Source organism: Erpetoichthys calabaricus, chromosome 4, assembly GCF_900747795.2.
Source record: "Erpetoichthys calabaricus chromosome 4, fErpCal1.3, whole genome shotgun sequence".
In the NCBI taxonomy this organism is placed as follows: Eukaryota; Metazoa; Chordata; class Cladistia; order Polypteriformes; family Polypteridae; genus Erpetoichthys; species Erpetoichthys calabaricus.
This window is the reverse complement of record NC_041397.2, coordinates 250119271-250188383: the sequence shown is the minus strand read 5'-3', so window position 1 is coordinate 250188383 and position 69113 is coordinate 250119271. Positions and strand designations below refer to the sequence as shown.

Genomic DNA, 69113 nt, shown 5'->3' with positions numbered 1-69113 from the left:
CTCATTCTCAGTTTTAGATCTTTTGTTTTGCTCTGAGGGAGTTGATGGAGAAGTATAGAGAAGCCCAGAAAGAGTTGGATTGTATCTTTTTGCACCTGGAGAAAGCATATGATAGGGTGCCTCGAGAGGAGCTGTGGTACTGTATGAGGAAGTCGGGAGTGGCAGAGAAGTACGTAAGAGTTGTACAGGATATGTACGAGGGAAGTATGACCGTGGTGAGGTCTGCGGTAGGAATGACAGATACATTCAACGTGGAGGTGGGATTACATCAGGGATCGGCTCTGAGCCCTTATTTGCAATGGTGATGAACAGGTTGACAGACAAGATTAGACAGGAGTCCCTGTGTACTATGATGTTTGCTGATGACCTTGTGATCTGTAGCAAGAGTAGCGAGCAGGTTGAGGAGACCCTGGAGAGGTGGAGATATGCTCTAGCCAGGAGAGGAATGAAGGTCAGTAGGAACAAGACAGAATACATGTGTGTAAATGAGAGGGAGGTCAGTGGAATGGTGAGCATGCAGGGAGTAAAGCTGGCGAAGGTGGATGAGTTTAAATACTTGGGATCGACAGTACAGAGTAATGGGGATTGTGGAAGAGAGGTGAAAAAGAGAGTGCAGGCAGGGAGAAGAGTGTCAGGAGTGATTTGTGACAGAAGGGTATCAGCAAGAGTGAAAGGGGAGGTCTACAGGACGGTAGTGAGAACAGCTATGTTATATGGGTTGTTGACAGTGGCACTGACCAGAAAGCAGGAGACAGAGCAGGAGGTGGCAGAGTTAAAGATGTAATATTTGCATTGGGTGTGACGAGGATGGATAGGATTAGAAATGAGGACATTAGAGGGTCAGCTTAAGTTGGACGGTTGGGAGACAAAGTCAGAGGGATGAGATTGTGTTGGTTTTGACATGTGCAGAGGAGAGATGCTGGGTATATTGGGAGAAGGATGCTAAGGATAGAGCTGCCAGGGTAGAGAAAAAGAGGAAAGCCTAAGTGAAGGTTTATGGATGTGGTGAGAGAGGATACACAGGTGATGGGTGTAACAAAACAAGATGCAGAGGTCAGGAAGATATGGAAGAAGATGATCCGCTGTGGCAACCCGTAATGGGAGCAGTCAAAAGAAGAAGGAGATTCTCAGTTTTAGATCTTTAGATAACTATTAAATGACAAGGGTACTTTGATGTGGACAGTCTTGTGCAGCGGTTGTGCATATGTATGTGAAATTTGTACAAACAATAGTTGATCATCCACTTAATTATCCCTTAATTTCAACTAGTCTGAGCTGGTGGTTTATCACTTAAAGGAGATAAATATTCAAACAGCAATTATTTAATGGAGCTGGAAAAATGCCCAAATCTATTTTCATTGAGTTTTTCTCATTTAGCAGTGCATTTCATGCTTAAATACATAAAAGGTAACTGCATCAGAAACCCAAAATAACCTACAGTATATGAAAGTTGGATGGCACAATGGGTAACGCTGCCACCTCACATATCTTACACCGTGTGGGTTTCAAATCCATTCTGTCATGTTATCCATGTAGAATATCCATGTTCTCCTCATGTCTGCATAGATTTTTCAGTTTTCTTCCCAAATCAGATTAATTTATGTTTCCAAAGTGCTACAATAAACTACTGTCCTGTATGGAGTGCTTTACATCTTGTACCCAGCATGACCATCATTGTCTATGGACGCCCCCAGGGCATCAGTTAATTTTAGGCCACAGTTACACACACAGGGCTAATTTGGAAACTCCAATTAAGTAAACTAACGCACATTTCTGAGGATGGAAAAGGAAAACTGGAGTACCAGGAGGACAACATCGCTACCAACACACTCAGAACAGACAATTTAAGTTTAAGGTAAACTTACAAAGATTTACAAAAAATTTTGCCAGCAATTTAGGCTGATATATTAAACCATTTATTATTTGAATAAAGATTCCAATCATGAGAAGTCAGGTTTTAGATCTGATCAGAGCACAGCAGCTGTTCTGATCTGATCAAAGTAGTTAATGACTTACATCTTAATGCGAATGTGAACAACATGTCAGTCCTCGTTGCCTTAGACTTGAGTGCTGCACTCGGCACTGTGGGACGCAACATTCTCATAACCTGCCATATAGCAAGACAATAGCTTGGCCTTTCTGATATTGTTTTAAATTAGTTTTGATAATATAGTATATGAGAGCAACAAAATTCTTCATAAATCTTTTGGATTGTACATCAATAATGCATAATATAACATAGAATGTGTCTTAGGGATCAATCCTAGGCCTTTTACTAGTCTCACTATATACCGTGTGCCTCCATTAGACCAGATCATTTCTAAACATAAGGTAAAGTGTCATAGCTATGCAGACAACACATACTGTAACTGTACATTTCCATCACCAGATGTCTCAAAGGCGCTTATTCCCCAATTTATTGTTTTACAAGCATTACAAAATGAACAGAAAAACAAAACAAAGACAAAGGAGAAAATTCAGCCATTGACCGTTTTAAGAAAAACTAAGGATGTGAGGGAAAAACGTTCTCAATATGGATTCAGAGCTATTTTTAAAACCACACATCAACCATATTACTAAGGCTGTGTTTTTTGTTTTACAAGCCACACATGTTATCTTCCATACCATTGCAAGATACCAGAAAATGAACACTTATTCAAGAAAAGATATAAACCAGCAGACATGTGTTCAAAATGCAGAGGCAAGAATTTGACAAAAAGGACAAAATCTGAACACATTGCATCAGTATTACCCTCTTACAATGGCTGTTTGTATCTTTTTGTGTTGTTCTTAAAATACATTTAATTGTCTTTAAGGCTCCTGACAATCTTGTGCCTTCCTATATTTTAGAATGTCTCTCCCCACATATCTGTATTTGTAATCTCAGATCTTAAAACATAAGCTCAATGTTCTGAGTGTAAAGAGCTAGTAAGGCTATCTTTAGCTGTTTTGTATGAAAAACTGAAATAACATTCCAATAGAAATATATGAGGCTAATACTGTTAACCACTTGAAGAAACTGGTAAAAACACACTTTTTTAATTTAGATTTTTCATAATTTATTTGTACTACACCTGTTGTAAAGGATTAAAACTAATGCTACGTAATTCCATATCCTTAGCTTTGCATTTTTTCCCTGTATGACTGTTTTCATAGAATTATTAAATAGTCTAAAATACTTCTATATAATTTTTCTAATTGCTAATAACTCTTTTTCATCTTTATTTTCCCTTTTCAGTATCCTGTAGTGGAGTTCTGTGCCAATGTCATCCGGCCAAAGTACTCCACATCTGTTTTTGATGCTGAAAAACTGAAGGTATCTGCTGCAAGGATGACAACTGCAGCATCAGATCTTCTCAGGCTTTAAATCATACAGTATGTACATAATACTGAGCTACTATAATTTCCATTTCTTTCTTATAATTTAAAGTCAGTTTCTTATGTCATTCAGATGAATTGAGAAATTGGGCCCACTACCACCTCCACACTCCATTGTTTTATAACTCAGCCCTGACTACTGGTGGCTCTCATATTGTCTGTTCCCCAAGGTTAAAGTCAGGCTTTTTCTCTATTGGAGACATTTTTAATGGGTTGGGGCTCAAGACATTCCTCTCCTTCTGATGCAGACCCCCTGGCCTTTTCTCCTCTCATCTTTTCTATCTAAAGCTGAGGTCTGTGTTCAGAGCATGTACGGTGCTTCTCTCTTTCCTGTTCTGCTTCATTCCTTGTGGTCTTTTGCTTCAAGTGCCCCCCTGAATGCAAAATGTCTCTGATTTCTATTTCCTCCTCTGCCCAACCTCCCTTAGAGTTTTCCTACCATATCTTATTAGATTATTGACCTTTCCCAAGACCTGAGGTATGCTGGAATACCATTCTTCAGAACATCAAAAATTGTTCCAAAAATACTAATTACCAGCATGCATAATTTAAACTTGTCCACAGATTGTACCATACCCCCTGGAGGCACCAGCTCAGGACCGCCTGTTGTCATCTATGCCATCTCCCTATGTGTTCTGGGATTTTCTTCCAGCTTCAGCTCTCTGGCACTATGTGACCAAATTGCTCCCCACAAATCTTGCTGTTGTTATTACAGCAGGATGCCTTTTATTTTTTCCTTGGAGCCCTTAGAGGTTTCTTTTCTCCATCACCCTTGCCAGCTGGAGCTTTTGTTTCTTTTCCCCTCGCTGGCCAACTGACCGTAGTGTATGTTTTTAAAATCAGATGCTGACTTTAATCATTTTAATCATTACAGACTAGCAATCCTATGATTTAATCATTTATTATTTGTAAACCACATTGAGCTACGCTCGTATATGAAAATGTGCTTTAAAAGTAAATGTTATTTTTATGGTTGTATTTTGTACTAGATTACATTATGCTAAATGTCTCAACAAAGGCTTTATCAGAACACGTAATGTTTTGGGACGGTACCCTGCTTGGACATTCACAAACATCCTAACAGCTCTATTTCTGATAACACCTGATGAGTCATTGGTTTACGCTTCATTTTGATAACATACACTCCACTGATGGCACACTGCCTAATCTCATTCAAGTACAAACAACCACCATGTTCTAATTAGCTTAACAATTAGTAGAAACAGTTCAGAAGAATCAGAATCTGGCAGGCATCTGTCAGTGTTGTCCTCAGTTAACTGAGCATGCTAAATGATTGTTAACCTTTGGATATTTTAGGATCTCTAAGTGATTACTTCACGGTAACTTTCTAAAAGAAAGAGTATCTGATATGAATACAATGTAATGCTGTATGTCATATTGATTTTAACTGTAAGCATTATAATAAAAATTTAAAGTTAATAAATTGAAAAAACTAATCATTATGTGTTAATCATAGTGCACGATTGACGTCAATATTTAATCGTCTGATATGTGAGATGCTCCCTTTTCAAAATCCACCATCAGAAACTAACCATCCTTTCTTAGAAGTTTTACATTTTATACAATACAAATATATCAAATAACCAATTAATAAAGAATTCAAAATGTCTAAAGCAATATACTAGGAGAAGCTCCAAAAGTCATTTATTATTATCTTTGCTGCTCGGGTTGCAAAGCTTCCCTTATTTTAGACTCTGTTGTGTCTTATAAGTGGGCCCTGTGTTGCACTCATAAAAAATGAACTAAAGTGGAAGATTAATGCTGAATTGTACATTTCACGCTCAAGCCCATTGTGTTCTTTTATTTTGCAAGTGCAGAACAGATTGTGGTTATATCGTTATTCTCTTGCTTCTTTCATGATCCTCTTTTTTTAGATAAAAGTAGTCAATGCTCAGCAATTACTGTTTTAGTTACTAGAAACACTTTTTCAAATTCGTTAAAGTGAATATACATGAATTTTTTAAAAGTGAAGAATGATTTCACAGTAAGCAGTGTCATTTCCTCATACTATGTTATTTACATTTCAAAATGTATTTGCTTTACGGGTTTCATTTTCCATCCAAAAACATGCTTTGAAAAAGCTTGTGAATTCCTTAAGTATGGTAACGTCTAATGAAATTAATGCTTTCATTAGGAAAAAAGTAAACCAAATCCGCTCATACCCCTTATTATAAATGCATAATATCACTGAGAGCACGACATAAGACTAAGAGTATTCCCAAGCATATGAGGTACCTATTTTAATAACTAAAGACAATATATAATTGCATAATTACACTGCCATTGTTATGTATAAGATACATGACATGGTGGGTATCACACCTGACAGAGGGCATTTAAACAATGCATTAATGGGGGGAATGGGCAGAATGACATTGCAGTGGTCAGTGCAGCTGCCTCAAAGCTTCAGTGTGAATGGGTTTGAACCTCAACTCTGTAACTGCCATTTGTGTGGTTTGCAGGTTTTCTTCTCGTTGGACTGAGTTTTCATCCAGGTAATCCAGTTTTACTTTCATATTCTACCAATAAATTATAATCATGTAGTATTGATAGGTAGTCATATCAATGTGAAAAAAGACACAGTGGATGTTTAGCACACATGCTAAACTCAGTAGGGTTTTGCCAAATTGTTAAAGGTCCAACTTATTGTCTCAATCATACTTTGAATCTAAATATTGCTTGCATTTAGTACTGCTCCACTAAACAAAATGATCTTTGATAACTATGTAATTACATTTGACTTGATTGACTTTGATTCAATGTAAGTACAGTAAACAGAAATGCAATGACAACAGTCCATCTTTACATTATGAAATTAAATATGATGTCCTTCAGGCTCAACACTCGGGCCTTTGTTTTATATGCTACCTCTGGGAGTTATCACTAGAATACTTGATATTCATGTTCATTCATATGCACTTGATGCTCAACTCTACTTTTCTGCTACAAAAAATATGTTTGTCCTGCTGTGCCTGCAGATTGAAAGGGCAACAATTATTTGTTCTTGAATACAGACAAAAACAAATTAATTTGGTAATTTGGTGGGAATGATGCAGACAGCAAAATATGCTCCTTACTTAGTAACTCTTTAGGCTTAAGCATTAGTTTTGCTGAATCAGCATGTACATAAAATGATGCCAGTCTGTTTTTTTACCACATACAGTAAATTATATCTATGTAAAAATCTGCTTTTTCCAGCCTAAACTAATAGGAAAATTATGATGCTTTCAGGATTTTTTAAGTTTTTGGACACTTACAGGAGGCAAGAAAGTCGGTTCATATATTTGTTTCTAGTAGAACTGGCAGGTGCAATGTGCTTTTCACAGGCTGTGCAAATTGTTTCATTTGTAGCTTTCAGAAAATTCAAAATGCTGCAAGAATGAGGATGTACCAGTACATAAATCCTGGTTTTATACATTTACATTGACCTCCAGTTAAGTGTACACATTCATAAAGAATACAATGGCCTAGACCGCTACCAGACCTAATTAATAAATATATTGCTCAAAAAAATTAAAGGAACACTTTTGAATCAGAGTATAGCATCAAGTCAATGAAACTTCTGGGGTATTGATCTGGTCAGTTAAGTAGCAGAGAGGGTTGTTAATCAGTTTCAACTGCTTTGGTGTTAATGAAATTAACAACAGATGAACTAGAGGGGCAACAATGAGACGACCCCCAAAACAGGAATGGCTTAACAGGCGGAGGCCACTGACATTTTTCCCTCCTCATCTGTTTTTTCACTAGTTTTGCATTTGGCTACGGTCAGTGTCACTACTGTAGCATGAGGCGATACCTGGACCCTACAGAGGTTGCACAGGTAGTCCGAGTTTGAGCCTCTGCTCTTCTGTAGCTGAGGACTGCCTTCCACTGCCAAACTCTGAGCCTGTGATGCAAGGGATCAGTGTTATATGCATGGGGTCTGTCCTGTCCAACATTGACTGCGACATCTCCATGATGTCACGTCGACCTCACAAAGCATCATGGGGCACTAGGGGGAAAAAAGTCATTTGAACAGCAAATTTTCAAGGGAAAAATCTGTTGAACATCATCATCGGTGAACACAGCAAATTCACTGCAAAAAACACTAATAATGAATGGGCCTGAAGGGAAAACTCCACTAACTTGATTAACTTGGTGGGTACAATTTCATATTCTACATGCTTGGATCATTCAACAAGACTTGTAAGACTAACATCATTCCTCTAAATGCACTTCACCCTTTAATTAGCATTAAATCAATTTCAAAAATCAAGGCATCATCCCCCCTCCCCAGCAGGAATTCAACTAAAATCTAATAAAGTAAAAGTCATACATTTTTAGATCTGTCCTAAACCTTAAATACGGCAAAAGTACATGACTGAAATTCACACTCCTTACCAATGTATTACATACAGTATAGTAATGATTTATTACTACTTAATATTCTTTAATGCATTTATATAAGAAGTACAAAAATAAGGATACATATAATACACGAGTGACTGAAAACAGTGTAATGTAAACACAGTCTATTAAGATTAACGTGGAAAAGGGCAAGACAACAAGCCAGACGACATACAGAAGTACAGCAAACTAAAGGCAGCGGACTTCAATAAAGGAGCTAAAAGTGAAAACCAGAGCCAAGAATTACAAGACTTGACCAATAGTAAAGAATTGTGTTCTGATTTGTCTCTTCAACGTGTGCCAATATGCTAAAAGCATTTAGACAGAAAAGAGAAATTCACATTCCACATCCTGAGAGCAAGAATAGAACAAATGCTGTGTAGCATGTGGATAGAAAAGGAACAATAAGTAGGCCGAATGCATGAAAGACAGAAAGATAAGCATGCAAGCAAACCTACACAGATTTGTAGGTCAGGTTAAGAGTTCTGAACCCTGATCTTACCAGTAATTTGATTCTGGTGAAGGAAATGAAGTCAGGATGGGCCTACCATGAAACTAGTGAAGTTTAAGCTTACGGGCCCCTAAGAACCCCAGAAGCGACTTCAATTTTCATACCCCCATAATTTAAAAGGTATAAGGCATGAGAATTTTTTATTCACACCAGTGACAGTAATATGTGAGACAATCCAGCACAGCAATTTTAACCAAAATCTAATATATAGTGGTTAGATTAAATAAAAAAAAAATTGTAGTGAATCTGTCCTGGAACATCCCCACTTAAGAAGATAACAGAGGTTACCTAGACCCCCATAACAGTTCAGGCTTCAGGGCCCCAAAAATGTAGGTCCGCCAATAAATGAAGCGAATGAATAGTTTATTTGGTATATTTCACATGCCCAGATTTTGTATTATTCAAGGGTTTCCTGTGGCAGACAGCCATGAGACACAGGAGGTGTGGAATGAGACTTAGTAGTCTTCAACAATTCCTCTCAAGACTGTGATCACAGTATCTGAACAGAGATGGGCTAGTGGATATGCTTTCTTCATAACATTTGATGTTTCAGTTGTGCCTTCTTCATTTTATTTCTCCATACTTAAACAGCAATGCTGAATATTCCTGTTGTATTGGAAGCAGCATTTTCCTTAGCTGAGAGGTGCATTCTCTCCTCCTAAAATGGGACAAACTAGTACACTGTAATAATGAAGAAACCATTAACCTTTACATCATAGTTGATTCATGAAAAAGAATTGCAGTCAGGACAATTGCGTGAAGGCACTTTTCTTGTGACCTTTGGGTGTTTACAGACCTGTCTATGTTAGCACTGTTTTAAAAAGTAAAAACCTGCCAATGCTATAGATGAAAGGGATGCAGATCATCTCAAAAGGTAATGCAGATCAGAGTTCTGATGTCACCAGTCAGAATAAAGTTATCATCTTGTGCTATGCTAAGGTAACAGCTTATAAAAAGATCTAAAAGAAAAAGAAAAGCAATGTATTAGATAAAACACACATTGTAACTGTTGTGGCTGAAGAAAAGCCATTGGATGTTAGAAAGGGTTACAACATTTTTCTTATTTCCATTTTATTTTTTAAATACTCATATTTAGCATGCTTCAGGCTGTGATTTTCAACAAAGTCAATCTATTTGACACTGCTCTAATCTCACAGTATCACATTATTTATACAATTGTACATTCATTATCTCTACTTGCTTTGTCATATTCATGGTTGCATTATTCAGCAATCCTCTAATGGTACACAAAACACAATATTCAATCTGTTGAACTAAATAAAATAATTCAACTAGCTACATTTAATTTTAGCTATTTCAGCAGTTCATACTGTATCTCCTGGAGTTGATTCCCCACCTGACCTTTTTTGCCTCTCGGTCATGTACAAGTAATTAGGGTGCTGTTCACTTTGACAAAGTGGTTGCTAATATATATTAATTGCATGATATTAATAACTCCATTTGTCTGAGATCTGTCAGCCGTAATGAAGTTTCTCATGGCCTTGTTATCTTATGGCAGATAATGTGCAGCTAATGTTTATTTTTAGCTTTCCAGTTTTATTTTTTTTTTTTTTTGGTTGGAATGAAGGAAAAATTCAGTTTCCACATTTTGTATTCAGTCAGAGAGCTAACCATCTGCAATTAACTCTTCATGATCTGTGCTAATTAAATCTACTCTAGCTCTTTTAGAAGAGTAAAACAAATTCTAAGCTGACGAAAATGTCATGAAGTATAGGCATATTTAAGACCTAACTGTCAGAATAAAGTCCAAATAAAATGAAAAGGCAATGTTTGATAGCCTATGTTTGAAAGTGGTTTGAAACTATACTGTATACATATCTTTTAATTGTGCTTGAGACTCTTTGAAGATTGTCTACGGTATTAATATTCAGTATAAGAGCAGATAAAATGGGGGCTTGCACTCATTCAGAACTTTACTTATTGACTTATGATATGAATCAAGTGCCATCAAATTTGCCATTTGGATTCATGTTGAATGAGATATAATACAACACTCATTTAAGTTGAAAGAACTATCTTTACAGGCGATTCAACCTGTCTTTCTTTTAAAATGATTATCAAAGTGTTCCTGAAAGTAGGTTTGCGGTTTGGAGTTGTAAAAATAGAAACTACTGAACAGAACATGGAAGTCTCCTGTAACATGTCCTGATGGTGCGTGTCTGTGGATATGGATGAAAGACGGAGCGGCAACATTAAATCAAACAGGTGGCAGCAGAGAGACTCATTAGCTGATACTTTATGTGGCTGTCTTCTGCTTTCTTTCATAGATTGGTGACCAGGAGCTGGCCTGACCCCTTAAGAAAAAATTGGTCAAGAATGGCAGTGACACCAGGGGAAACACTTAAGGAGTTCTAGAGGGATGAGTTCTAGAGGGATGGCATTAAGAGATCTCTAAACCATTTCTGCCATCTCCTTAACATCCCTTTTAGGTTTCTCCTATACAACAATGAAATCAGAAAGACTTAAAATGGAGATATTTTCTTTTATCTTCTGCTTCTCAGATTTTATTTTTCCTGTGACCAAACACCCATAAGTGTCTTTTCTTGAGTTTCAGCAGAGATCTCCAAAACATTACACAATGGGCTCAGATTTTCCAAGTATTGTCTTAAATTTTTTTTTGCAATTTGAAATTATTTGTGTTGTGTACTCAGTAATATATGGTCCAAGTAAAACAGTATGAAGTCTTGAAAGAGATTCAAACAAGAATAGAAAAAAACATGTTTTTCAAACCAAATTCTCAAATTTATCTCATGTCTAATTTTTGTCTAAAGCTATTTATCTTAAGGAATTTTAGGAGAAACTTCTGTGACAAAGTTGATTATTAAATGAAACTCTCTTTTAGGTCTCATGAGCCATCAAAGATCAACATTTGGGAAGTAATTTTAATGTTGGTTGAGTCAGTGAGCCTGGAGCCAGGAGAGCTGAATGTCACAAGGACCACAATGGCTGGAAGAAGAAAGTACAGAGCAAGGGCAGAAGGCTAACAGAAGGAGCAGGAGGGCATTTACCAGATCAATGGCCAGGTAGGCAGGTGGACAAGCCACCATACAAGATAGTTAGGGCGCAAATCCATCAATTGTAGAATCAGACTCAGAGGGGAGTGTGTGTGTCCTCCTATCTGTGGTATAATGCAAGACTCCAATACTCTGTACAGTATAGCCTTCTCTGTTATTATTAATACTTTTTTGATAATTAATCCTTTTTCTGTTATAAATATTTGCAAGAAAAAAAGAGGTGTGACCTACCCTGGGTGACACATTGCAACTAGAGCACTCAGTTATATTTAAACTTTACTCAGAAAATACTTAAACGAAATGATGATTATCTATTTTTGTTTAAAAATGTTTTTGGTTGCTGACATTTCGTAGATTAAAAAGACTTACCTTTAGGATTGTGTTAAGGTGTATTCTTTTTTAGTGGTGGGCTTAAGAATATTCCACAAAAATATGCACACCACAGTGAGAAAACAAAATGCCCCAATGGATCCAACAAAAAGCCATGTTAGGGTGACATCTGGCAAAATAATAAAAAATAAATAAATAAATGTGCTAAATAAATGGCTAAATGACATTTTAACTTTTGTATTAGCTAATGTTTCTAAAATGTTCAGACAAATGATTATTGTAACTTCCCAGTGGCTGCCAAATATTTTTTTTTTTTTTTTTTTTACAAGTTATTTGGCTATAAAATAAGAAGAGATTTAAGTATCATTTTCCAAATAACAAAATAGCTTTTATAGAGGGGTTTGTTTATAACATTACAGATGAAAACATCCAAAGTTTGGTTTAAAATCAACTGCTGCCAACCTTAGTCATGTTCTGTTTTTACCGTATAGCAGGGAAACAATCGTACAGTCTTGACAGTCTCCATTCTTCAGACTTAAACGTATGCTGCATTTTCTGTGTCATATTTTAGTGACACTCACATATTGTGTTTACTGCCATTTTTCTGTCCACAAAATGGTGCACAGAGTTTTAAGTGTTAGATTTCTGTTCAATTTCTAGTTGCATCCACAATAATCATGAATAAATATCATATTTATTTGTTTACTTGCATAGAGTAGCAGTATGTGCTGAGATTATCTGAAAACAGTTAATGTATAATAATAAAACATTTTAACAACAGCCAATGCAGTGCAATTATCTGGATTTCTGTAACTGATTTTAATGGTTCATTTCATTTACAGAATAGGGTGCACTATCATTCAAAATGCAATACTAAAGTTAATAATTATTAAAATAAACTACAAGTTCTGAGTGGTCTTTAATTAGCAATTGAATTATTAATGGCAACACTTGCAGGCAGCACTGTATATGTTGTACTGTAATGCATGCTGGGTGGAGTAGTAGCTCTGAGGCTGAGGATCTGCGCTGGTATCTGGATGGCTGCCAGTTCAAATCCTGCTACTGCTAGAAGAGATCCTACTCTGTTGGGATCCTTGAGTAAAACCCTTAATCTGAAAATTGCTCAAGGGGCAAATTTCCCCTTGGAGATTAACAAAGCGTCAAATCAAAAAATATTTCCATCATGTTTTCTTTGATTCAGTGTATCCAGTCATCCATATTCTTAACCTGGTTTGGTTCACTACAGGGCACAGCTACTTTTTTTCTTGAATTTGCTATCAGGCAGTTGATTTTTAGATTTCACTTCTGGCCTGAATGGACCACCGCCCTTAGGAGAGAAAATGCACTTTGCTCAGAAACATACCTGCCTGTAATAAATAGGAACAAGCCTGGAAAATCTCTAAAGTTCACTACAGTCCTGAATTCCCCAGTAAATGAAAACTAAAAAGTGATCAAAAGAAACATATCTAAGGCTCTACCACTCCCTGGAAGACCTTTCTGCTTGCCTGTACTTCATTAACACACTGCGCTAGTACAAGAGCATTGAGTCAGTCAACACCAGCTGAGTGCTCTGCTTATTTTTCCATGTTATTAAATACATGGTTGCTGCTGAATAATTTCTGTACATGGTGTACTTTTCATTCTTCCATCTCATTAAATTATTCGGTTCACTCCCATTTCAGTGTATAAGAACATTGTGTCACCAGTTTCCTGTGGTAGTGATTTCATGGCTGCCACTTAGTAACTACAGACACATCACACTCTTTATTGACTCTCTTGTAAGCCAAATAGCCCACTGGCTATCACAGCTTCCATCCACTCTGCATACCCTCCATGTTAACTAATGTATGGGAACCACTCAGCAAATGCTCAGTGTCATCTGCTTTGCTGTTATCAAATAGGAGGTGCACCACCATCATAGTGTGCAGACTAAATCACATATTCATAATTATATGCCAGGTAAAAAGGAGGTGTTTGAATGATACTGTAATTCCATTTATTAGCTACAGAATCAAAAAATAGAAGCGGAAATTCAATGTGTTCTAATATGTGAAAGGCAACACATTTGGGTTGGATAGGAAATGCTGTGTTCAAAAGCTACAGTGGGAAACTAATGTGAAGAATATCTTTGGAGTGGTAGCTGCCAGTGCGACAACTCACAAATAACCCAAATTTGATGATTTGCAAAGTAATATTTCCGTTTCACCACATCTCACTTCAAATAATAAAAAAAAAATGATAACCAGGTCAACCAGAAAAGACATTTTTGTGGTTGCATTGTACCAGAAGAAATGAAATGTAAATTTCAAGCAGTTGAAATGAATGCTAATTTGATTTTGCTTTAGCTTTTTTACACAAACAAATTAGAACAAATATTTATTTGAACTTCATGTTAACCGTCAGACATCACAAATGGTAAGTCTGGAAACTCCAAACAGCACATAAAGGCAGCAATAACTCCCAGTGGGACAATTTGATTATAACTTTATTGTAGTTGTGACATAATGACTTCCTGCTTCATTCATAATAGAAAATAAAAATTCCATTACTATGTGAAGGCGACAAAATTGAAACTAAACATGTCCTACCTCCATGTGTGTCTGTATATATTGACCTAAAGCTGCTAACACCATCAAATAAATTTCTGTCTGGGATAATAAAGTCTCCCTAAATAAAGTACAAAAGGCCAAAACACCTAAACCTTGCACTGAATGGCGATACTGGAGTGGGCACTTGTTCAAATTTGGGGGAGGACATTTGGACTGTCTTGCAGGACAGATTTAAAATTCATTGTCTGATGTTCTAAATTTACATTTTTCCATAAAGGTAGTAATTTATACAGTATATGTAGTATTTAGCCACATTTATCTTTTTAGTATTTCCATAAAACATAGGATTCTGACAGTGATGTGAAATGTAGCCAGTTTACTGATATAAAGGTTGTTATGTCTTCTGTCCCGACAGCAGGAAAACGTTTTCAAATCTGTCTGTGATCACAGAAGAAACAGCAGAGTAAAGCATAAAGGGATTCTATCACATACTTTTACAATAATGAAAGATAATACTAACTAGAGATGAAGGCAACATTTTGCTGATTTTATGCCAGTTTTACCAATTATAAAAGCAGTATAGGCCATTCTCATTTTCCTTATGCCATGTGTTGGTAACATATTTATCTGAAGTTTATTTTAAGTGCCCCAGAATACTGAAAGCTGGAGTTGATATCAGACTACGTTTCTGATGGGAACCAGACCTTCGTGATGACAATTTTAATGTTCCATTAAAATAGCCGTACAAATGTCCACTCCCTGAATCAAGCATATCATATTATCAAGAGTGAATCAAATGTACAATGGAGACGGATGGTCATGTTGACTTTCAGCCACTGTTAACGCTTTAAATGCCAAAGCCTCAATTCTGCCATTAGCCTGCCATTCTCCCAGCAGCCTGAACACAAGTTACACGTGATGAAAACCACTGTCAAACAGCTGTTCCTCTTTTTGGCCTGTCAGATGGTTTTCAGTTATATATGCAGTATTATGTTTTGTGCGGAGTCTGAGGTTTTGTTTGCCAAATTACATAACAGACAAAGACGGGTAAACACAAAAAACCACATCATTTTGCTCGTCTCTAAATGACTTGGAGGAAAATCAGACGTCAGAAGACAGAGATGGAGGATTTCAACCACATGCAACAGGTAGTTACACATTATTAGAAAAGTGAGAAAGGCCTGTCTCTCTCTGAAAAGAGTCTTCTCACCTTCCAATTTGATGTGAACAACAGTTTCGTCAGAGCCTGCAAAATTCACTGCAATACATTTAAACTCAGTGTTGGTATCTTCCTCTCGCACTTCATCAAAAATGAGGTCAATTTCCACATAGCTGTCTCCATTGTTTGATGATATGCTGACAACAAAGAAATAGGCAAGTATGTTAAAAAAGTAAGTTAAAAACAAAAGACATTTTAACTAGCAAAGATATACAAAATGACTGTCCTTGTTACTAATTTAAAGAACAGGAATTCACTTGTATTGTTTGATTTTCTTGTTAGTTGCTTTGTAAATCACATTGTCAATGAAAGACAATTAATATATCAATTATTGAAACTCTGCGGTGGTTTGGCACCCTGCCCAGGATTGGTTCCCTGCCTTGTGCCCTGTGTTGGCTGGGATTGGCTCCAGCAGACCCCCGTGACCCTGTGTTCGGATTCAGCGGGTTGGAAAATGGATGGATGGATTATTGAAACTATCCTCTGTGCTTTATAAATTGTTTGTGACCACTTGACCATAGGAAAACGTTTTTCAGACACACGCAGATTACCCCATTCCTGAACTGGTAATGCTTTCAACTCATTTCCGACTATGAATAAATCAATCACTCAATTTTGTGATCCGCTTACCCCATTCAGGGTAGCTGATGTGAAAGAGAGGGATGTCACTGAGCCCCAAACCCTGGACACAGCTGACATACACACAGTCACAGGTTCAAATACAATGATTTAATTCTTTCCAGCACCTTTCCAGGCCCTTCTAGAATCCTCTGTACAGCACACCATAACATTAAACATTTTTCCTCCTTCTCTGTCCTACTCTTTTCCCTCCATGCAAGTGTCGTCCTAAGCCTCCCGTCTCCCGTCTCCAACTCGCCTGATGAGGTTGAGTGGCTTCTTGTATCTATGACCCAGGAGCACTTCCAGTGCTAGGACCTAACCTGCTGAAAGTACTTCTGGGTCAAACGAAAGTCCCAGAAAACAGGGATTAGTAATCCCGGCAGTTCTCCCTTGCGGCTTACACAGAACACATCAGGGTTACTCCACGGGACTACAGCATGCCCTATGGGTGTCTGTGCAGGAATCCTAACCCAGGGATGCTGCCATATAGTGTGTATCAAGGAATGAAGGTCCTTCTGTTATTTTGGCCTCCCAGCTGGGTAAGGGTTACTGTTCCCAGAGCCTGTCTGTCCATTTTGCTTTATTATGAATCATCCTCCATCCCCTTTGGGACGCCTGTCCATCCTCACCGTTAATCAAGGCTTCTAAAGCTGTGTGCCAGCAGCACTACCTATTCTTCCCACACAAATCAAAGCATTAACATCCTGTTTTGTTAAAATCTTTGTTTGTTTGGACTTATCTGATTGATGAGCACTATCCATAAGCAAAAGTGTGTGTATGTCAGCGCCTGATGGAACGGATTCTGTTTTGAGTTACCTTCACTTGCCTGATTTATAAATGAACCCTTTTGGCCCTGTCATCCTATTACTAGTACATACTGTATATATGTAGCCGTTTTTGTAAAGCACAGGTATGTTTGCAGCCATTGGAACCAGGCGTGCTACTATTAGTACAGACTGGAGAGACTGGCATACAGTCCGCAAAACACGGAAGTAAAACAAGTGGAATTGTATAATAATGGTGATAATTTTTTGTATTTTCATTTTTGAGCTTCCTAGACACCCCAAAGGTAGAATATCTCACAAAATCATTTTTCCCATAAAAATAGAAAATCCAGGGCCGAAAGGGTTAATATTTTGTAATTTTCTTTTTTGCAGTTGCTTGGCAATGTCAAATAAGTTTGTGAGACTTTTTATCTGAGGTTATATGATTAATGTGGTCTGTTACTTAGCAAACTGTTATACAGTTAGGTCCATAAATATTTGAACAGAGACAACGTTTTTCTAATTTTGGTTCTGTACATTACCACAATGAATTTTAAATGAAACAACACAGATGCAGTTGAAGTGCAGACTTTCAGCTTTAATTCAGTGGGGTGAACAAAACAATTGCATAAAAATGTGAGGCAACTAAAGCATTTGTTTAACACAATCCCTTCATTTCAGGGGCTCAAAAGTAATTGGACAATTGACTCAAAGGCTATTTCATGGGCAGGTGTGGGCAAGTCTGTCATTATGTCATTATCAATTAAGCAAATAAAAGGCCTGGAGTTGATTTGAGGTGTGGTGCTTGCATGTGGAAGATTTTGCTGTGAACAGACAACATGCGGTCAAAGGGGCTCTCCATGCAGGTGAAAGAAGCCATCCTTAAGCTGCAAAAACAGAAAAAAAACCCATTCGAGAAATTCCTACAATATTACGAGTGGCAAAATCTACAGTTTGGTACATCCTGAGAAAGAAAGCAAGCACCGGTGAACTCAGCAACGCAAAAAGACCTGGACGTCCATGGAAGACAACAGTGGTGGATGATCACAGAATCATTTCCATGGTGAAGAGAAACCCCTTCACAACAGCCAACCAAGTGAACAACACTCTCCAGGGGGTAGGCGTATCGATATCCAAGTCTACCATAAAGAAAAGACTGCATGAAAGTAAATACAGAGGGTGCACCACTGCAAGGTGCAAGCCACTCATAAGCCTCAAGAATAGAAAGGCTAGATTGGACTTTGCTAAAGAACATCTAAACAAGCCAGCACAGTTCTGGAAAAACATTCTTTGGACAGATGAAACCAAGATCAACCTCTACCAGAATGATGGCAAGAAAAAAGAATGGAGAAGGCGTGGAACAGCTCATTATCCAAAGCATACCACATCATCTGTAAAACACCGTGGAGGCAGTGTGATGGCTTGGGCGTGCATGGCTGCCAGTGGCACTGGGACACTAGTGTTTATTGATGATGTGACACAGGACAGAAGCAGCTGAATGAATTCTGAGGTGTTCAGAGACATACTGTCTGCTCAAATCCAGCTAAATGCAGTCAAATTGATTGGACGGCGTTTCATGATACAGATGGACAATGACCCAAAACATACAGCCAAAGCAACCCAGGAGTTTATTAAAGCAAAGAAGTGGAAAATTCTTGAATGGCCAAGTCAGTCACCTGATCTTAACCCAACTGAGCATGCATTTCACTTGTTGAAGACTAAACTTCAGACAGAAAGGCCCACAAACAAACAGCAACTGAAAGCCGCTGCAGTAAAGGCCTGGCAGAGCATTAAAAAGGAGGAAACCCAGCATCTGGTGATGTCCAGGAGTTCAAGACTTCAGGCTGTCATTGCCAGCAAAGGGTTTTCAACCAAGTATTAGAAATGAACATTTTATTTCCAGTTATTTAATTTTTCCAATTACTATTGAGCCCCTTGAAATGAAGGGATTGTGTTAAAAAAAATGCTTTAGTTGCCTCACATTTTTATGCAATCGTTTTGTTCACCCCACTGAATTAAAGCTGAAAGTCTGCACTTCAACTGCATCTGAGATGTTTCATTTAAAATTCATTGTGGTAATGTACAGAACCAAAATTAGAAAAAAGTTGTCTCTGTCCAAATATTTATGGACCTAACTGAATATTTAAAGTAGGGTGATCATGCTGGCATGGTAGCCTCACAGCACCTGGGACTTTAGTCTAATTCCTAGTGGATATCTGCGTGAGGTTTTCTCCTTCTCATCCTGGTAATGTGGGTTTTCTTTGAGGCTTTCAGTTTGCTCCCACATTGCAGAGATGTGCATGTTAAACCTAATATGAGAAAGTGTGACTATGAAATTGTACTTGAGACCACTTTTATGTTTGATGAGCCCAATATAATGTCGTGAAAAAAATGGATTTAGGACACAGAATTGATAAATAGGAATTTAAATTAGCTATGCTGCTAGGTACAGTATCAATTGATCATTTAAACCTCAACACCAATATTTTGTATTTGAAAATCTTGTACAACTTTGCTCTAAAACCATTTCCAAAATAGATATATTTTGTTATTTATCTAATCATTCACATTCACAATATTTGTTTTTTACCCAGATTTAAAAAATAATTATTTTGGAGTGAGTCTCATTTTAATAAAATGTGGCCATTTTTTTTTTTAAATCAACTCACAATTGTGGTCCTTGAAAGATCCGCTTGTCATCATAAGAGTCTTCAATAATTACGCCGTTGGCAGACCATGCGACTTTTGTTGCTGATGTTGTCTGAGGTTGAGTGGAAACTTTACAAGGAATAATCAGACTGGAACCTGAAGGTGTTGTAAAGAGGAAGAACAAATAGTGAAGTGACCTAATTTACAGATGAATGAAGGTGGGTATGTCTTAACAGGTTACTATTATTTTTATGATGTGTAACATTCATAAAAATACAACCTCACCTTAGGTAAACACAAAAGAGAAAGAGAAGCCACAAAGATGGAAGTGTGTGACACTTTTCAAAGTTTTGGTTCAAACTAATATTATTGTACAGTACTATAGACTAGACATGAAGATTTACAGATTACTCAATTTTCTTGCCCAATATTCTGCAGGAAACATCCTGAAGGAGAGGATCATTCTCATTTATAGCAGTTCCAGTCTGGGCAAACACACATTTTGAAACCACAAGTCAGAATCATGTGACTTAGGCAGACCCCATAATTGTACAAATGAGGATTGTAGGCTGCAAGAAATGGCCTTGTACTGCATAGATTGCTATTAAATTGTCATAGGCAAGACTTGTGGGGAAAAAAAGGAAGGCTTAGACAAATAAGGGAATTTATGAATGGTATTGGCAGAGAAACTAAAAGCTTATCTTCTTCTTCTTTCGGCTGCTCCCGTTAGGGGTTGTCACAGCGGATCATCTTCTTCCATATCTTTCTGCCCTCTGCATCTTGTTCTTTTACACCCATCACCTGCATGTCCTCTCTCACCACATCCATAAACCTTCTCTTAGGCCTTCCTCTTTTCCTTTTCCCTGGCAGCTCTATCCTTAGCATCCTTCTCCCAATATACTCAGCATCTCTTCTCTGCACATGTCCAAACCAACGCAATGTCGCCTCTCTGACTTTGTCTCCCAACCGTCCAACTTGAGCAGACCCTCTAATGTACTCATTTCTAATCCTGTCCATCCTCGTCACACCCAATGCAAATCTTAGCATCTTTAACTCTGCTACCTCCAGCTCTGTCTCCTTCTTTCTGGTCAGTGCCACCATCTCCAACCCATATAACATAGCTGGTCTCACTACCGTCCTGTAGACCTTCCCTTTCTCTCTTGCTGATACCCGTCTGTCACAAATTACTCCTGACACTCTTCTCCACCCATTCCACCCTGCCTGCACTCTCTTTTTCACCTCTCTTCCACAATCCCCATTACTCTGTACTGTTCATCCCAAGTATTTAAACTCATCCACCTTCGCCAACTCTACTCCCTGCATCCTCACCATTCCACTGACCTCCCTCTCACTAAACTAAAAGCTTATAAAGCTTTAAAATATTAAATGGGAAAGAAAAAGCTTTAATAAAACTGAACAATGAAATTTTTGAAACAGACCATAAATAGAGACGCTCATTGAAGATTTAGCTATGCCTCCCAATACTGCGCTACAATGCATACATGGCACAAGTCAGCTTTATGTAGGCACACAGTATAGCTGGTCAGAATGTTATCACATACCACGGTATCACGTATACAAATAACAGGGAGCTATAATGAAGTATAAGGCAGAATTTCTAAAATATCATGTCACAAAATCCTGGATATCAAAGTTTGGTTTCATACACTATTTTTAATGAAGTCTATAAAAAATGCATAAACTGGAAATTGTGAAAATTTTATCATGACAATAAAAAAATCTCAACATTTTTTTTTAAATAACTGCCACATTTAATATATTCTCATTTCAGGCCTTTTAAGACTATAAATATTATACAATATTTTTACATGTCGTCCATAGTAAAGCACTCCTTATATATTATATACACTCACTTACAAAGATGAGTCAAAAGTTTACGTTTCTTCCCCCCACCCCCCTTGTCCCATTTACTTCATTTGGGCCTGTGTGTTTGACCACACACCAATTGTGACATTGCTTAGCTGCCAGGAAAAAAAACCCACTGTTTTCTTGGATTTTAATGGACAAATTCATAAATATTATTAAACAGGGATTGACTGCACATGTTGGACTGAAAATCCTGCTCTTACCAAATCTGCTGTTATTGCAAGAAAAGAGCTGAGATGGTGCGTGACATTGCCCATCTCAGACTTGTTGTATGTACTATTTAAAACCCTGCAGCAGCCGTTCTTTAAGACATCAGAACTTCTGCAATGCATGTAGACAGACCATAATATCATTACTTGTCTGGAAAACTCCAACATGCTTTAAAGGATGAGTTCAGTGTTTTTTAACTTGAATTTATTTCTTCACAATCAAGTAAGCTTCCTTAGAATCAAAGGATATAAACAATTGTAAGTATGACTTTTTCAGATAGTATTGTCTAGTTTTGTACAGAACAGAGACAGCAATTCACATCTGGGCATTAACATTCAACAATGTCAATAAGGGCACTTGGCGATGACTTTCCAAGGTGAATCCATGCCTCCAGCCTTGAAAGATATTGTGGCAAAAGACGAGCGAAGGAGTAAAGTGCACCGTTAGTCTTCTTTTAAAACTGTTAAATGTCAAAACAATGGTTTGCTTTTTTGTCCTTCTTAAAACAACATGGACATGCTGTTTTGCAGTATGTGTGCAATTTCAAGACATGGAGCAATACTCCTTTTGTCTTAAAAAATAGATGCAATTGCTAAGCTTTAAGGCTTTTCTTAATAATAAAACTTTGATACCCTTTTCCTCTATTATAAAAGGCTGCAGCAGATTAATGTTTTTTTTTTATTTAATATATCCTTCTGTTTGTAATTTATACTCATATGGCAAAATTAATATATACCATGATAGTGAAGAAATAACTTTTCACACCTACAAAGAAAATATGAATAATGAAAAGCTGAATGAAAAACCACTGTATCTCTGTTATGTTCACATTAACAAAATTAAAACAAGCATTTTTTGGATTTCTCTCAAGTAAAGTTTATATAAATATAATTTAATTCATGACACTCTGACTAGAGGAAGAGTGGATGAAGAGAACTCCAAGACACAAAACATACAAAAGACAAAAAAATAAACCCACAAACTGTAAATAAACTAAAAGAACCAAGAAAACCCTAACTAAGCTATTGAAGAACTTAAAAAACTTAAATGAAACCACAGCTCCATTTAACATTCCTTTTTGATATCTAATTGTGCTACCAGCTGAATCTGATATCTTAAAACTTGCTTCCTAAGTTCAGAGTAAACGAACTCATTCTGTGTATATCATTAAGGGCAACACCTGAAACTGTCCTGGAGGTCCTATAAAATTCTGATGGCTCTAGGGGTTTCAGCAGCCCCTTAAACTCTAAATCATACCTTAGACATTACTATGTCAAGTCCCACTGTAATAACTCTGGCGCTTTTGAGGGACTAACGGAAACTATCATTCAGTTACTTGATGGTCCTGGAGGAACAAGCTGTACGCTGTGGAGTTACTGCCCTCTAGTGGCTCATCTATATTAATAATTGTTTCAGGGCAATGTCCTCTTATTTACCAATTTATTTAGTCTCCAGATCCCCTTTCTGCCATTTGACCTCCTCCACTATATAAGTACATATTAGTATGTATACATAATATATTTATATATATATATATATATATATATATATATACACACACACACACATTAAGTACATAAGTACTGTGCAAATACCATTTAAGAAAATTCTTTTCTAATCTAGTTAACTGGGTAGCAAGAGTTTATTTCCTTGTTAATCTAACATGCATGCCATTGGGGAGGTGGAAGTAAAACTGAAATGCAGACATCAGGAGAACCTGCATACTTCACAAGAACAATAACTGAGAATAGAATCTGAACATAGGATGCTGGATCAATGAGACAACGTTAAATATGAATCCACACATTTCAAATGCAATACTATAACAATTAATGTGTGATTCTTTTAAGATTAAATAACATACAGTTCAGAATCATAGAGGGCCACTGATCCACAAACCCACCAATTTTTGATTAAATATTCGACATTTATTTATAGGCATATTACTGGGGCTGGTGAAACATGTTTGGAAATTTTGAGGAGATGAGTTATAATGTGAGGTCTAACTGAGTGATGGTACACTGAGTTTAGGATGTTCAAACAATAAAAAATGTGTTTGCATGCTGCAATGAAAGTAACTTTTCAAAAATTAGAAAAGTCAAATAAAAGGGCAGTTAGGATCTGAGTTACGGTCACTTAGAATTTGCACTTAGAGGAAGCACAAAACCAAAAAAAAAAAAAAAATCACCCAAAATACCAATTATTAAAAAGGTGTCATCAGACAAAATAAAGAAAAACAGCACATAATAACTTACAAAGAGGAATGTGAAAAACAGTAATATTTTAAAAGCTCAAAGATCAAGCCAAAACAGAACTTCGAGGAAACACCAAACTAGGAAACTGCCATTGATGATGCCACACACTGTTCATTCTACAAGAGTATGATGACCTACAAGCAGAATTATGGATACACCAGTAAGACACATGCATTTAAATTTAAATATCAGACTACGGGAAATAAATAAGCTCTTTATTTGTATATATTGCTGTGCTTATGTATTCTAGCTACATGTTTCCTGTGTTATAGCTGTTGTTTGTGTTGAAGTAATAAAAATAATACATACATATGTTCTAGGATTTTCTGACCCAGGAATGCATTTCTCCCACTGGTTTTCTATTCAAATTATTTTTATAATTAATTATTTAATTATGTTTACAATTTCTCCCCATCTTTTTCTATACTAGTTTATTTTTCTTCCATTCACCACTATGTCGAGGTTAATGTGTCACCCGTTGTCATGGGAATCCTTCCCACAATGCACAGGGTTTGTATGGCAGTGATCAATCAGCGCAACCACTTAAAAGTCTCACATTTATCGGAGATTAAATTCATTCTTTGTGATCTACTTGAGAATGCTTTGGGATTGACTTTGGTGAGGAACTTTGATTTTGATTTCTGGGTTAGCGTTTTTGGTTTTGTCTATTCTCTCTTTGATCATGCACATCATTTTCTGACCTTATCTTTTCACATATTTTTTTCTGACCGATCACTAAACTCAGTACCTGCTGCAACCTAAATCTGCCATCCTCATTATTAGTTTTTAATCTATAACTGCATCAGCCATGCATGACATTGTTTCAATGATTGCTTTTTTGTTATACCAAATTATCCTGTTTTCTGACATAACAAAATTAATTTATTAACATAAATCATCACATTTCTTGAAAAAAATTAAAAATGCCCTCATTTTAATATAACTGTATTTACTGTCTCTGCTAATCCAGGGTTCAAAAATTGCATTGAAGTTCTGACTCCATTCTTTGTCTACATTCACCTTTTCCAGTTCAGGCTTGCAGGGTAAAATTGTGAATGTAAAACTTTTTAGCTGAAAAACATCCTTTAGCAAACATTTTGTTTTTAATTAAATGGTACTTATAGTCACTAATGTTCCATTAATTATACTTTAATATCATCTACACCAGGGGTGTGCAAAGTTGTTCCTGGAGGGCTGCAGGTTTTTCTTCCAACCCAATGGCCTAATAAGAAGCACTTATTGCTCAAGTAACACTTCTGTTTCATTTTAATTGTCTCGCTCGTTAAGATTTAGAACCCTTATAGCTTATTTTAGTCTTAAACAGCTGTATTCTCAGTTTTTAATTACCCCTTATTAGCAATAAGATGCAAGTGACAAAGGAAACCAGCAGTTCTCCATTGAGCTTGTTTCCATTTACACCTGTGTGCATTTATCGTGCACTATTTGGTTTAATTAAATACTTGGAAGGAAAATGAAGAGAAAAAAGCGAAGGACTGAGAATTACTCCTCCGTTTTAGACTTCAAATCATTTTTATGATATCCTTAGAAAGGAAACAAAATCTAGGATATGAGAATGACCTGAAATGGCAGAGCTAAAGCACTAGCAAGCCATGAAATGGAATTATTGGCAAGGACTGTTTTCTAATTAAGCAACTGAGTTAGATCAAAAACCTGCAGCCACTGCGGCCCTCTGGGACTGACTTTGCCCACCATGATCTACACTTGCGATGGCCAAATTAGGGTTTTTTTTTTTAATGTAATGTGCAAAGTGTCCAGTAGATGGCAGATGCTACTCAACATGTCGACAGACATCTTTGGTGACCAGAATGGCAATGAACAACGACAAAGCAGATGAAACAATCATCTTTAGAGGGCCTTACAGATGATTTATCTTCAACATACATTCCCACATTAAAAAACACTAAATAGCAATACAGTTTTAATAAATTAGATGAGATGCTCTACACACGTTCAACAAAATAGAAATTGTGCTTTTAAAAATTATATGTAAAAATAAACATAAGACTCATTTGTGGAAACATTCCTTAAAAATGTCTACTGTACTTCAACACAGCCTCACATGATAAATTGTTCTCGTGTTTAAAGTATGGGCACACTGGGTGAAAAAACTCTTACAAATGAGGTGAAATAAAAATGTGTGAACTAAAAAGTGAAGTCCAGAATAGAAGAAGTGGACCGAGGATGAGTTCCTCTCTGGGGTGGGTTACCTGTTTGGTGGTTAGGCAGAGAGCTGATTACTATTAGCAGTGGTCTCTTTAAGTGTATAATAATGAAGCCAAATGCTGAGACGTTTTGGGTTTGGATATTTCATAGCCACTCACTTATAGTGAAGCTGAACAGAGAAAGGAGCAGCACATTGTTGTACAGGGAAGCAGCATGAGAGGTGTGCACATGCATGCTTTGTACCTCATATTGAAGAACATACAATACCTTACCAATGGCTAACCGCGTACTGTGGTGAAAGGCTTTGTAAAAAAATTAGCCTGTAAAATAAGGTGAGTCAGTGTCTACTACAAAAATCAAGAAGTAAAGAGCAAGAGCAGCGCACACCCAGAAGATCAACATGAAAATAAGACAAGAAGTGCAGGAATGAAGCAAAATTTAAGGAAGAGGAAGACATCCCAATCTACCAACATGATGTTAATATTTACCTTGCAGCACTTTAATGGTGCCATTTAGTGGATGGATTATTACTGGTCGAGATGAATCATCTGTAAAGAAAAGAAATGGAAAGTAATGAGCAGGCCAGGGATTTTTAGCATTGCACATTTTGCTTTTCTACTGCTGCAGCTAACATTTGCCATTATTTATGTTCTATTAAATTGCCTCTAAATATTTTGGATATTTGTACTTTGTGAATTTGAATATTTTAAAAATGTACAGTATATACTGCACAGCACACCAAAATCTTGAACCGCAGATAAAAATCCAGGGAACTTTTTGACCATTTGTCAATCAGCGCATTCTCCGAACACAAGGAATCCTAGAAAAGGTGTTTGAAATGAAGGGTAAATGAAAAAAGACCCAGGGAAAGACCTAGAAGAGAATGCAGGAAGAAAACATCAGAGAAACAGCCAGAAAAATAGGGATGAGCATGGAACAAGGGGAGGCCCTGGCAAATGACTGCAAGATATAATGGGGGAAGTTAATGTAAGTAAGTATCTCAAAATGTTAGGTGGGTTTCACACCACAATACATTTTGTAGCCTTCACTATCATAATTTTAAGCCAGTCAGATCGGTTGGATTTTACAGGAAGTATAAGCAGAAGTACATGCATACTATGCCCAAATTGGTGAGGAATACTGACAGCTGCAAAGAAAGAAAGAAAGCTGTTTAGACTTTGCAAATGAAGGAGTGGCTCATCAAACGTTGCAGGCAACACAGATGTCTGTTTGAAATTTTAGATTTCTTGAAGAAAATCATGGGCTGAGACGATGGCTTTTTCTAATGTGGTCCACGTTGATTGACTGCTTAACTCAGGTCACATTGAAGTATTTTGCTACACAATATGAACTATGGAGTTGTGATGGACAGTTAGGAGGAATATTGTAATCAGTCACCCATTCCCACAATTCACAGTTACATAATTTGACAATCTCAGAGGCAAAAAGGTTTAGCAACTTCAGGTGTTAAATCTTACTTGCTGTCCAACTAGAAGTACCACAGAAAAGAGCTCTTTCTTTATCATATGATGCAGGACACCTGATCCCACTAGGGATCCTTTGGCCCAAGCTCTTCTCCCAATTCTAGACGAATGAATGACCTTGTAGCTTAAGGGATCTTTACACGTCCTTCTGCCATTCTTTGGGTGTAGGAACACCTGGATAAAATTCTAACTAGTTGTAGTTGTTGACCTAGCATTCCATAACCCAGACCATTATAAAATTATGTGTCACTCAAACCCGCATTCCTTCCACTCCCATAACCTTAAAGAAAAAAGACATTTTTAGCTGTAGAAATCAGAGCTTCTGTTCTTTACCCTGGAATGAGGCTGGGGACTTCCTACAAGCTTTCTCTGACTTTGATTTGATATACAGTAACTTGTTAAATTGTTTTTTCACATGACCTTTGGAGGTCAGAGCACATGGTCAAGCCTTTGTACATCAATCCTGGACTAATTTCAGGTTAAGGACTTTGCTCAAAGGTCCAACAGAGTAGGATCCATTCTGGCAGTAACACACGATGGCCTTAAATGAAAACCCAGTTTATCCAGCAAGGAGACTTGTGTTGCCTTCTCTCAGCCAGAAGGTCAGAGCTCTACAGATTCAGCCCTCTCACTTTAAATAGAAGGAGAGTCTTTCCTGCAAAACAGTGGGTCCCCTACATTCCAGGATCCTGGTGAATCTCCCTTCTGGCCACCACCATCTCTCTCTCTTGCAATATGCCATTTCATTCCTAAGCTCCATACATGCTAGGAACTACCAGCTCACAGCAGCATGTACAATCCTACTGGATTACTGTCATGACAGTTTTGATCTTTTAGAATAATTTTGATCAAAGGTTATTTTTATAGCCTGCTTATATCTGCTATTGTCTTTTTCTTTGCATTGTTTCTCTTTCTACTTTGCAAAGGAAATATAAATCTGTATAGCATCATTCTAATCATCTTCAGAGATTTGGTTGTTCCTTCATGTACTATATTGTTTCCAAAGAATCTTACATGCACTTAGACCAGGGGCCTCATGTATAATGCTGTATGCAGAATTCACACTAAAACATGGCGTACACACAAAAGTGGTAATATGCGTACTCACAAAAAAACTCGGACGCACAAAACATACTATTTGTTGGCTTATGCAGTGGTATAAGCAACAAAAGCGTGGCGTGGCACAGTGCCGAAATAAAAAAGTGATCAGATATCACAGTCAACATGAAAAGGAGAGTCACAGCTGACCATCTGTTTATTCTGTTTCAGAAAATATTACAAAAGCTGACCCCTATGCGATGGTCAGGTGGTGATGATGCTGCTGTGCCAAGTATGTCTTCAGATGTTGGCTGCTCACACACCTCTGCCTCAGAAACCGTTGGGAGGCCATATGGATGTGTGCTAATGGACTGTTCTGGTGTCATAAAATGAATATAAAGGAATATAAGGGCTGTACTGTGTGATATTGACCGCAATTTCAATGAATTGGTTAAAAAATAAATGCTGCACCTGATAACCTGTTTTCACATTCTGCTAGTTACATTCAAACAAAGTTGTAACGCTGTCCGATTTGGCTGATCATTTGGTGGGTCAGGGTCAGGTTCAACATACCGCAAGTGTTCAGGTACATGCCTGCACAATGCAACACACTTTCTATGGACTAATAGAGCAGCACATTAATAGAGTGGAAATGCATTCTATTTACATAAGTAAATTAATTCTCGGAAGGCAGCTTTATAGTGTAGCGATGGCACCTTGCGCCACAACAGATCGATTCTCTGCTCTTTACATGGCTATTTGACATGACTTACTATCTTTAAAAGAACTTCTTGCCTTTGGCTGCACTAGTTGTAAAATGCACCTGCAACTGTACGGAACTGCCATTTTCATAGGCTCTCCAGCTATAGATGATGAAAGGTGATTCATCCCTTGCTGATGTAACTTGTCCAGCACTATTGCAATAGCAATATACGTGCAGCTGACTCATTGTTGTGAATTGCGCTTTGATGTTTCACAGTTCAAACACTGTGTAAGGACATCTTATATATCTGAACGACAAGCGGATAACAACATCCTGTAAAGCTGGCATGGCATGATTCTGTGATGTTTGTGAAATACCCGATCAGTCAGCAAGTTCACGTTGAAAAGCTCCTGTGGTTATAAACCTGCGAATGGACAGAACTTGCAAAGGAGCAGGTAGAGCACAATTTCTCAAAGTCTGCCTTTGAAAAGCTGGTGTCAGTTCAGCAAACAGCACCAAGAGGATAACTCTTGGAAATCGAAATCGACATTGATGGTAGTTGGAATAGTTTGGCCATTCCATTAAATTATTACAGAATGATTACAATCAAGTGAATTAAATTTGTAAACAATATGTAATTAATTTTGGTGTATTTGATAAATCCTGCTTATTGATGAGAAAATGAAAAAGAAAGGTAAGTGACACAGACACAGTAGCACTGTTTTGATGGTGGGTGCTGCCAATTTGCAAAACTGACCAGAAACTGCATACACAAGGTAGGGGGCTACCGTGAAAATGTGCGTGAAGGAAATGGGTATAGATGACATTTTTGTGCGTATGCACTGTTTATAGATGAGGCCCCAGAACAGAGCAGCAGAAGTTACTGTGCTATACAACATATTTCTAGCAGACCACAAACTATACCATCTTGAGTGCTGAAAGCATTTGCTATGACATTGTTATATTTTGTTACAGCCATCCCAGTGTCTCATTCATGATGAGTACATGACCTCTTACGTTTTGTAGTGTGCAGAAAAAGGCCAATTTAGAACCACCTTCTGGAACTTTAGGTCTTGTCCGTTGTGAGAGATGGACATCTAGGACAGAACTCCACTGGCAGCGGTGTTTACTTTTTTTTTTAATATCATCTAGAGGTATTCTGTATTTAGTCAACCCAAGATGATTTAATTACAAGTATATACAATACAAGTAAATACAAGCATGAACAGCAGTGCAAGGGTTCAGAAAGAGAAAGAAAAGGTAGATAAGGCTTCATCAAAGTTTAAACTGGGCTCAAGTTCAAGTTCACGATACAGCCTGCCAGGGACTGACTTGGAAGAGACAGGCAAAGGAGTGGATCTGCCAGGACTTCACACTGCAGCATCGGCTCCAGTCAAGAGTGAAAGTGGGATCCAAACTGTAAGTGAGGTGGGCAATTAGAATTCGACAATCTTGGGCGGATTATCAGAACTGAGCGTGGCCTGTTTATCCCCACAGTCAACTACTGCCAACACAAGGAATGAGTCAACAGCAAAAACCTCAACCGGACTCACAACTCTTCTATTGGAAAACAGAAGGTGGAAATGAACTGTCTGAGCTGAAGGTAATGATTACCGCACGCAGAGGGAATATAAATGATATAGAGAGTGACATAAAGAAGGATATAAAGAATATACACAAGTGAAATGACATTCTGCTTCAGGATATAAAAGACCAGGAACATTTACAAAATAGCTTTGCTGAATCCTTTAAAGAAATTCTAGCAAGAACCGATGAAAAAATACAGGATAATATGAGTAAGTTTAAGAATAAAATTAGTGTACTTGGTGCTCAGCTTGAAGAATTTAGGTAAACATTTATGACTCGTATTGAAGAAGAACTGACATCCGCCGCTAATGAAAAAACAACTGCTGTAGAATTCAAATGCAAAGTGCTCAGTGATAAACTAGCTCCACTGGAAGACAGATATACTGTATAAGGAACAACATCAAAATCAAAGGTCTCCCTGACAACTGTGAAAGGCCAAACCCAATGAAATTCATAGCTGAACTACTCTCTAAAATAACTGGAGAGGACACTGAGATCTCAGCAGCTTACTGCATACATGGATTGAATGCCTCAAGACCAAGAAGCCTGATTGTCTGATTCAAGAACCTACAGGTTAAAGAAAAACTGATGTCAATTCTCAGACAGAAAGAGGAGATAATATCTGAAAATAACTGAGTTGGTATTTTCCAAGAATTCTCCCCTTCATCAGCTGCTAAACAAGCCACATTCTACAGCATTAAACAGTGCTTACACAGACTCGAAATCAGATACATTCTCTTGCTTCCTGCCAAATTGAAAGTGATGGCCAATTCTATATCTTTAGTTCTCCTAAAGAAGCAGAAAAAGAGCTAAAGAGACTGCTCCCAACATCATTTAAATTACAATCATGAGTCGGATTGTGTCCTGGTAAGGCAAAGAAGATTCTGCTTGCAACTTGGTCTGTTTGTAAGGCAGCGCCTACAATTTAAAGAGATTGTTATTTTCATGGGAATTGTTACATATGCATTATTTTCACTTTTACTTTAAAACTTTTGTAAAAACAATACTTGTCCTTTATTTCCGGTCCCAACTGTGGTTAAATCTTTTTCTCGCAGGACGTATAACGCTGCTCGCATTGTGAAGGGGGTGCAGCTGAACCCACGCTAAGGAGATGCCGTCGGATCAGCTGCTGACTTTCTGCTGCTGCTGCTGGCGAGCTGTGTGTTCTGTTTGTCGCACTGCGGATCGTTCATTTCAAAGCCTGTACAGCAGCTGTCCTTTTGCCACTTCGTGTCGTGAAGAATGGGGGGTCGGCTGAACGCACGCTAAGGAGAAGTGGTCGGATCATCTGCTGGCTTCCCGCTGCTGCTGATGAGGAGCTGCGTGTTCTACTTGTCGCTTGTCGTTGTTTTAAGAGCTGGGAGCACATGAAGTGTGTCTGCCAAAAGCATTCCAACAACTGCTAGGTTAGATGTCTGTGAACTTGTTTTAAATGTTGTCGCACTGCCTTGTCTCGTTAAAGTGTCTATTGCGGGACATCAAATTGTCTTCCAGGAAGATCATGTCTCGTCTCCCTAGTCTCCCTCCCAAGATTTATTTTTATAATAGAGGGATAATATTGAAATTTCTTCTTCTAAACATATGTATTTTTGGTAACCACTAAGTAACTAGTTATTTACAGTATTATTAGACTTCTTTTTCTTTTTGCCTAAGGGGATCTGTTTAACATCTTGGGCTAGGTTTATTGCATCTGGACTGTACTATCATAAGATATCTCAATTTAAATTTTTACTACATCACTGCTGGGGGTTTGTGTTGTTTTGGACGTGCTCTGTCTCTTGGCAAAGTGTGGTCTAGACTCACTTGGGGAGGCAAAATGGGGGGGGGGGGGGCAAGTCAATTCTCATTTATCCTTTTCACACCGACAACTATAAGTGCTAACAAGATAATAGGCTCCGCAGCCACAATGCTCAGCAACAATTTAAAATCAAGGTTAAAGATATCGCATGAATCAACATACTACTTTTACATATTTTACAAAATGCCCTCAAAGGTTCAGAAGCAGTGTTTCTCTGACCAAACAGTGAACTTTGTGAGCTGGAATGTGAAAGATCTCAATTGTGATCTAAAGAGAAAAAAGGTATTTTCTCATCTAACAAGTCTAAATGCCAAGATAGTATTTTTACAAAGACTCACTTAATAAGTAATGACCAGTTTCAGTTACAAAGAGATTGGATTGGCTAAAGTTTTCATTCCAGTTACACAAAGTAAACTAAAGGTGGGTGAATTTTAATAAACAAAACAATCTCTTTTGTAGTATCAGATGTAGTATCTGATCCTGAAGGGAGATGTATCATGGGGATGGGTAATTTATTTCATCCATCCATCCATCCATCCATCCATCCATTTTCCAACCCGCTGAATCCGAACACAGGGTCACGGGGGTCTGCTGCAGCCAATCCCAGCCAACACAGGGCACAAGGCAGGAAACAATTCTGGGCAGGGTGCCAACCCACCACAGGACACACACAAACACATCCACACACCAAGCACACACTAAGGCCAATGTAGAATCACCAATCCACCTAACCTGCATGTCTTTGGACTGTGGGAGGAAACCGGAGCGCCCGGAGGAAATCCACGCAGACACGGGGAGAACATGCAAACTCCACGCAGGGAGGACCCGGGAAGTGAACCCAGGTCCCAGATCACCCAACTGCGAGGCAGCAGCGCTACCCACTGCGCCACCGTGCCGCCCACGTAATTTATTTCAATCTAAAGTAATTTTGTTAAATATCTACGTACCTAATGTGGATGATAGAGATTTCACCTATTCTTAGTGTAAATACTCATAAAGTTATAATGGCTGGAGACTTTATTTGTGTTTTAAATCCTAACATGGATAGGACTTCATCTACAGTGATGATAACATCTAACACTGCAAAAATAATCACACAGTTTGTAATGGATCATAACTTATCAGACACATGGAGATTTTTAATTCCCAACTCAAGAGCATATTCATTCTTCTTACCAGTAAATCAAAGCTAATCACGAACTGATTATTTCTTTATTGATAATAATTTATTGCCTTCTATCAAATCTTGCAAGTATGACACTATTGTTATCTCCAACCACATCCCTCTTATAATGGAGCTTAAATAACTGTGTCCTACACACTCATCTAGTAGCTGACATCTTAACCCCCTGTCATTAGTTGATGAGAATTGTATAGAATTCATATCCAAAAAAAGATAAATGCATCCTCAGACGTCTCTGCAGGAATACTCTGGGAAACACTGAATGCCCTTTTACGAGGATAAATTATTTCATATCTTTCCCACAAAAATAAATTGGAAACCAAGAAGGCGTCAGAGTTAATCATTGAAATTACCAGAACAGATCAAGAATACGCCAGGTCTCCAAATGAGGCACTTTACAGGAAAAGACAGGTGTTGCAATCAGAATTTGACCTCTTGACAACAAAAGAAATGGAACAGTTCATCTTTAAATCATGACTATGAACACCGAAAGAAGGGTAATAAGATCTTAGCTCAACAAATCCACAAACAGGAAGTTTGCAATGCAATAACATAAATTACCAACATATCTGGAGAGCAAATCACTGACCATAAAAAAATAACCCGCAAATTTAGAGAGTACTATAAGTCTTTATATTCTACTAAGTTTAAAAATGATACGACACATTCTAATTAACTCTTATTACAAATTACACATTACAAATACCACAGCTAGATACTCTGAGTGCAGAGGAATTGGACAAACCTCTAACAGTCTCAAAATTACTAGACGCTATAAACTCACTCCAATGTAGGAAAGCAGTGGGCTCTGATGGGTACCCAGTGGAATTTTATTAAAAATTTTCAAATAAGTTAGCTCCACTACTATTAGCAAAGTCTATAGAAGCTAGAGACAACAAAATTCTTCCTCAAACTTTTCATCAAGCATTAATTACTGTCTTTCCAAAGAAGAATATGAACTTATTACATTGTGTATCAGACAGACTAATTTCACTTCTGAATAATGATATTAAAATATTCTCCAAAGTTCTGTCTAGAAGGATGGAGAAAGTGCTTCCATCTGTAACATCACAAGACCAATTTCAGAAAAGGAGTGGAAGGCAGTCATTCACAGAATATAATCTAGCTCCATATGTGCAAAGAGTTCAATCATTCAACTTAAAATCTTTTATTGATCACATTTGTCTTGTTTGAAATTGTCCAAAATGTATCTAGGGCAAGATTCAACCTGTGAACATTGCAATCTAACTCCAGCCTCAATAAGCCACATGTTTTTGGCATACACCAAATTAACATAATTCTGAAAAAAATCTTTGAATGCCTATCAGACAGCCATGGTATTACAATCCCTCCTAAACCATTAACATCTGTGTTTGGTGTACGCCCAGATGGGCTTAAAGTGAAGAAGGACAAACAAACTGTAACTGCTGCTACCTCACTTCTAGCACATAGACTTATCTTGCTCAGCTGGAAGAATCCCAATACATCTGTTATAATTTTTTTTAAACAGATTTGCTCTTGTTGTTGACTCTCCTCTCTTTCTCCTAGGCAGGGGTTGAATTATGGTTTAAGTTTGACATGATTTTATGGAATGTTATTTTATCCAAATAATTTCAATAATATTAAAAAAAAAACAGAACTACTTTCTGATTTCATTTTTACCCTTTTGGGAATTGGGAGCAAGCCAGAGACCACAAAAAATACACGTCAAATTACTACGTAATATCAGAAAATGAGAAATTACATAAAAAGAAGAAGTTGTTTTTTTTTGTACATTGAACTAAAAATAAATGAATGGCTACTCCACTGCATTTTTACTGAAACCTTTCAGGGGGAAAAAATGAAATGTACACTTCATGATAATGTTAATCATTGACCTCCAAATTACATTAAATGTTATAATTATTTTATTATTATTATTTTCATCACATTAACTAGCTGTGACAAACTTTACTTTCATTTAAGTGTCAATTGAACACTTGCCTTTGGCATAGTCAAGGAGAATTAAATGTTAAATGCTGTGTGTATTTTCTATCCTTATTACAAAAAATGCACACAGTATGAAAAATGATTCTTTTTACTGTTATGTACTATACCAATATTATGATAGAGAAGTTAAATAAGTGGTGAGAGTTAGTGAAAATTAAAAGAGGAGTGCAATTTGAAATGCTTTATAAAAATAGTAGAGAATACAGTAGAGAATATGCATCATGCAGAGACTTTATAATTCATGATTGTTTACATGCTTAGCACATGGCTTCACTCTGATAACAATTACCTGCAAGCTGAATCCGAAAACCTGAAGTGTGAGATCCAATGCCATTCTGTGCAATGCACTTAAATTCAGTTCTGGCATCGTCCTGATGAACACCGTCAATGATCAATGGTACTTCAAGATATTTTCCTTGCGCATTTTCAACTAGGCTGTTGTATGTTTTAAAAAAAAAAACAAAAAAAAAACAAAGATTGACATTTAATCAAATATATTGAAATATTGCACAGTTTTAATAAATTGTGTCAACAATTAAGCTGCAAGTGCCCACCTGAATAGATGTGCAAATTACAAAGTGGCATGTGATGGCTGCACTAGCTCACTTCACGGCCATGAACATATACCGTACACATGGCCTGTTACAAGCAGAGCCTGAGCATGAGCCTTTATAGTATAATCATCTCAGCGGTCACCAGTCCAGCACGGCCTTGGAGAACCACTGAACAGGATTGTTTCAGCATTAATGTTAATTATGTTTGACAGCCAGTTTGGGGCCTAAGTGAAACAGATGGGCTAGTGGTGTTGGTTTTCAGATATTCCTGTTAAATAAAACACTTTTAGTTCTGAAATATCAGTAACCTAGAGTCAGTATAGTCAGATGAATGGGAGAGGGTCTATGGATTATGGGGGACCATGACATGGAAATATTGATTGATAGGAAATGGAATTCCTCATTTTTGGCCTTTGTTTTGGTGAGAAGGGTCAGGCTGTTGAATGCCGGCATGCTAGTAGTGGGGTCCACACCATATGTGGATGTAGAGATGAAAGCCCACCCACATACACACTTTATTCTTTCCTCACAGCTTATACCTCACTTTCCTGGCATCAGTCTAGTCTTTCCTCTCTGGACTTTTTCTAAAGCTTTTATATCCTTCTTGTGCTGTGCAACTTAACCAGATGCATTCTTGACTTGCTCTTGATGCAGTTTTGAGTTTCTGACACCCTATTTTGTTGTCATATCTAATATTTTTAACTTGTATTTTGTAAAACCACAAATAATATGGCGGCCCAGTAGTTTGAGTTCTTTGTCCAGTCATTGCCTGTATAGAGTTGGTACAGTCTTCCTGTGTCTGAATGGATTTTTCTCTGGGTATTATGGCTTTCTTCTTATATCCACAAAGTCATGCAGGCTATCTGTTCATGCTATACCAGCCCTATGAGAGTGAGGGTGTGTGTCTGATGCTTCCATGATGAGCTTCCACCTCCCCATGTGCCTAAATTGGAATAAATGGGTTTCAGAATGTTATATAATGGGTAAACTTTACATCTGCCATGTCTGCCCAACTCTGTTCAGGTCCATCAGCAATAATTTGCTCACTCTACAGTTTCCATCATTCAACACAGTTTAGAGTCTCCATCCATCTAGTGGTTAGAACATAGTGATTAGCATTTTTAAACGAACTATGGACAGCCTTGGGCTAGTGTATTATTTATGGACCAAATGGCCTCTTCTCGCTTAAACCACATACATCCACTAAGTGTTGAAAGGCTTGGTGGCAAAATGAATCAACATTTAATAGGAGTGTGATGTTGAGGGGGACCCGGCTTTAAGAAAACATTAAAATGATTGCGTTAAATATCATTTTCATCAAATTTTCTTAATTAATGTAATTTTTTTGTGTTTAAATAAAAATTTTCCCAGATGAGAGATTATAGTCTGAACTGAAGGTTATTCATATTTATCTTTAATTGACTTAAAGCCAAGAGAAAAGTGAACATATTTACATGCACACACACACACATACATACAGTGAATATATATATGGTCTGGATGGACAGGCAACCCGACTGGGGTCAGGGATGATAATCTGTTAGGCCGGGAGGCACAAGGATGGAGACACAACCCAGCCAAGAAGGTCCTCAGTTTCTGTCCCAGTCGGGATGATCAAATAATGGATGGACAAGCTTGAACAATTTGTCCCCCAGCACTAGAGATGCTCTCCTGGATGGAGCCCAGTGTTTAATGCCTGCAGGGCTGCCTGGGTATTGTAGTATGGAAGGGCAACCCTGTCGAGTCTTTGGGTGCTGCAGGGGAGTGCTGTGAAGAACGGACCTCCATGTTTTGGGGAGCATCCATAGGACCTGGAATTGCTCCCGAGTCTGACATAAAAGGAGTCTCTCTGCCTCATTCGGCAGAATTCGAGTCAGTAGACAGAGAGTGAAATTCACATGGAGGAGTGGAAGGAGATGTAGAAGCAGAAGGTGCTTTATTAATGACAAGTTCATTGTTGGATTCTTAAAAAGCCTGTGAACATGTCTCTGCATTACAAATACCTTTTATTTTATCCCTATAGATAAATATTATATATATATATATATATATATATATATATGTGTGTGTGTGTGTGTGTGTGTGTGTGTGTGTGTATAGTGTATAAACATATGTAGTGTAGTGTATATAAACAGGAGAAACAAAACATTGATTTTTAGATCATTGGGTAGAGCCAAAATATTTGCTGGCTATGTCTATTTTATGTTCCCATTTTCAAGTTCTCCTTTCAATTGCTTTTGTTTTTTTGCAACCTTCTAATGCACGCGCTTCCTCCTTTAATGTCACCTCTGAGTTCTCCTTTTTACTTTGTGTAGTGCCTTAAAAAATTCTTCCCCTAATTTCTTAATCAATCATTCATTACACTCTCAACAGAGGCTCTGCAAAAGTTTCAAATGAGTACCAGACCCCAAGATTTCACCTTTTTGATTGCACTAACCACAAACCTGCAAATACCAAAATACACACAGTAACTTTTATTTAATGATGTTAAAATGTGCAATTTGTTAAAATGAATTAATAGAGCAGAAATATAATATTTCATTTAATTATTCAAAAATTATGTATAACTGCACATAAATAAAGGCAAGGAGTAAACTAATATGAAACCGTGCCAAGCAGCCTGTCTCACAGGACATGAATGAGCGTGTCATTCTGTGTAATGAATGCACATTTCACTCTTCCGCTAGTGGTTTATAAATCCCATGCTACCCGTAAAAGTTCACAGACGATCTTACACAATGATGAAAGTTTAGAAATCAAAACCCCAACCACATGAAATGCCCAGATTTGAAATGCAAAAAGCAGAGAAGTAAACAAGAACATATTAAAGGGAAAAGCAGGGCACACATGAATCAAGCTTCTTACATGTTTTTTCCTTCCATCATTCTCTTGCCAACAGAATTGGGGTAGGAATTATTGGCAAACCATTCAATCCGTGGATATTGCAGCCTTTGTGATCCAAAGAACACCCTGCATGGAATTGTTACTTTGGTTCCTGCAGCATATAAAAATAGACATAAAATTTATTAATGGCAGAATGCTTCTTTTATTTCTTACAACAAGTACACTCTGAAAATGAAAAGTAGAGCAAATCAAAAATCATATATAAAATAGTTATATTAAAAAATTGAATTAATTCTTTAAGAATTGGTTTCCACAAGGCCCTGGGATAACAATGTTTATTAGATTTTTTTTTTTTTTTCTAATAAATTTTCCCAAGTGTTCAACATGATTACTAAATTCAGTTAACCACATTTTTCGTTTAGACAAAGTATGTGTTTTACTCATATTTATAATTTAAAAACAGGTGACCTAAAACTGCATTTCCAGACCATCCGTTCCCATCTATCCATTTTCTTAATCTGCTTATCCAGGACAGGGTTGTTGGGTAGCAATCACCAGTCACAAGGCAGGAACAACAGCCGGTCAGGGTGCCAGTCCATCTCAAGGCAAACACACTCTCGGGCCGATTTAGCAACACCCAATCACCTCACCTGCATGTCTTTGGACTGTGGGAGGAAACCAGAGCAGCAGATGGAAATCTACACAGACATGGGGAGAACGTTCAAACTCCACACCAGACTGGGCACAAACCCCAATCTCCTTGTTTCAATACATCAGGGCTACCACTGCACCACCGTGCTGCTCCTATTGCCAGACCATTATTAACAAATTTGATCCATACTGAAACATGATTAAAAACTACAGACCAATTTCAAATGTACACTTTCCTTGAATTAGTCTCAAAATAACTCACAGCCACACCTAATTAATTTTAACTTGCTCTCATACAAGTACAGAAACAGCATTGATTCACATTGTCAATAATGTTTCAAAGTCTCCTAAAGAAGTTCGCTGTATTTATCATGTTGCTGTTTTAAAGTGCACCTTTTCACACGAGTGACGGCTGAGTCACGTTACCCAGGCTGTCAGTCGCAGTCCTTGTGCAGGTTAGTTCATTTCGATCAAATTCTCTTCAGTAAGCACAGGACTGGACTGGCAGCACTGCGTCACTACATGCTGTTCCTCAGTGGTCAGTGGTCTTTACTGTGTTCATCAGACATGCTACCGCCGGGAGACATAGTAAGGAAACATTATATGCACTTTCACTCATACACCATTGATACTCAGTTATATCGTTCTTTCAGACAAATGATACTCTCTCTATTGCATTCTAAATATTTTGTGTCTGCTAATTAAAAGGTTGAACGAACAATAACTACTTGCCCGTAAATACAGAAAAAAATAGAAAACGCATCTAAAGGTGCAAATGCTACAGACAGCAACAATGTCTTGTTGTTTTATAACTCAGTAGGCTGAAACATTACTTCTATTTTTATTATCATTTGGCCGACACCTTTATCAGGTGAAGTGGACTTGCTCATGGTCACGCTGCTGCAGGATTTGAACCCACAACCTCAAGGGGTTCAAAGTACAAAACCTTAACCACCACACCACACTGCCTGCCATCAAAAAGAGAGCTTCCATGATTTTGCATGTTGGGGCCATTCTGATCTTCTCTGTGTCACTCCAATTTTAGGGGATGTGATGCATTAGCAGTGCACGGAGTTGTACAACACACAACTTGGATAACTTATCTTGTACTCCAGTATCTCTCTTACGACACACATTACAGCACTATCTACACTGGCCTTTTCCAACTAAGAATCTGAAGACAGTATGGTATGTTCTTAGCAGACAGGATGCAGATAAGGTCAGTCATACATCTCTCTCATTCTAGTAGAATTGACTACTGCAATGTGTTATTACTTGGCAGATCAAATTGTTCTGCTTGTAGGCCTCTGAAAGCTGCTATCATTAAAAGTTTCATTACAAGAATTAGCAGTACAAACACATCACTCCTGTTCTTAAGTCTTTATGCTACCTACCGGCTAAATTTAGGGTTGATTTCAAAACCTTTCTTCTCAAATACAAAATTTTAAATGGCCAGGGCATTACTTACCTACAGTATCCAAACCTATAAATGCATACAAACTGGAGAAGACATTACAATGCCAAGATGCTGGTCTAAAGATTCCAAGGATAAAATCAAACAGCATTCGGAGCTCAAGCTTTGAGCAACAAGGCCCAGAACTGTGGAGCGATCTGCCTGGTTGTGTAAAGGTCACCCCAGCATTTAAATCCCAGATAAAGACTCTGTTTCATGATGGCATACTCTGTTTAGAGCTGGTGGTTAGCTGTTCATTTTGCAACCCGGCCTGGGAGTCATTTAAACAACCATTCGAGTCTGACAATCTTTAAAAACTTGTTACTGACCCTCCGCTATTCCTGAGCCTGCAGGGGCACCAGGTTGCTGCTACTGACCACTGTTGAAGTACCCAACATATTGGGAGCCTTGTGGCTCAATGGTGGAAGGGTTTAACCTTCTTTTTTATATTGTCCAACATGCACTTTTGATAAAACTGAGGGTTAGACAGCCAGTTAGCCAAGGTTATGAAGACCACAACTTCATCTGTCATTATTAACTATGGAGCACCAGAGGTTGACTTTCTCCAGTAATGATGTGTTTTAATCCCAAAGCCTCCATGGTCAGCTGACTTTAAATGGATATGAATTGTTACGATTATTCTCTTTTATTGTGTATTTAATGTAGTTTCTGTGTTAGTGTTTGCACCTCTTGTATGCTGTACCAATGATGCATTTCAAATGAGGACTTGTACACTCCCACTGAAATTAGTAAAGAGAGCTATACAAAATACACTGAAATGTTATTACGTTAAATGCCTGATTCAACAAAGAATAAGTAAAAATCATTTTACGAATAATTTGTGCTTCCTTTCAGTAGCATTAAGCCAATATTGCAACATAAAGGCAGGGACTTGGGGCAGGTCTTTCCAACCACAGTAAAAGTTTTTTGTTGCGGGAAATATCCATTTTTGAACATACACGTTCATTACAGGGCAGCTCAATCCCAGCAGAGATGGATGACACTTTAGGAATCCTCCATGGGCAGTCCATCACAGAGCACACTACCACACTCACGCTTCTTATGCCAGGTCAATTCAGAGCCATCAACCAGTTTAAATGACAGGTTTGGAAATGTGGGAGGACATTGGAGAGCCTGAGGAACACATGAACTGCACAAGGGTAGTGGCCAGGCCCAGCACATCGATACTGGAGGCACATGCAGCATGTGTGCCGCGCTGTGATAATTCAGTAATTTTTTATTTTTTGTTTTATCACCTCATGCACAACATAGTGTAACGGCTTGTTTTAGATGGGTGATGTTTTAATCCCCAGAAAGCCAAAATGAAAGAATAGAAACCATTTCTACTAAAGCTACTAGCACTCGAGGTTGAGTAACTTAGAAAGCTGGGACATGATGTTCTGTTCCCTTCTGTTGCATACAAAGGATTTCCCTGCTGCAGGAAATCAGTGTCAAAGATAGAAAGTAAGGCTTCATTGTACCTTTGAACTTTTAAACATAAATACATGTGAAGAAAAACAGGAAATAAGGGGATGTTTATCTACGAGCATCTGTTCCATTTTAAATATACCTCACAGTTTGTGTTTATAGTGCAGACACAGAGCAGTTTGTACACACATCACACGTCGCATGGTATATTAATTGCGAAGGGTTGCCTGGCAACTGATAACAATTTAGAAGAAGACGAGTAATGCGGGCCAGAATTGGTGCCATCTAGTGAGAGGGAACAGACCCAGTGAACAGAGAATCCAATCCACTTACAGTGAGGCAACACGGGGCTGGTGGTCTTGTAAGTGCACAGAGTGACACAGAACCCGATTTTATTTTTAAATGCACCACTGGGGGAAAAGAGGGCCCATCAAAGAAATCATTGTAGATGGACATTACAGGGTAATTAACAGTGGATGCTGTGACTCTAAGAAGAAGAGGCAGCACAAGAAGGCAGAGTTTTTAGAAGATGGTCGAGGACTCTGTGGCCGGTGGCACTTAAATTGTAATGATCCACAAACTGTTCAATACTCAAGTGTCTTTGGTCAAGAGTCAGGAGGTTGGGTGGAACAGGGGTTCACATTCTCCCTCTCACTGTCTCATTGCCAGTATGCCCTTTACCCACCTTGGACTCTTTCCATTATTTGTCGTAATCAGAATATTAATCACCACCCTGGAGTTATTCCTATCACACTTCACAGTCATGTGTGGGTTTAAAGATAGGTCTATAAAATCTTGAGGCCAGGAGAACCATCAGACAGCTACTGGAACCAGTTCACACCCAAATAATTCTTGTATCTAAAGGACAAGGCAGGTTAAAAACCTGGTTAATCTCAACCAAGGCCTGGAAGCTTCCTCCCAGCATGCAGCCATTGTCTGCTTTAAGGCACTTCAGTGCCCCCCAAGGACATTCCGTCAGATTGCAAAAATCATTTATAAGCTTCCAAAAGAAGCCACTTGCTGATTCAGTAAGAGAAGGAGGGACACTGGTTTAAACTGAAATAGCGAATAGCATAACAAATTATAACCAAACGAATTTGTAAAGATATACTCACTGGAATGATGGAGGATTTAGGATTGGGACATAACATAATAATGAATATTAAGCTGTTATGACCATCTGTGATGTTTGAAGGTGGTATCTCTCAAGACTCTCCTTTTAAACGCATTTTCATAGCATGCTACATTCACTACTTAAATGAAAGTATCATAGTGACAGATATGGGCACCATTACATAAACACATACATTCCAGCTGTGCCACATTCCCTACTGGCACACACAGGTCTTCCTACACAATACACTACAATACAATTTCTGACAATGTTTTACAGGTCTACAAGCTTTCTAAGTGGCAGAAAGTAAATGAACACAATAGATAACAATGAACAATGTCTAACAATCATTAATGTCACCACAATACACACAATGTGCTCCTTGAAAAATATTCCTCATCTAGTACAAGTATTGTACCGATTAGCGAATAATATTTATCTTGGCAAGTCCTTCATATTTTTGAATTCTCTAAGAACTATATGGGCATCCAGAAATGGATGTGAGTATAGCATTTAAAGACACCCAATCAGGTGGTTATCACTTCATTGAATTGAGGTTACTTATGCTCATTAGCCCAATAGAAATGGGCCAGTCTCATTAAGGGTCCAGAACATCGTAACATTCCCCGCCTTTACTGTATTATTCAAGGCTGGCCTAACAAGCAAATGTTGGTGGAGTTCAGAAACAACTTTTGTAAATTAGAAACCCTGAAGAGGTTCACAGCATGGAGGAATTCCAACACAGGAAATGACCTTATAGTTGATAGCAACACAAGCTGCCTCCATACAATACAGTGTAATAAAGTACCAATAAAGTATAAGTTTTCCTTTTCTTACTGGGGTACACAAAGGAGTGAACTTTTTTCAAGAAAGGATGAGGGTCATAAAGACCAATACTTGACTGGGAATGTGAATCCTATTGGATTTTGTTATTTAAAAACAAACCCCACCCAAATGTTTGCTGACTGATTTATTGACTTACCTAGGCTGACCTTGATTGTGTTATTCAGTGGATAGACTATACTGGGTTTAATCAGAGGAGCTGAAAAAACAAGGCAGCAACAATCACTGGTTATATAGTTTCATTTCATTCAGTGAAATTTGCAAAATTAGAGCATTTATTCAGAGTAGCATTTTTTAAACTATTTCTCTAGACAGCCAGATCAAAAGTTAGATAGACAGACAACAGACAAGTTAAAAGACTACAGTCTGCTCTTTTGGTAGATTGCAAAGACATTACGTATTCCATGAAGTACATACAAGGAACAATACTTCAAGACATGAGATCACTATTATGGTGCATTGTGAACAACAGAAAAAACACTGGAATTGGTGTCAGATTTGGGCGAAGCCTTCAACACCATATGGTACTGGAAGTATTTTATGGGCAGAAGTGAATATATTGAATAAGTACATACAAATTGTAGGTAAGATGTGCTGGCATTCATTACTCCATTACAGTATATGTCTAAGAGTAAAGGTTACATCAAGTTTAAGAAAAAAAGATAAGCGCAATCCAATACAGCCACACATGGCTAAGTGATCCACGCTGACACTGGCTGACTTCTCAGCTTCTGAATGCAATGAGTTCTTCTCTAAAGTGACTGACTGACTGTCCTCTACCTAAAGCTGATGTTTGGCACTATCCTGCTAATTTTAAGAAGTCTTCATCAATATCCCAGGAGTCTATGCAGCACACCACCATTAGTTGTCTTTGCATTTGGTTTACTTTTACATTAACCAAGTAAATCTACTGTATGCTGCAGTCACTTACAATGGAACAAAATAGAAGACTGATGCTAAGTCATTCCCTTGAGTTTTTTTAACCTTGGGTCGTGACCTGGGTAGAGGGCTGCCGCCAGTGTTTGAGAGTTGCTGTTGTTTATAATGGTAATGGATCGTGGTGGGTTGTGAGTGGGTCATGACAGGTTGTCTCCCCGATGACTGAGGTCGATTCCAAACCCACTCTAATAATCGCACTCAGAATCACCAAGGGGGACCACCCCATCGATGGGTCACGAAGGCACTTACATGGGGAAAAAACGTGGATCACAATAACAGATAGGCTGAGAAACACTGGTCTAGACCATTTTGTTCTTCCATTTAGCAAAAGGTTAAAATTGTTACTGATATGCTGCTAAGTGACCTCAAGTGCTGATGCTCTCTTACTTGACAATTATTTGGGACTGATGGCCCATTCTCCTCTAAATCTCCCTATGTGTGATAGATACAGTACGTTAAAGGTGACATCTTTGCTGTGCACTATGCAAAATAATTCATTTTTGCTTTCCACCCTCCACCACCATAACCCATCATCTATGGGGAAGGAACGAAAGCTTTAGATTCATCAAAAAATTGTGATCTCTGGGTTTCAATGGATCTCAGTGTTTTAGGGTCCCCTGATACTGAAAACATCAATATCTCCATTATGGATGTGTGTGTGTGTCTCAGTTTCTTGAGGACGGTCTAGAGCTAAAATGGCTGGACAGAAAAATACCAAACTTGAAGCTTAAGCCTGTTATGAGATGACGATGTGCTGATTAGTTTTTGAGTCAAATCGTGCAAGAGAAAGAGGCACTCTAGAGGAACCCTCAAATACTGCAATTAATTATGAATTCTTCTCGTCAATTGCTATCGTAATGACCTATTTTATGATCAGAAAGATCAGCATCAGAGCGGTAAATAATTACTGAAATGTTAAAGAATAGTTTGGGTAACTTGGGTAAAAGGGCGAAAAGCCTACTGAAGCTCACATCTGAATTTTTCATATGTAGGAAATTGACTTTAATGTGTTAAATTACTGCCATAACAGCAATCGAAGGTCTTCAGCATCTCCACTCACTGTATTTCCAGATTACAGGAGAATTTCCAATGAGGTTCTTTAGTGACATTATGGCAAAAAATGTTCAAATACCTTTTCATGTAACAAAAGTAATCTATTTAATATTATGCCCGTCAGTAACATAGCACCAAGGCATCCTGGCAAATTAAGAATTTACAGTAAAGCACAAACTCATGGCACATGCTGGAAAGAAATTCTGACAGATTCGTAACGTAAAGAAGCAGGACCCATGATTTCCAGGCTCGGTGTAGGACTTTTACCTAAAATCTGCAGGCTAATAGTCCTTGTCACTTTGTACTGGGTGCTGTTTACATAAAAGGTGAGCTTGCAGGTGTAGTAGCCTTGGTCTTGGGGGTCTACATTTTTAATGAGTAGAAAGTGCTCTCCACTCCTGTATAGGTGCTTTCCTTCTGCATTAGACAAAGGATTGGAGTCCTGAAAAATTAAACAATTAAGTTTGTGGTCATCTAAAAGTAACTTTACCATACAATCACATGAGAACTGCTTCACAGAAAAAATAAAGTAACATACCTTGTACCATTTAAGATCCAATCTCCCAGCTCTTTTCTTGTACTCCTCTAAATTTGGACAATTTATCTTCCCTGTGCTGGAAGCTATAGCGTTGTTAACATAAGCAATGTCGTCAAGACTGTAGCCTTTCTCTTCATACACTGTTATTGAAAGTGTGCTAGTGATGCAGTAAGAAGTGTTCCTACAAGAGAAGTTTTGGACATTTATTAATAGTCTCTTCAAATACGGGTATCACACGGTTCAGACAACACAAGTCCCACTCCCAAAATGCACCTGGCACTTGACAGTGTAATTTTCATGTTTTTTCATTTGACAGGAGTGAAAACCAGAAGCGTGATAAACATGCCATCTCCACGCCAGCCAGAACTAGATACCAGGCCGGTCACTATAAAGATCATGGGTACATCATGGGGTGTCACTAATTCACACACACACTCCCTCATTAAGAGTCTGCTGTAATGTTCAATGTCCTGGTGGTTTCAAATGAAATGAGGGTACCTGGAAAAGTAAAACATCCAAATAAAGTGGTAAGAAAGTGAAAACTCCACACAGACACTGGCTATGGCAGATATTCAGCTCTGTTTCCAGAAGCAAAGGAGACCTGTGCAATTAGGTTTATCACATTTGGTGTTTCCACAACTGCTGGAACCCACATTCCGGAAAGATCTATTAGACTAGACCTATAGCAGAACCTGGTAAAAGCTCAAGTCAGTGCAGAACAAGTCAAAGACAAAATTTACCTCTGCCTGCAAATATAGTTTCCAGAGTCAGTAGGAAGAGTCGATGAGAACCAAAGCAAGTCACCCTGGCTGTGGATCCGCTCTCCGTCGTGAGGTATGACTTGCTCATTATTATCGAGCCATTCAATGCTGAAGCTAGACACTGGCAGGTGGGTTTTGAAGAACTCTACAAATGGACACTTGAGCACCACAGCTTCTCCTTCTATGGTATACAATGGCATGTCTGGAGGAAATTCTTGGCAGTCACCTAAATAATAAAAAATTCAAGATGTGAGCACAAAATCAGTGTGATTAATACAATATTTTATACATGCCATCATTAATAAAAACATCTTATGTTTTAATCGTGAAAAATAAAGTGGTTAGTTGCTGAGAAGACATCGGTGTTGAAAAAAGGCAACAAATTTTAAAAGGCCAGTTTATTAGGTACACTAATCTAATCGCATGTTGTGCCTCCTTTGGCCTTTCTAACAGTATTTATTCATCTAGGCATGGACTCTATAAGATGCTGAATGCGTCGTTCAGGAATGTTGAGTTATGTGGAAATGCAGCCCTTTCTGTCTCATCCCAGACACGCTCAATAAGGCTGTGATGGAGGCATTGAGCAGGCCACCAAAGCAATGAAAATTTGCTCAGATTCACCCAAACCATTAGGTAATAATACATGTATTTTGAAACTTCTGTGTCCATGGGAAACTCATATTTTTGTTTTGTGCTGAGTCTTTGACTTCTGTAATCCATCTGAGAATTTGGATGTAATGTGTCTGGTTGCAGCCCATCCATGTACTTGTACGCTGTTCTTTGATCCCCCATTACTAGTAGTTTTTTGTTTTTCACACTATTCTCAGTAAACCTTTGAAAGTGTCTAAGGGTTGCCTAATGCTACTAAATCTGGATGTCCAAAAGAATGATAAATACATTTATATATTCTATATAAAGGTGTGGGAATTACCTTGTGACCCTGACTGGATACTAATGTGAAGATCTGGAACAATCTCCCTCTTCACTTTCGTATGGCTGACTTTAAAAAAAAACATTCAAAACTTTCTTGTTTAGCCAGGCTTTTGCTTACAGTCTTATTGTTTTCATTTTAAGTTTATTTCTATGTATTTATTTTAATGTACTTAATGTATTTGCTAGATTTTACTTTATTGTGTATCTTAATGTGGTATATGTCTTGCCTTGCTTCATCTTTTTCTTCTATTTTTTTCTTTTATTGTATAGCGCTTTGTGACTTATTGTTTGTGAAAGATGCTTAATAAATAAACGTTTCATGCTACTTACTTTATGGACAAATAAACAATCTGAAGAAAATTAGCCACTGTTCTTTCCCATATTAAATCCATGTAAAATCTTTTCTATTTAAGCCTTCAACATAAACATGATCTTTCTTTTCAACTGTGCAACATTCATTTTATCACACTGGGGTGCTGTAGCCCCCTCCTGGTATCAGTGGGCACAACTTCTAGAGATGGCACAGCTGTTGGCACAGATGCTAAGTGAGAGCAATGAGTCACAAAATATTTGTCTCTCATCCCATTGAAAGAAGGGGAGGAAAAGAAGCTCTTTGACTTGAGCTTTATCTTGTAAAGTATAGTTTTTGAAGTTTAATATTCAGATTGTCTTTGAAGGGAAATTATTGACAGTAGATTATCACATTTTAAATTATTTTTGTAATCTAAAATAGTGCATTTCATGGTGCACACACTTTCTGATGTTGACATCTATGTCTTTAGGATCAGGTAGGCTAATACAACACCCAAAGAAATCTCGTGCCAATGTCACAATGACTGTTCTTTTTGTCCTTGTACCTTACGATCAAATTCTGTACCTGACAGAGAAAACCTAAAATGGAAAGATGGAAGAGAGAGTGCGGCCATTACAAAGAGCTCTTACACTGTCCCTGAACTTACAATGATTCCAAGGAAACCAGGAGTGCCTCCTAAAATATGCTTTTACTACATAAATAATTCATTTAAAAGAAGAAGAATTTAATGGGAAACTTGGAATTTTAAAACATAGGAAATAATATTGGCAGTGATGGATTGGCACATTCTCCAGGATTATTTTCTGTCTTGCTAAATGCTAAATCTGAGTTATAATCTGGTCTCCCGTGACTCTTAATAAATTCTACTCCCTTATCACTTCTAGTATGTTCTTTCCACTCTAGTGGGCTTCTCTACCTCCTGCCAGTTCAGTTCTTATCGCCTGGCCTTAATTCAAAAGCCCCAGCCAAAGAACATTTCTGTTGGAGTTCTAAGGTCAGGAAACTTCTGAGGCCTTTCTCCCAGAAGGGCCTCCAGTGGTCCCAGTTGTCTCTGTACTCCTAGACCCCACTCTTTTATTACAGGGCTAGACTCCCCACATGTTAATTGCCTGTTATTATCAGTTGCAGAGAGCCACATACATAATCACTGGACTCTCCGTTGCCCCTACAATACTAAGAAGCATTTGATCCAAAAAGTGTGGTCTCTGGTCATGCTTCCATTACAGTGGAGCGATGTTGTTACCACACAGACCTAGAGCCTGTCCAGATGGAATTTGCATATTCTCACCACATTAGCTTTGGTTATCCTCCGGGTACTTTCATTTTCGTCCCAAGTCTCACAAAGACATGCATGTCAATTTAATTGGTTTGCTGTGAGTGTAGCAGTGTTCTGAGTGAGACTTGTGAATGACTGGTGCCATGTCCAGAACTGTTTCTGGGATAAGCTTTGGCTCCTAACTCTAAATTAGAGAAAGCAATTAAGACAATTAAATGTGTATATGCAGCATATTTCCTGTATATATACACACAAACAATGTATAGGCGTGTAGATGTGCTTACACAATGCTCTGTATTACATATGGGGCCCTTTCACTTGTAACTCAAAGTCAGCAAACAGTTCTTAACACATATTCTAAAAGTATCTCTATATTTTATGTTCCAATGTCTCATTTTATCTTAAAAAGAAACTTACTGTGTGGCTCCTGATGTCTGGTGGCCAATACAAGAGGGGTGAGAAGGGCAAGGAGAAGTGAAATCTGCAGAAAGACAGAAGTACAAAAACATAAGAATCAGTAATGTGTGCTTCTTTATATTTAAATGCAATTTACTCATAGATTCACTTCCAGGTCACACTTCTATACAGAGTCATAAATCACTGGAGTCAAACAATCCACACACTGGTCAGGAGACACAACGCAGAGTTTGTCAAAGCTGCATGTGTACAATTACTGTCGCTAACTAAGATTCTGTAACTGAACTTAAGTAGCAAGGCAAATGTCACATCTCGCTCGCTTCTTCTTTTTAGGTTTTAGGTCGTTGTTGTGCAGTGCTGAGACAAAGCCTTCTCATTTGTGGTGTTCGGTCTAATGGCATGATCTCCTCTTTGACTTGTGCTCTGTGTGCTGGGACTACCTCCTGGATTTCTAAATTTGATTTCTCAGATGTTGTAGAGCTACTGATTCATCACAACACTAAATTGTGTTCAGGGACGCTTCACAGATATGCAAAGTTTGGTTTACTAACAGGTATGTCGATGACCAGAAGATTTTCCAAAATCAAAGATGAAGCTAAAATAAGGGAATGATCACCTTCACGGTCAAAAAAAAAAAAAAAAAAAAAAAAGAGAAATGCAGTAAGAGTCAAAGCCAAGCCTTTACTCAAACACTTGTTTTACATAAAACCTGATGAAAACCAAAGGCACGTGATGAAGGACCTTTGCTCCACAGTCAAATCAAAAGGGGCGCTTAAGTGTGGTGGTCTGTTGTTCTGCTCACGATTTACTTTATGTGGTTAGTAACTGGATTCTTAATTATTAACAGCATATTTTGTTAGGCTGATTCCTTAATACCTACATTTTTAAATATCTAAAAAAAAATTTTTGAGAGTAAGCAATATGTTTTGTCAGTGTTTGTGTTAGTTTCTGCATAAGCTCTAAACTGTACAATGAAAACAGTATGGAATAGCCCTTATCTCGTACGTATGTGCAAATATCTGGCACGTACAGGATACTTTCACCTACGTAAGAGATAAAGTTAGATTAAAAAAATCTAAAAAGTGCACTTTGGGTATCCCATACATATTAGTGTTCCCTAATTTTAATTCTTATTTATTTTGTCTTTTTTCTCTTTCTTCATCATGTAAAGCACTTTGAGCTACATTGTTTGTATGAAAATGTGCTATAGAAATAAATGTTGTTGTTGTATGTGAAAACATCTCGCATGTACAAAAAAGTATTTTGACATATATACAGGAGATTAGGGTTACCCCATAATTTTTTTTTTAACATTGTGCAATTCAGAGCATCTGTAAGTTTTTGATATTGAAGTTTCTAATTTTTTTTCCAAAAATTTTGTTACATCTGGAGGTAAGATGGCCACAAAAATGACAATTTTACATTACTATACCTAAAGCTAGCAACAGGGAAAATAGAGGGCATGTCTAAAAATCCCACAGCTTCACATGCACTTCCCATCTAATTAAGGATATAAAAGAATACATAAATCTATCTGTTGATCAAAATGCATTCCTTCACATAACCATATTTAATGGACAGTTAATATTGCTACAGCTTAGCCACTGTGTGTGTGGAGATTACACGTTCTTCCTCTGTCTCTATGGCCTTTCACCAAGTCCTAAAATTGGATTACACATGTTCAGTAAATGGATTCCTTGAATCTGCTGCCAGACTGACAAAAGCACTTTGCAAAAATAAGGTCGTTTCCTAAGAAGAAGCTAAAGTGATTACGTTTGAAGAGTTGCTTCTTTTTTTTTGTAAAGGAGGAATTGATGTCATTTATTGGACAAATGATTGGCAGTCATTATGGGGGTGTTTGGATAAAAAAGTGTATCAATTCCCACTTCTGTGAGCTTATTTTAAGTTGTAAAATTAATTTTATTATGCAATTGGGAACTTCCTTTTTGGTATTTTTGTCTGGAGTTAGGTTTTCTTTTCTATTACAATCATTGCGTAAATTCCACGCTAGGTTTGAGATTTATTTGTAATAGAATTTTTTTTTTTTTATATCTTGTATTCATACCTGAGAGGTAACAGGCCATACACAACCAACTTTGTCAATTCATTCTGTTTTGACACAAATGCAATCCCAAAGAGTACAAGAAACAGACTGCGGACATGGCAGTGTGTACACATGTGGGTGTTTCATATCCCACCCTTCACTTGCTATGTAAAGTATCTCCACACTTAAGCTGCCTGTGTTCCCATTGTAAAAATAAAATGTAGTAAACAATTGAACTGTATTCTGATCTTGAAGAAACATGTCTGCTAAATATCCAATAAAATATACAAGTCAGTCGTGGTCAGATGTTTCTTTCATGGACATCATGCAATATGTTGGACTGGGAGCTGTACCACAGCAAGGGGAGATATGTATGTGTATGGAAGACGGTAAAATGATTTAATTAAAATAAATATCAAAGAGGAAATTCAATTTTCTCCTCAAGATAAGCCCATTTTCTTTGATGAAGGATCAGGTTGCATTCATGTGCTGTGGGACAGATGGAAACTATGAGTTTCCAAGAGGGACATTTTATGAAAGTTCATTGAAGTTGTAGGTGCCAGTGACCCAAGATGTGATGTAATGATGACATTTCAGCCCTCTCAATAACTTAAAATGAAGTGATAATAATCAAGTCAGCAAGAAATGTATGTATTTTGACAATATTGCAGTGTTAAATTATATTTTTAACAATGTGATCCAAACTCAACGTTTTTAATATGGTTTTGATTTACAAGAAAAAAAAAAGCTATTTAAGGGGATCAAGCAGCAAATCAACAATAGCCTTGCATTTCTCCCAAAATGCCAATCTAAAATGTACACAAACGTAACAAAGCTGGAGAATGAGATGTCACATTCATGTAGCACGTGAATTCAGCATTATTCAAGTCTACAGAAGATCAACATTTAGATGCAGCAGTATCTCAGAAGGTTGCGGAGGACTCATCATTTTGCATGTCAAGAACAACTCCTTAGGCTGAACACTAGTAGTCAGAAGTAGCGGTCATTCAGAATGGGAATCATAAGGAGCCACAGCTTGTCCGTGAATCCAAACAGAACCTTCTTGAATAAAGGGAACACTTAAGAATCTGCTCAAGTAAGAGATGCTGCATCATCAGAGCAAACTCTCAACAGCATATAGAGAACACTTCAACTCCACAGAGAGATCTTATTAAGCACTCTAAGCTGTCAAAGTTACCCATACCTTCACCTCATCAATCTTCTTTTAAAATCTGTACAAATAGAGTTTTCAAGATGGACACCATATCAGAATGGTATTGTATGCTTCCTTGTAGCTCCAGAGTTCAGTTCCCATCCCTGTTACTGACAGTGTGTGGGTACTCCAATTCCCACCTACACCCTAAAGACGTGCACGTTGTGGTGTTTGGCAGCACTAAATCGGCTCATGTGCCCTTTCATGAATTGATGCCCAAAGGCTCCAGCTCTCTATCAACATGGAATGCAAAAGTGACCAATAAAGAAAATCAAGAAAACCTATTTGTTGTTGTTTGTTACATGATAATCAAGTCAAAAACCCATCTCCACCTTTAGGAATCTTCTTTACATTGTTTTATTCAAAGCAAATCCCTCTCGTCCAAGGAGTGCATGCTGTTTCTGCTGCTTTTCATCCCTGCTTGTTTTTGATAAGTACAAAGCACAGAAGTGTCACATCGCTGACAAACTTTAGCTGACGGATTAGAAGCATTAATGGCTCACTGGGGAGAATAATGTTTGTGACTTTAGCTGATCTTTTTCAGATGTCTCCCCAACAACAGGAAGATTCCGAAGTATTCGCAGGATGTCCTTCTGCTCTCATTTTGTGCCATGCACTTGTGATGATTGCTGTGTTAGCAAATAACTTTACAAACACTCCTGATGTTCAGTTTAGCGCACCTAGTAATTTTATTCATGTTACAGGCAACTTGTCTTTTAAGCAAAACCTACAATACTGAATATTTACTCCAAAATAAGCTAATTTCACAAGATTATCCACAATAAAATATAATTGACCCTTTACAGTGTATGATGTGTGGCAGGAGGCTCATTCAGAAGCACAATTCACTGAACGAGGGCAGACATCAGTTACTCGTTTTCAATTTAGATCACCATGTAAAGAATGAACAGAAGACATAAGATAAACGCACATCTCTCACTAATTTTTCTCTAACATATGAGAACGCAGGTCCGATTCTCAAATTCTTCCCCCTCACTTCTAAAACTGTTTGTCTACCTTTTTACCTTTAATTTCCCTCATCCTTACCCCATCTTACCCCATTCTTTGAGACTGTGTTTTTGTGGCGTATTACATGAATGAAAGTGTAAGGAGCTGTTGTGGACATTGCAAGGAGCGTCATTAGCATTATTTTAGTCTTATTAAGTTCAATCAAAGTGTTTCTTACATAACAGATGCACTGAGGCTACCCTGACTCTAAAGTGCTACTCTCATGGCTTTTGTAGTTTTTATTTACACTGAGTTACTCCTCATCATCATGTTGCCTCCAAAGTGCAGCACATGTCTTGGTCTTCTACTGGAAAAGCAGACCAATGAAAGGACAACGGTAAAGTCATGACGTGAGAAGCACACTGAGGAGGAAACACCCCTTCAGGTACTGTACAACAAATGTGCAACAGAAAATGTGTCCTTGTATATTTTAAAATTCAGCAAGAGTGAAACCCTAGCACTGTCTAACCTTTCTGCCTCTCTTGATTTCCTCATCTTTATCATTTAACCTGCTCTTTTGTTTTGCATGGACAGGCTCAAGGAGTAAACATCTGCGGACATCCATGGCAGTTTTTTTTCATAAGTGTTATGACAAGCAACTGCTGACAATTAAGCAGACGTACTGTATGTGACAACCAGAAACGGACAAAATGAAATCACATTTAAGATAGTTTCAGTAAAAAGAAGAACAGGAGCCATGAAATTGTGTGTGCCTTGCATTTTCAGACATTGAGACTGAAAAGTCCAGTTGTTGAGTAGTAGAGAGAATCAACAAACACACACAGCAGCATTTGCAATATGATCTGTAAATAGAATTAGAAATAATCATTTCTATGGTTAATGTTACTATAACGAGTGCAGTCCAAGAGCCTTGACTCATTAATAATGTTTTGTACTGCTTTCCTCTTTTTATAAACTTAGATATACTGTATGATTTTTTTTTTGCCTGACCTTTCTAGCCAATGCGTCTTCTTCATGTAGACACAGCTACCAGAGAGCACAACACTAAAAGAAGTGTACTGTAAAGTTAGTTAAGTCATATTATTTGAACAGGCAATGGAGGCAGAGTGTTTGTGTCACCCTGAACAAATGATTCAATTATAAATGTACTATATGTAGTTCAGAATTTCCAAGTCCCATCCATCCATCCATTATCCAACCCGCTATATCCTAACTACAGGGTCACGGGGGTCTGCTGGAGCCAATCCCAGCCAACACAGGGCACAAGGCAGGAAACAAACCCCGGGCTGGGCGCGCACACACACCCACACACCAAGCACACAGTAGGGACAATTTAGAATCGCCAATGCATCTAACCGGCATGTCTTTGGACTGTGGGAGGAAACCCACGCAGACACAGGGAGAACATGAAAACTACACACAGGGAGGACCTGGGAAGCGACCCCAGGTCTCTTAACTGTGAGGCAGCAGTGCTACCCACTGCGCCACCATGCCGCCCATTTCCAAGTCCCTTTGGATGGAATTCAGTTTTGAAATGTGATATATGGAATATACTATAGCACAACACAGCTTGTTTAAATGAGGTAAGACATTTTGGGTTGTATGTTTTGGCACTCAGCATCTGGATTTATTGCATACAACTGATTTCCTGAGGTCCGTGTGCCCAATTGTTTGATTTTTATCTATAGCTGCCACGGATGCAGGAGGTCATCCTGTCGACTCTCTCTTTCAGAAGACCAAAAATTCTAATGACATGGAGCTACTAATGAGAAATGGCTTTTTGATGAGAAGGATCTGTGCCATATCAACAAGGAAAATCCATTTGTCCATGTCAGAATGATTCACTTGCAGCACACGACGCACAGCATTGTTGCCACACTTCTTTCAGCAAAACAATGAACACTCCAAGATGATATTTCATATGTTATGGTCAAGTCACTGGCAGGTCCAGAAATGGGATTTGAACCACCTTTGACTCTAGCTAGGCTACATTTCTCAATCTTAATATGCTTTTGAATTTGCTGAATGTGTTTACTTAAGATGTACTATTAATACTAAAATGCCTATTTTATTTGTTTTTTTTTAATCCCTTGCAGAATAACAATGTAAAGATGTATGCAGTGCCAACATATCTGGGCTACTCTGCAGTCTTTCTTACTGTTGTGCAGCTCTTAGAGTGGATTTCTATGGACCACATGAACATAAAGAGAGTAAGACCAAAAACAATAATGAAATGTTTCCTTTCTTATTTGGTATTATTGTATGAATTTGTGCTGAAATATTTCCAAACGTCAAGTGTAAACTTACAATAAACAGAATATGACAATAATATGGCATTAATAATAACTAGACCACACTGGCTTCATTAAATCACTGATATGTATCACAAATTGTTGAATGAAACACTAAAGGACAATCGGCAGTTACAAAAAGCCTTTGATTGCTGCACAACCTTCTTAGCTCTTATATCTAACAAATATCCTCATGAAATATCCCCTCGGAGATTAATAAAACATATCAAATCAAAATCAACAATGAACTGGCTTAATACTAGTAATCCTGCAGCCTCTTGACTACACAAGGCAACACAAAACATTAATCAAGCTTAATATAACATAAAAGAGAATTACCTTGTGGCGGAATAGCATGCTTACAAAAAGGAAGGCAGGCTTCTCCCAGAGTTCCTTATTTATGATGCTTTCAGTGCATATCACCGAGACATACTCAGGCTGACATTTATATGCCCTCACACAATGAGTGGAAATTCCTGTGTGTTTCTCAATCCACCGGACATTGAAATACTCTGTCGACTCTTCCATTTGCATGAGAGGATGGTCTCTTTACTGAAACAGCAATGAAGTAATATTTTAGGAGTCACTGATAAATGATCAACACCTCCAGCTTGTGAAAAGAAGTTCTGATGTCAGTGATGGTGAAGTGATATTCCAAAAGCTCACCTGAGAACACCATTGCTCAGAAATAAGACACTTTTGACTCACTACTATATTTCAGAATGCAACAGTGCAGTTTTGTCTACACAACAAGCCATTGTTGGATCTCAGTGATGAATCACACACGTACTGTAGGTTTCCATACTGAACAACTGATTTTGAGGTCCACTTGCCATTTCTAAGTTCTTGACTATTCACTCAAAGGCTGACTGATATGTGCAGCAGATCATGTGTATGTGTGCATTTCAGAAGGAGAATGGAAACAAGTCGAGGGAATAAGTGGCTTTTAATTTGGAATGGCCAAGGGTGCCAGATAATGAGAGTATGAGAAGCAGCAATCTGTAATAAGAATGGACCACCAGCCAAAAAGATACAGTGGTCCTCTGTTGAAGAAAGGAGCCAAACTGGCCTAGCATGGCTTGTGTAAAGCAACAAAATGGTTACATTTGGTAATGGTGTTGAAAGAGGTATATCAGAACATACAGTACAACTCATACCTTATCTCAAGTGGGGTATGGCAGATGACAACACAATGACAGTCCTGATAAGAGAAAAAAGGTAACCATGATGGCAGTAGGCTAAAGAACACCTACACTTGATACTAGAAGACTGGAAAAGCATTGTTCTTGCTGAATCACCTTGATAGCACTTAAGAGATCTGGTGAACACACCTTGAGATCATTGATATCTACAATGGAGGTGGGTGGAGGAAATAGAATGGTGTTTTTATGGCACACATTCATTCATTTTTAAGTCTGAAGAGACATTTGAAATCCAGTAAACTTATCAACACAGTCAACTGGGTGCAGTGTGCACATTTACAATTGGTATTGTTCGGTCACAACAAGAGGAATACATTAAAATGGTCCTAGGGCAGTGGGGTGGCATCATCACAGGCCACTGAGACCCTGTGACACAAATGATGAGGAGTAGAAATGCAAACCCCAGCCTATTTTATACCAAGCATGGAAGACATTGTATGTGACATGAGACAGCATACCTTCTGCTGCATTTTTGACAACCCTTTGAGTCTATGACCGGATTTAAACTACGAAGCTCTACCTAAAAAGTGTATTCCAGTGTGATGAGCAGACATCCAAACTCTAAAGCAGGCTGGAGAAAATAATAACTTAAAGACTGTAGCAGTACAACAAGCTTACTAATCTCTACCCATTGATCATCATCCATCCAGCAAGTCAACATGCTCCTGAGAAACTTCCTCTTGGTATTTTTGAAGTGTTCATCAAATATGAATTGGCAAAAATTTTAAACAATGAAAGATCAAGGAAACAAATTCCACCAAACTTGCCCAGAGTTCCAGTCGAATTCTACAACCTGTAACAAGATCCAAGGAAGCAATAATCAGGAGTCATTCTAAATAAAATTACTAAAGTGGCCTATGTAAGCCATCAGGCATTATCAGTGCAAGTTTTGATCTACACAAAATTGCAATCCCATATTCAGTTGGAATACACATAACATACATGTGTGCATTTTTGGTATAATTTAGAAAAACGTAATTGTCAAATGAAACCCATTATAAAAATGAGAAGAGAAAAAAGAAAACAAAATCACTTGAACTGTCATGCTCCACTTGACTTTTGTTGCATATGTACTGTAAGATCTTTATAAGCTGCCAAAGGATTGTCAGGTGCAATGCAAGGGTATCACTTAGAAGGAAGCAGGCAATGAACAACCTTCAGAAGAATCTTCTGAGAAAGAGAAAGATAGCAAGCCACACAGACAGTCACACCCCACTCTGTGCAGACAGAGGCCAATATGAGGTGGTAGACCATGTCACTCTGAGTAGTGCACCAAATGTCAACTCTCTAAGACACCAAAGCAGGACACAGAGGGAGGCTTCTTTGGAAGAAGGCTACAGAATTTACCCAAAAAGCTTGTGAGGAACAAGTAAGCTCAGCATGAGGTAACAGAGAGTAAGCTGCCCTGTTTAAAAATGATAGGAGTGCCCACCTATCAAAAGCAGGCTACACTGCTATAGAGGACTAGTGGAACGTCAGGTAAGCCACTGAGACTGACAAGCAGCAGGGAGCAGGCTTTCTTGCTCAGGACAGATCAAGGTTCAAATGAGGAGGGATATGTAAAGGGTCACTAGGGAATGTTTTGAATCTGTAGTCAGAGAGGGCCACCATTGACCCTGAAAATGACTCAGATCTTGGCTCAAAAGTGTAGCCCAAAACCCAACAGTGGATCATTGAGTTCTAGATATGAGTTTGAAGACTCACTGGTGGGACCAAGTAAGAAAACAGAATGGTACTGGAGGTGCAGGGAAGATGGGAGGCCACCCTGCCAAACAGTCAGAGGAAGGAGTTGTGAAGGAAGGCCCACACAGGCAGCAGTTTCCTTTATTTCTCCAACTTCCTTTGGTGCTATTGGTGTTCACCTTTCCAATTTCAGTAGTGTAAAATAGACGTTTTTCTTATAATTACATTAACAGTATTCTCTTAGTGTTTTCCTTCAGGGGGATATATTAAAACATCGTATTAAAACATACCTTTTCGATTCAGAAGGAATGACTCATCAACATTTTTTTTTAAACATAAATAAAAACAACCTTTTTGATAATTGCTATGACAGTAATAAATAAAAAGTCCCTTATAGATAGACAGACTTTATTAATCCCAAGGGGAAAGTCCACATTCATTAGCAGTGTAGGCAGGGAGCTTGAGATGAAGAGAACTGCACTCATTAAGGTCATAAATTCTCTGTTAATCTGTGGCCACAACTTCTAGGACTTGAGGACCGCAGCTACTGATCCCGTCGCCTAAATATGTCACATTACAAAACGAGAAGTCAAAGAGAATTTCAAATTAGATGACCACGTGATGACTTTCCAGCAGAGTTCAACACTTCCAAAGTATTGTGAGTTCACACCTTTTTCTGACAGTCAATAAAGTGTTGCCTGATGGTTCCAAAGTCTTAGGGGTGTACAGGTTCAGCGGGTTCAGACTCAATTTCAGCCTTTTTTTTTCTTTTTTCCATTCTATCATAGTATGTAAAACATGAGACATCAAATAGACAAGACTCTTTTGCTTGTCAGGTCCAAAATACCCGTGTCCCTTATTCTTCAATGCTGCATTGCACTTCCTAATGAGCATTCATTGGTTGTCAGCTCTCAGGTACACAGAGCCAACCTTTACGACTCTAAGACATCTGATTTTGTTGAGGCGAGTCACAAGCTGATTGGACTGAGTCATTAGGTTTGTCAAGCCACACAACTGGCTTCACTGGAGTGTGGCAGCAAGATGATGAAAATGAAGCCTGCAAATTGCTGGAAAAGTCGTGTGATGTGACAGGGCGTTTAAACAATTACTTTGAGGAAGAAACCCCTAAAGTGCTGCACCATAAACAACTGATTTACATTAAGCATTGAATTAAGCAAATTTGAGAATTTTATGTTACATATTATATATATCATAAGAACACCTTAATAATTTAGAAGACTAGATTACTATTTTGTGAGAACGGCTTAATTAAGTTTCTTCACTGATGTTGTAATCTTTAGTGGCAGAGACTGGGACGGCTACTTGCATTTTATGCTACTGCATTGTTTTTTATTTACATTACACACTAAATGAATGGCAAGTAGAACTTCATTTATTTTTATACATGTGACCTATAATTGAAGCATGCCACCTCTCTATGTTATAGAATTGAACATAGTAGGTTATAAAATGGCTGTTAAAATGGCGTTATCAAGTCCACCTTAAGACCCACACGGGTCCCTGGGTGACCTTCAAAGGGGGTTGATCACACTTTCAACAATGACCTGGGGCCTCATGCATAACGTCGTGCGTAGAATTCACACCATGACATGACGTAAGCACAAAAGCGGAAATGTGCTTACGCACAAAAAAATCCAGATGCATAAATCTGTGCGTTCACCAACTTCCACGATCTTCTGCTACATAAATCCCGGTTAGTGTGAAAAGTAACGCATGTACACACGCCTGCTGTCCCGCCCTGTCTCCTCCCAGAATTACCCCTCTTTGAATATGTAAATCAATATAAATAGCCCTGAAGCTCAGCCTTCTGTGAAAAGACAATGGCAAAACCACGAGGCAAAATAGAACAATTTCAGCGAATACCAAGTGGAGGCAAAGAAAAATGTACTATTTGTTGGTTTAAGCAGCGGTATAATCAACAAAAGAAAGTTGATCAAGTGACAGAGTGTCGGAGAAACTCGAAAGCTCAAGTTCACAAAGTCGCACAGTGCTGAAATAAAAAAGAAGTTGTCACATATCAAAGTCCCTGTGAAAAGCTGAGTTGTAGCCCACCGTCTGAGTTTCATATGAAAGCTTATTAGGGTACAGAGGAAAAAAAAATAGGCACACAGTGGGGAAAAAAGCACGAAATGTCAACTTTAATCTCGAAATTTCCACTTTAATCACGTAGTTTATTTTGCCATTAAAGTACAACATCATAAACTTCATCTTAAAATCGCTTAATTTACTAGTTTCTCAAATCCCATCGTAACTAAAGTAGCATGTTAAATGCTTTGTTCTGTGTTTGATCTACTATGTGCTCTATGTGTGTGAATCACTACATGCTTCTGGGTTTTCTCTTCCTCCGACAGGACACAGAATCCATTACATTCATAATACTACAGCTTTCTGAATAATTAAAATACTGAGATGTATACTTGATATAATTTTCATGATGATAGGAGTTAAAGCATGTTATTAAACATGGGAACACGGTGGTGCAGTGATTGTGCGCGACCTTCGATGAAATAATATATTGCAGCAGTATTGTCTCTTTCAAACGTACTAACCCCCAATTCCTGTCCTTACCTTTCTTTCTCCAAATACCCAATCGCCACACAATCAGCTCTGTAATAGACGTTAAGCCATCTGTAAGCTTGTAACGCTGATTCTTCAAAACTTTTAAGGAACAATGAAATATCTTCGTAGTACATGTTTAATTATTCTGTCTTTCACGCCAGTCCCAGTGAAGCATACAGTGCGAGGCAGGAACAATCCGTGAACGGAGTGGCAGATGGTTGCTAGCGTAGTGACACCATGTCCTTTAATTATTAACAATATAGATTATTTAAATGAAGTTAAAGTTTTATCTGTATAATATAATAAACATATTTTGCTGCATTTCATCTTTAAAATGATATCGTTATCATATGTAAATACACGCTTTATAAAGTGGCTCTGATTGTGCAATATTATAATTGTAGTGCAAGTTTACAGTGAGGTGATTGTACTAATAAGTACAAACAGTTTTACAAGGAGCACTTGATGGACTGATTGATTGCGTTTATAGCTCTTGGGATGAAACTCTTTCTGAACCGTGAGGTCCATACAGGAAAGGTTTGAAGTGTTTGCCGTGTGAGAAGCAGTTCAAATAGGAAGCGTGGCTGATGCAGCGTGTGCTTGATGCTGTATACCGATAATTCCGATCAGCTTCTCCGAGTGGTGCAGTGAGAGTAATATGGAAAAAGATGATCCGCTGTGGCAACCCCTAACAGGAGCAGCTGAAAGAAGAAAAAGAAGGTGCAGTGAGAGTAACAACGCTAAAGCAGTTATGGTATTTGGAATACTTTGGCTATTCCCTGGACCATTATATTGTTACAGGTTAATTGCAATCAAATGCCTTAAACTAATAAACAATATGCAGTTAGTTTCAGTGTATATGATAAAGCCACGTTAGGAATGTGGATCTAAGAAAGAAAGGGTGACCACACAGGAACAGTAGCATTGCTTTGATGCTGGGTGCCGCCAGTCTGCAAAACTGAGTGGAGAACTTGCGTACGACATGGTATGAGCTACCGTGGAAATGTGCGTGGCTTTACGCCAAGTTTAGGTTTTATACATCGTGATTTGAACGTGGAAACATTCTTATGCAACATTTTTGTGTGTACGCACCGTTTATACATGAGGCCCCTGGTCATTTAATGCAGTGCGGTATTTCCCACTCTTACTTTCAGCACACAGAGACTAGATCATTTCATTAAGTGGTCTCCTTGGTCATTTCAGCGTGGAGAGATTCGATTGTTTCATCAGATGTTGGCAGGGTCCTCCTCCCTTATGTCATTTTGATGCACACAGACTCAATCATTTTATTAAACGGGGGAACATCAATTCAAAGTGTCAAATCAAAGTTATTTACGGGATTCCTGTCTCTTTCCCACAGGCCTGTTAACTCGTTCCCATGACATGTGTGTTTTATCTTGAAGCCCACTGTTAATTGATTTAAAATGCAATAAAGATAATCTGACCAATTACATAACTCCAATGAAACTATTCCTTTTTAGGCATTTGTTGAACATCATAACCGCTAGGTAATAAAGAGAAACTGATTAAATACTGTAAGTAATGTTGACTTATTTTTTTTAGTAATCCTTACTTTTTCTTTTTTTTATGTATTTACTGCCAACATAGGTCTTTATTAGACAGACTGTGTTAACTGCTATGATCAACAGCCTGTTAGTTAGAGAATAGGAGTCAGACTCTCTTAAATATGTTAGAAACAGAAATGTCATTTATCAGTTACTTCTTCTTCTTCACTTTTTCCCACTTCTATGTGGGGTTGATGTTTTATAGATTTTGGTGTGATTTTTACAGTCAGTGCCTTTACTGACGCCAACCTTCCTCATTTATCCACATTTGTGATCGGCTACAAAATGGAGACTGGGTTTGTCATTTGTCCGTTAAACCTTTATTTGCACATCTTTAAACTGTGAGCGAGTGTTTTAATTTAACAGCTCAAGCAATTGTAAGGCTCCAGTTCAGCAGCCCACTACTCCTCTGACTTCTGCTAGTTTATCAGAGCTGGAGTTTGGATGAGATGCAACATATTGTATGGAAAATTATTTAATGATTGGACAAATAAGAATTTTTGGAGTGTACTCTGTACATATGACAATACTACTACATGACTCAAGAGGCCTATCACAATAAAGTATGGTTAATGAATGTGAGTCAAGCTCTAACATTTCACAATTTTTTTTTGAAACGCCTTGCGTGGCACAGGTTTCATTGTTGAAGGCAGATTAGGATATTCAATTGACTTCTTGTTTTTGGCAGAGAAACCAGACACATTAGTCAAACAGAAGTAACAGTCCGTCACATGGTCTTTCTGTACTCACCATTTCATCGGAACAGCAAACGGCATCGTCTTTCGAGTGCCTCTGAGCCAGGCTCTCAGACTGACAGCATATGTCGCACAGCAAATGTGAGGCGCCCATTCCTTGTCTTGATCACCAGTTTTGCAGCCGAAATACAGATGATGAGCTTTCTTCACAAGAGCAGTCATCCAACTTCTCTGAGGCAGATATAGCAGAATGTATCGCGGCTGTTACGACATTGACGAGACATATCACCCGACACCAAAACGTCTATAGCATCAAGCTTACTTACTGTGTTATATTGCTACAGATACTATACTTTACTATACTGATACTATACATACACACTGACTATCTATATTAACCAAATGAGCAGGATCGGTGTATGCAAGCTACCTTTATAGCATGCTCAGACAGCGTCAAGCTCGTTCAGACCTGACCAGGCATGCCCAGGGTGAACAGCTTCCAACCTGGCCTGATTCCATGCCTGGACATGCCCAGGCTGCACAAACCGCTGTTGATAAGTCACTTACGGGAGCAAAAAATGTTTGGATACAAATGTAAGAAAAAAACATGACAAAACTGAAGATTTCTCTGAAACAGTACTTGATGGGTAAATTTTGATGTGATATTCGTGATCAGCACCCAAAAGTCTATAAGAAACACCCAACAGTGTTCAAGAAGCAAAAACTTTGTTGTGCAGTGTAATTGAATAGATTTTGAGGACTTCACAAAATAGCTGCTGATGCTCAGTAGTTAATCAAAGATTACAGAACCACTTCTAAAACTTTGAGGGAGCAAAGAGTTGTGGAATTTAGGCAGTAAATCCAACTGGAAAACACTAAGTTCAACAGAATGTAAGTCATACAGCAGTACACAGAAGTTAAGCACCTCGCTAGTGAAGACAGTAACCCAAGCAGTGTCAGTGTAGGGCTTTGGGATGTGTGAATCAGGGGTTTGATCTTAGCACATGTCTTGATGCTGGTCATTAATACAACAAATTGCAAAATGATCAATGTGCTAAAGCAGATCTCTAAATGGTCAAAATTCCTGTAGGATAAAGATCAGGACAGGAAATGTTGACCTGAAGATGGATGGCTGTGAAAGGACATCACACTAAACCATCCAACTCCATAAATAATTAAATAATTCCTTCCACAGTATGTGCCAGTGAGGACTTTAAACATACAAATAAGAATTTCACTGATCTCTGTGCACATAACAACACTACCGCTAGGACCAGAACTGCTGTCCAGTGCCATGCAAATCCTACACAGATCAAGGGAATCAAAGGAGTGACTCTGCCTCATCAACGGTTTTGGAAAGTGACCTGCAGCTGTGGCCATGAAGGGGTGTTGGTTGACCAAAATTAATATGCTTCCTCATTTTCTGGTCCTTTTGGCCATGACAACTTTTAACCAATGTGCTTATATTGTTGCTTTCACTGAAGATTTAACAGAGCTGGACAATGAAGATCTTTTGGTTGATGGGATTTTCCTGAGAAAAATAATTGAATGAAAAAGGGGGGCTCTTGTAAAGGTCAGCAGTCAGGGACAGATTAATGCTGACACTGCAGTCAACTTGCTGTCAGCTTCAGTTTCATGATCTCAGAAAGTTTCCAACAAAAAGTGGGATGATCAAGCAGCCCACACATTGCAGAGAAAAAAAATCAGCTTATTGAATTAGAAAAATGATGACTTTGTGAAATAATATGACTTGGATAAAAATTACTAAACATAATTTGGTAACATGGAATCATAAGGGAACGGCACGGTGGTGCAGTGGGTAGCGCTGCTGCCTCACAGTTAGGAGACCTGGGTTCACTTCACGGGTCCTCCCTGCATGAAGTTTACATGTTCTCCCCGTGTCTGCGTGGGTTTCCTCCAGGTACTCCGGATTCCTCCCACAGTCCAAAGACATGCAGGTTAGGTGCATTGGCGATCCTAAATTGTCCCTAGTGTGTGCTTGGTGTGCGCACCCTGTGGTGGGCTTGCACCCTGCCTGGGGTTTGTTTCCTGCCTTGTGCCCCGTGTTGGCTGGGATTGGCTCCAGCAGAACCCCGTGACCCTGTAGTTAGGATATACCGGGTTGGATAATGGATGGATGTAATCATAAGGGCAAGGAACAAGTACAAGAAAGGATACGTGTTGGTATAATGGATGGATTCTGTTAAACTACTGCTTGTTTCAATAGTGCATAACTGCTGTCTGTCTTAAAGAGTAAATTATAACAGCAACACATCCAAACCAAAGTGCCATTTAATTTAGCAAGAACCTGCTTGTGCCAAACACCGAAACTAATAAGGTGACTAGAAAACAAACAGCTATGATAGCTGTAACAGTTAGGAGTTACATTGAGTACACTGAGTTTTTCGTTTCACTTCTTTTCTTTCAATTTCATTTTTCTTATGAATTTTCAACTTCATAGTTTCAACTTTCAAGAAAGAAAGAATGAATATGTAACATATGTTCATAGCAACATGCTTTACACTTTACAGAACAGCACATTGCAAAGCAGGTACACTTGGTATTGATAGGTTGGACTTACGGAGCCCCAGCTCAGGCACATGTCAGGTGGAGATCAAATTTGGCCATTCTAGACAGAGCAAAGACCCTCATGCATAAAAGAAAGTCTAAAGATCTTTTGCCATTGTTCGTGTATGACTGAGAGTCTAAAGCATAAAGTCTCAAAAGCACTTCCAAAAATGCCCACTATAGGGGGAAATCCCACCAAAACCCCAGCTAGATACAAAAATGACTGCATACATTTTTTGAAAATAAAATATTTATTATCACAAGAATGCTCTGTAAGTACATAAAGCTCCATAGAGCACAACATGTGAACAAGTCCCAATTCACAATCCAAAGACAAAGTCAAAAAACAGAGCAAAACATTCATAAATCCAATGAATTAAAATAGCAAAAGCACCACAAAAACACAAGTAACACTCGTCAACTAGCTAGAGCATTCAAAATGAACCCCCAGGAGCTGTGAAGGACCCTGCAGGTTTAAAGATTGATTGGCAGTTGGCCCCGCATCTTGGGGGATTACCCACAATACACTGGGAAAGTAGTACAGGCATAGAAACAAAAGCAGACAAGAAACAAAAGATAACATTAACATACCTCAACAACTCAAAAAAGACACAAGACTTTGAAGCCCAGCCAGGGGCAGAGATGTAACAGCTATATAATCAGTCCACTCCAAATCTGGTAGTTATGAGGAGAAAGTCCATGAGTGCATAGTCATTTGGTGAAATTCCTGGTAGCCTCTTGCAATCAAACACACATTGTATTTATTTCATTGTTTGGTTTGTTTTCTCTAACCATGGGGCTGGGGTGCAGACACAACCAGAACTAAGAGCTAAGGATGTCAATCTGGAAATTCCTTCCATATGTTGGAAGTGTTGCAACAATGTTGTGCCCAGTCTAACAACAGCACATTCACCTAGTTGTGACATTTATGAAACAATATATAAATCTTCGGTACCACGTGTGGGGTGGTATTGTAAGAGCCAAGGACCTGCCAGTGATCCTTGTGAGCTAACATCATTAAGAGTGAGCCACGGTATGAAGGTGTAGTCTTTCGTACTCTTTACTCAAATGATTCATCCTAGCTGATAAATGTCTAAAGAAAGCTGAGGTATCAGAAAATAAAGGTCATTACATGGAGAGAAATTTTGTCAAAATGGCACAAATAATTTAAATGTTGGAGAAATTAGATGGGTGTGATTGGTGAGTTTTGTTAGGCTGAATGGCTTATTCTCATCAAAATTTTTCTAATGTTCTATAAGATTATAATAGAAAGAATGAGGCATTTTAGACAACAGGAGAAAAAGAATATTTTATTCACAATCACGTGCCACAAAGAAAGTAGCGCTAGTCAGTACAACTGGAACAACAGACAAACAGGCTTCAGGTAAGTGCAACAGATGGCGCC

At 38.1% G+C, this 69113-nt stretch overlaps 1 protein-coding gene across 1 annotated transcript; it reads right to left on the bottom strand.

The window, feature by feature from the left end:
• Positions 1-8595: 8595 nt before the first annotated feature.
• Positions 8596-57885, bottom strand: LOC114650763 (interleukin-1 receptor type 2). The gene is made up of 13 exons (XM_028800599.2): positions 57755-57885; positions 50899-50962; positions 47939-48185; positions 47199-47379; positions 46928-47102; positions 44808-44867; positions 39201-39330; positions 36071-36216; positions 26488-26547; positions 19484-19619; positions 15421-15566; positions 11701-11830; positions 8596-9255 (listed from the first exon to the last, which is right to left on the bottom strand). Exons 1-12 carry the CDS (start codon positions 57770-57772, stop codon positions 11703-11705), a joined length of 1491 nt encoding a protein of 496 aa, XP_028656432.2. The 5' UTR covers positions 57773-57885; the 3' UTR covers positions 8596-9255; positions 11701-11702.
• Between the last annotated feature and the right edge of the window lie 11228 nt (positions 57886-69113).

Coding starts and splice junctions, on each gene's coding strand:
- LOC114650763 (XM_028800599.2), bottom strand. Junction 47,380..47,938: donor AACTATATTTGCAGGCAGAG/GTAAATTTTGTC, acceptor CTTCTCTTGTAG/GAACACTTCTTACTGCATCA. Junction 15,567..19,483: donor ATCTTTCAAGGACCACAATT/GTGAGTTGATTT, acceptor CTTTGTTGTCAG/CATATCATCAAACAATGGAG.